This window comes from Coffea eugenioides, chromosome 4, assembly GCF_003713205.1.
Source record: "Coffea eugenioides isolate CCC68of chromosome 4, Ceug_1.0, whole genome shotgun sequence".
In the NCBI taxonomy this organism is placed as follows: domain Eukaryota; kingdom Viridiplantae; phylum Streptophyta; class Magnoliopsida; order Gentianales; family Rubiaceae; genus Coffea; species Coffea eugenioides.
The window spans coordinates 7,172,081-7,241,820 of record NC_040038.1 but is presented as its reverse complement, the minus strand read 5'-3'; the positions used below and the strand labels follow the sequence as shown (position 1 = coordinate 7,241,820).

At 35.8% G+C, this 69,740-nt stretch overlaps 9 protein-coding genes across 10 annotated transcripts in view; 3 read left to right on the top strand and 6 right to left on the bottom strand.

Annotated features, from left to right (window-relative positions):
* LOC113768905 (cytosolic sulfotransferase 15-like) overlaps positions 1–2,977 on the top strand; it is a 3,582-nt gene extending 605 nt beyond the window's left edge. Inside the window, exons 4-6 of the mRNA XM_027313409.1 lie at positions 1–32; positions 2,080–2,402; positions 2,548–2,977. The exon at positions 1–32 is cut by the window's left edge and continues 85 nt beyond it. Coding sequence (XP_027169210.1) covers positions 1–32; positions 2,080–2,402; positions 2,548–2,977 — 785 coding nt within the window. The remainder of the gene's footprint in view (positions 33–2,079; positions 2,403–2,547) is intronic.
* A 1,513-nt stretch (positions 2,978–4,490) lies between these two features.
* LOC113767967 (isoaspartyl peptidase/L-asparaginase 1) lies at positions 4,491–8,996 on the bottom strand. The gene is made up of 4 exons (XM_027312174.1): positions 8,615–8,996; positions 7,582–7,815; positions 6,416–6,502; positions 4,491–5,181 (listed from the first exon to the last, which is right to left on the bottom strand). Exons 1-4 carry the CDS (start codon positions 8,774–8,776, stop codon positions 4,702–4,704), a joined length of 963 nt encoding a protein of 320 aa, XP_027167975.1. The 5' UTR covers positions 8,777–8,996; the 3' UTR covers positions 4,491–4,701.
* A 567-nt stretch (positions 8,997–9,563) lies between these two features.
* LOC113767537 (uncharacterized ATP-dependent helicase YprA) lies at positions 9,564–23,660 on the bottom strand. The gene is made up of 27 exons (XM_027311661.1): positions 23,395–23,660; positions 22,075–22,812; positions 21,206–21,308; positions 21,003–21,106; positions 20,466–20,624; positions 19,666–19,734; positions 19,266–19,388; positions 19,047–19,196; positions 18,773–18,904; positions 18,609–18,688; positions 18,401–18,495; positions 18,227–18,294; positions 17,687–17,788; positions 17,515–17,588; positions 16,371–16,478; positions 16,199–16,274; positions 13,850–13,986; positions 13,583–13,742; positions 13,042–13,221; positions 12,795–12,911; positions 12,497–12,652; positions 11,726–11,893; positions 11,463–11,575; positions 11,189–11,312; positions 10,149–10,244; positions 10,004–10,066; positions 9,564–9,910 (listed from the first exon to the last, which is right to left on the bottom strand). The coding sequence occupies exons 1-27, from the start codon at positions 23,563–23,565 to the stop codon at positions 9,863–9,865; spliced, it is 3,714 nt and encodes a 1,237-aa protein (XP_027167462.1). The 5' UTR covers positions 23,566–23,660; the 3' UTR covers positions 9,564–9,862.
* A 2,304-nt stretch (positions 23,661–25,964) lies between these two features.
* Positions 25,965–27,716, top strand: LOC113768904 (protein BREAKING OF ASYMMETRY IN THE STOMATAL LINEAGE). The gene is made up of 5 exons (XM_027313408.1): positions 25,965–26,052; positions 26,285–26,631; positions 26,744–26,824; positions 27,341–27,513; positions 27,608–27,716. Exons 1-5 carry the CDS (start codon positions 25,965–25,967, stop codon positions 27,714–27,716), a joined length of 798 nt encoding a protein of 265 aa, XP_027169209.1.
* A 1,636-nt stretch (positions 27,717–29,352) lies between these two features.
* LOC113768084 (protein MICROTUBULE BINDING PROTEIN 2C) lies at positions 29,353–32,799 on the bottom strand. Its single transcript, XM_027312319.1, has 5 exons — positions 32,392–32,799; positions 32,182–32,265; positions 30,670–30,993; positions 29,981–30,199; positions 29,353–29,815 (listed from the first exon to the last, which is right to left on the bottom strand). The coding sequence occupies exons 1-5, from the start codon at positions 32,632–32,634 to the stop codon at positions 29,585–29,587; spliced, it is 1,101 nt and encodes a 366-aa protein (XP_027168120.1). The 5' UTR covers positions 32,635–32,799; the 3' UTR covers positions 29,353–29,584.
* Positions 32,800–37,766: 4,967 nt separating this feature from the next.
* Positions 37,767–40,719, top strand: LOC113768958. Its single transcript, XM_027313456.1, has 4 exons — positions 37,767–37,839; positions 38,958–39,521; positions 39,868–40,283; positions 40,474–40,719. The coding sequence occupies exons 2-4, from the start codon at positions 39,006–39,008 to the stop codon at positions 40,577–40,579; spliced, it is 1,038 nt and encodes a 345-aa protein (XP_027169257.1). The 5' UTR covers positions 37,767–37,839; positions 38,958–39,005; the 3' UTR covers positions 40,580–40,719.
* Positions 40,720–41,376: 657 nt separating this feature from the next.
* LOC113767514 (elongation factor 1-delta-like) lies at positions 41,377–44,306 on the bottom strand. The gene is made up of 8 exons (XM_027311632.1): positions 44,200–44,306; positions 43,307–43,416; positions 43,116–43,232; positions 42,892–42,985; positions 42,578–42,701; positions 42,195–42,308; positions 41,771–41,932; positions 41,377–41,599 (listed from the first exon to the last, which is right to left on the bottom strand). Coding segments are annotated over exons 2-8 (699 nt in total). The 5' UTR covers positions 43,393–43,416; positions 44,200–44,306; the 3' UTR covers positions 41,377–41,597.
* Positions 44,307–50,901: 6,595 nt separating this feature from the next.
* Positions 50,902–52,624, bottom strand: LOC113767510 (dof zinc finger protein DOF5.4-like). The gene has a single exon (XM_027311627.1). It carries the CDS (start codon positions 52,378–52,380, stop codon positions 51,322–51,324), a length of 1,059 nt encoding a protein of 352 aa, XP_027167428.1. The 5' UTR covers positions 52,381–52,624; the 3' UTR covers positions 50,902–51,321.
* A 13,348-nt stretch (positions 52,625–65,972) lies between these two features.
* LOC113767513 lies at positions 65,973–69,273 on the bottom strand. Of its 2 annotated transcripts, XM_027311631.1 has the most exons (3): positions 68,938–69,273; positions 67,529–68,494; positions 65,973–66,429 (listed from the first exon to the last, which is right to left on the bottom strand). In XM_027311631.1, exon 2 carries the CDS (start codon positions 68,458–68,460, stop codon positions 67,531–67,533), a length of 930 nt encoding a protein of 309 aa, XP_027167432.1. In that variant the 5' UTR covers positions 68,461–68,494; positions 68,938–69,273; the 3' UTR covers positions 65,973–66,429; positions 67,529–67,530. The 2 variants fall into 2 exon arrangements, with proteins under 2 accessions (XP_027167432.1, XP_027167431.1); XM_027311630.1 differs by lacking the exon at positions 65,973–66,429 and having other exon boundaries at positions 67,261–68,494.
* Between the last annotated feature and the right edge of the window lie 467 nt (positions 69,274–69,740).

Here is a 69,740-nt window from a genome sequence, read left to right as displayed (position 1 = left end):
TGCAGGCTAGCACAAGCACTTCTACTAAGAGGGTAAGCATTATAATGTCATACATTGCTGCTGCAAAATTCAGAAGTAGTGCACTACTGGAGTAATTTAAAGTTTTGCTGCAAAAAAAGTTTAAATTTGTTCTTTTCTGATGCAAAGAGGAAGACCTTCAATGAAAACCAATGCTGCTGTAAACAAGCAAGGTATAATTCCCTTTGTACCAAATGCTCAAGCTACTCTAAATGGTGGATCTCAAGCCGAAACTTCTGTTAGCATTAATACTGCTGCAATAGTGCCTCTAACACTATTACCAGCAGTTTCTCTATGATTGATGTTTTGAGAAGTGCTAAGAGGTTCCCCGCAATCCTTGCTTTTGGTATCTGAAGTAGTTTAGGAACTAGTTCTTCTTAGCTCCCAGCAAATAACTGAAGCATATGTTACGCTTTTGTGGACATTTTTTGGTATAAGTGGTGCAATGTTGCTCTGAATTTATATTTCCTGCCACTTAATGGTCTGTTTGACTAATCTTAGAACAACTTTGTATAGTTTTTGTGGGCATTGCAATCCTCACCATTTAAACAACTAGTTGTAGATGGTGTTTTTGTTCCAGAATTGGATTGCAATATAAGGCTTACGTATTATGTTACTAGACTGATCCAATGTAGTATCATGGACTATGTAATTAGTGGAGAAGGGGCAGGGACGGTTACTGCTGTTAAAGATAGTATAATTACTCGCTGTTGTTTTAGTGTTACAACGTGTACAAATGATATTACACCGTGTGCAAAATGCACACAAGCTTCCGGAGTGCAACCGTTCCGGCCCCAGGTCCATAATTAGTTATGCATCTCTATATCGCCAAAATCTCTGATAATTAGTTATAACATTCTTTTTATTACACTTTTACACCCACAGCTTCTAAATTAATATCATATGCCTATTTATTTCTATTTTTATCTTCTAAAATTCACTAATCATTTTGGGCTTTGGGTAAAAGTGGAACAAAAATAAAGTCTCTCTCCTACAATTCATTTTTTACTACCATTTTCAAATAGAGGGGCTGACAAGATACCAAAGTTGTCATTCTAGGGGTGCTAAGTGTGATTTCAAAAACATGAGGGGTGCTAGATGTGATTAGAAGAAACCTCAAGGGAGGTTTCTGATATTAACCCTTATTGAAGTGTAAAACCGTTGATTAGCGATTGTAACATGCACAGAAGGAGTTGCAACGATCTGTACAACTCTTAATTTTTTGAATTTCAGATTTGTCTATAATTTTTCCAATCTATTGAATCTGTTAAATTGTAAATATGTAATTTTTAGTACGAGTTTCTACGCTATTGGAGTCGTGATGTAGATCAAATCGTAACGAATGATCTTTTTTTTTTTCCGAGTTTTCTTTTCCGGGGTTCATCTTTTATTTCGTGATTGTTTGCCGCGAATTCTGTCGGTACGATTGGATCTCCCTGGGCATCCTGAAATACAAGAATTTGGTTCGGCTTAACTCAGGTTGAGAAACATCCAGCCCAAAGGAATGTTTTGGTATAGTCACTTGAAAAGGGGAAAGCAGAGAAAGAGTTAAGGGCCACAACCCCACGTTTGGTAATTCATTGAAGATTAACTGAGGGAGAGAAAAATTGTGCAATGGTCCAATGGACGTGCTTTTGGATGGCTTAGACACCCGTTATAAAGCAACAACAGAAAGAGGCATTACATCAATGGCCTTCCCTCCACATGAACCATCCAGAGTTGCCCCGACAGCTAAATTTCACATTTTTTAACATTGTCACAAAAGTAATAAACATTACCATTGTCAAAAGACTTTTTCTTGAATTGATTGTGTGACGGTTACAATGGTTGCAAAAGTTTCAAAAAGACAAAAACTTTAGCTGAAATATCTCCGGACAAAATTTATGATTTTTGTCTTTTTTTTTTAAAGGTATTCTAGCATTATATACTTTTATATAAGAGACATACGAACTTCTAATTAAGTTCTCGCTGCCAATCACCTTTCAAGCATAGACTTCTCCTCTTTAGGCTTGAGTCACTAGCCTTTTGTTAATTAACTTATTCATGGAGAATGAATCGCAGGTTTCAGTCCACAACATTAGTTCCGAACGTAAAGAAGAATGTGATGATGATGATCAAACTCGAGAAGTGTCACTTCCAAGAGAGAGAAGCTTTAATGGTAGGTTTATGCTGCAATTCAATGGCTTTTGGTGCCCCGAATCTATGCTTCAACCTGTAATAGCCTTCCAGAAGCACTTCCAGTCGAAGAACAATGATATGCTCTTGGCAACCTTGCCCAAAGCAGGCACAACATGGTTGAAAGCCATTGTTTTTAGCATTGGTAACCGTAGCCGTTATGCTTTGATTAAAAGCACAAGCCCTCATGCACTGGTGCCTTTCGAGTGGCAACTCTATCTAAAAAAATGTGAGATTGATCTTGATCATCTTAGAAGTAGAAGTAGCAGTACTTCTCTTGGTCCTTTAATTCTGTCAACTCACATTCCATATCATGCCCTCCCAAGTTCTGCTTTCGATTATATATCTTTGTAGGAACCCTTTGGACCAGTTTATCTCCTTATGGCAATTTATGCAACAAAATGAGGTTACGGCAAAGAAAGGCATTGCATTTGATGAAGCTCTCGAGTTATTTCTCCAGGGGAAACAATTTTTTGGGCCCTTTTGGGACCAAAGGCTGGGATATTGGAATGCAAGTTCAAAGAACCCTGAGAAGGTACTGTTTCTCAAATACGAGGGTCTTAAAAGGGATACAATATTGGGTCTGAAAGAGATTGCTAAGTTCCTAGATTTTCCTTTTCCCAGTGAGGAAGAGAATAATGGGTTGATTGAAGATATTGCTGAGCTGTGTAGGTTTGAGAGTCTTGAGAATATGGAAGTGAACAAGTCTGGCAAGATGGATCCAGAGAACAATTGCCAATTTTACCTTTTCTTTATGATGTTCGTCAACAAAAACTTGAGTTAGTTAATTGGTTTTCCTGCATGCTTTCAATTACAACGTAAAATTTTTGAAGGGTTAATTAATTCCAACTTTTCTCCCCCACGTTAGGATGTTTTCTTGTTTTCTCGAAGTGATCATTTCAGAGAAACCAGCTCTAAAAAGTGCAAACCATCAAGCATTTCTTTTCACTCTCAATCTTCATTTGAGGAGACAAATGAGTTCACCAAATCAAGTCATTAAGTCCAAGAAATATAGAGCTGAAGTCTGGAGTAGGGACCTGCTCAAAGGACTAGAGAGGACAGCCAGGCTTTTGAATTCATAGATCATTACTTTCTCTCAAAAAAAAAAAAATGGGAATAGAGAAGTAACTTAATCAAGTTATCATTTTAGCCGCTTAAGAATTGAAAACTGATTTTATATATAATTGACATGTGCAAGTAAAAAATATTAAGAACTAAAAAAATTGGTCAAAAAAATCTTTGAAGTTGGACTATGAGGACAGTGATAAAATAGTTTAGAGTTGGCAATGAATGCCTGTGCAGAATGGATCTGTCAACAGACTATGTAATGTGCCCATAGTTATTAAACCCGGCCCGGCCCGGCGGTCGGACCGGTCAAACCGGTGAACCGGCCATTGGGCCGGGCCGAGTCTTAAATTAGATCGTTTGGGCTACGGAACCGTTGACTAGTCAACGGCCCGGCGATCGGACCGGGCTAACCGGGAAACCCGGCCGGGTTTGTCCACGGACCGTTTTTGATGAAAAAATTTTATTACCTTTGTCAAAGCTCGAACCTCCGACCTCCACCAAACAATAATGCATGCTTACCACTAGGCTACTCCGAAATTTGTTAATAAAAAGTCTTTATTATAATATATATATGTTTTTTCAATTCTATCTTTCTTTTCTCTAAAATAAATTTATTTGAAATCTTTTAATAAAAATTAGTACCCTCCAAACTCTATAATTTATAAAATGAATTTCAAAAATAACACATTACATAATTCATTTCAAAGATAAATATTAATTTAATAATTTTTTACACTTAAAATTCATAAATAAGCTACATTATTACACTAAATATAGATAAAATTTTACACTTGAAGTTTGGTGTATTACTAAATAACTTTATATTTAATTGATTCTTATATGAATTAATTATTTTATAGCAAATTAAATTAAATGAGCTTTTACTATGGCATTATTTATTACAATTTATATCATATATCTTATATAAAAAATTATGAAATATAATATTTAAATATATTTAGTGACCCACCGGTTCAACCACTCACCCACCGGTCGAACCAGTAACCCGTTGACCCACCCCCTTCGCCGGGTTCCTTCCCGGGTTGGGTTTAATAACTATGAATGTGCCCCTAATCGTAGTTATTTGAGGCGGCGACCCTCAATAAAGCGTCAAATTTGAGCAGAATCGTTCGCAATACTCGATGAGGCGGAGGTTTGGTGTAAAAATTGAGAATCATGAAGCTGATGAGGCATGAAGGTTTTCTAGACTGATTTTTTGACCCCGGAGATTGAAAACTGACAGCAGCACAACAGAATTCCATATCCTATCAGAAGGCAAAGTATCACAAGAAGCACCATTATATGCCAGGATGAAAATCTATCAATCTGCAAAAACATTTTAGCAGACACAAACATCACATCTCAATCCGCAACAATAGGTCTACATTGTAGTAAGTTGTTGGAACTCAAACACCAACAAAAGCGATTACTCAATATCATTTACTCATTTGACTCACTACTCCAAATTCCGAGTTCAGTATGACCAGCTTCTGTTGCACAAGCTCTAAACATACCAGTTGTATTATATGGCATGGTTACTTCGCCTGTGGCAGACACAGCAACCAAGCCGACAGTGCCCTTTGGTGCACCTTCCTCAACAACATAAGCTGCAGCATCCTCGAGTGAGAGCCCTTTATACTCCATGAGAGCAGCCACATCTCTACCAACAGTAGCACGAATTATGGATTCACCTTTGCCAGTAGCCGAAACTGCACACAAATGGTTGGCATATGTCCCTGTGCCAATGATGGGAGTGTCACCAATTCTACCCACCATCTTGTTGACTAACCCACCAGTAGAAGTAGCAGTAGCTAAATTCCCCTGTGTATCAATGGCCACGCATCCAACAGTACCAATTTGGTCCCCCTCTGGAACTGGTGCTATCTTTGGAGCTTTTTTAATAGGTTGGGTATAGTCTATCTGGGAATGTGCAGAAGGATTAGCAGTTTCAATTCAAGCAAAGGTAAACTTTGAACATAAAACTGGTTATTTATGCATACCATATTATCTTATTAGTTTCTCCTTTTTAAGTCATCTTAAATTCCAAATTGTCCTACAGCATCATTTATGTAATCTTTCTCACTTAAGACCAATCAGTGGAGAAGAGTCCAAAATTTCTCTTTATCCTTGAAATAAGAATTGTATGCAATCAAAAACTTTAAGCACAACTGATATCTTGAGCTAAATTGGCTAACCAATTCTCAAAACAAGACTACCCAACAATTCATGAATGAAGACCATGGGTTTATTCTCCAAAAGTATGGTGATCAATGCCTAGAAGCTCTTTTCTAACTAAAAAACCCATTGCTTCAATAAGAATCCAAGTGAAATTCATATTGCATATAAGCATAAATCTTTGCTAATGTGTTTGCCACTCTGCAAGTATGTTCACCTTTCATTTGATGTATTTGGGCCATTTCATTAGTATGTTAATTAATTCAAAATAAGAAGGTATCATAGGATACATTATATGCCAAAATACTAGGTTTAACAAACCTAGGAGTAATGTACTAATCCTTTATCATGTATCCTCACAAACCAACAGAATTTGGGGTTAAGTTTCACCATATCGACATATTTGCCCAGAAGTAATTTATGAAGTGAACCTTTCCACATTCTTTTCAGAAACTGAAACCCAAATACTTCTGATTCACTTTCTTAATACATCTACACAAGGTGCATGGGGCCCAAGGCAGTAAATCAGTACACAAGGGCCTGGCAGAAACCTACTACACTGGAATCTCGCTCAAAAAGATAATTTGAAGTCATATGAGTAGGCACTTCAAGCATCATATATTTTACTGTTAGAACAGATTCCACACTGTTCTTAGATACCAGAATGAGAACTATGTCAATATTTATTCTATAAGAAGTAAACGCATAACCTAAAAAGAAGCTTTCATAAATAAGATCGTCTTTTTCAGATTTTTCGTTCATGGGTCCATCAGGAGGAAGAGCAAGATTAAACCACAACTTCAAGAATATAGAACTGACTGTCCCCACTTGGCCGTGGTTGCAGGAAAATTCCTTATGATTGAACATACAAAGACACAGAAAATCATGTATCTGAAGCATGTAGAGTCAGAATATTGTGAGCTAAAATCAATTATGGACTTCTGGCAAAATTTGTGACCAAAAGATTGTAGAACCATACCTGAACTCTGTTAGCTTCTCTTGCCTGCTTCAGCCTCTCAATGTTTTCAGGAGTGATGAAATGGCTCGAGTCTACAGTTTCAACCCCCTAAAGGCATATTGCAATTTTTTCAAAACTAATATAATTGAGGCAACCATTTTTGTTTCAGTTAAAAACAGTACTGGAAAAGGAAAGATACTGTCTAGAAGTACAACTAAACTACTCATCACAGATCCAATGATGTAAAAGAAATTGTTCAGCAACTGCTCTTAATGATGGAAAAAGGATAAATATTGTTGGTGGGAAATTGAAAAAACCAACGGGAAAACAATAATAAGGAAACATTAAGACTGGACATAAAGAAAATTAATATCTGCAACAGTAAGGAATATTCACCATGAAGGACAAATTCAAGTCCAGAAAAATGGGTGACATACACCAGACTTTACAGCTAGTAAAGCATCCATAGTACTACAAGAAACAATGAGGTGACAATGATGGTTGCAAACAAATCATTTCATACTTCCTTTCGTTTCTAGATTTGCCTTTATTTAGCCAAGAATAATCTACAGTTTATATATGAACTATTTGAGGAAAAATATAGATCTTTGTGTCCCTCCCCGCCTGCATACCCATGAGTGTAGAAGAGAACACAAAGTTAGAATCTCTAAAAGACTATAAAACAACAAATGACAAACATCAATAAAGATCATCATAACAGAATAAAAAATGGTTTACAAATCTGCTAATATCTGAGGGTTAATGCAAGTGAGATTAGATAAGAAGAAAAATATGAGGTAGAATTATTCTCACCAGATATTCTAATCTCAAAGTACCATACATCCAATAGAGTCAAATTGAAGTTACTCCACAGAATGAATCTTTATTTTAAAAGAAGTCACACGGATACAAGGACGAAAATGCAAACATTTGTGAGAAGGCAAACCCATAAATGTGGTCTACTTTTTTTTCTTTCATTTGGTAATATCAATTCCATCTACTGAATCAAGTGGAAACAAAATCTAATCCTAATGAGCCACCTCTATGGATGAGTTTTCAGCAATAGCAGAAGTATGCAAATCGCAACTGGCACAGAGTTTATACAACTGGAAAGCCCTAGCATTTGTGTCTGGATGGTTAACAAGAAAAAGAAAAAGATACAGATATTTTTACGAGGATTCACATACTTGTTCCCGGGCGAAAGCCTCTGCTCCATCAAATGCAAGGTATATATGAGGAGTCTTCTCCATGACCAGCCTAGCTAGAGAAATGGCATTGACAACCGTGGTAAGACCAGAAACAGCTCCACAATTTTTCGTTTTACCATCCATGATAGAAGCTTCCATTTCCACAGTGCCATCTGTTGTCAGTACAGATCCTCTGCCAGCATTGAAGTGTGGACAATTTTCCAGTTCCTGTACCTGTTCACCAAGTCAAGGAAAAAAAAATCCATGAAACAGTAAATAAGATAATCAAAACTACATGAGAAGCAGTAATTCCATAAAACAGTAATATCCTTTGTTGGTTTTAAGAAACCATTATCTTCTAACTTTTTCAAAACCAATCATTACATTATCATAGCATCCTGTGTTCAGAGGCATATTTGTCAAATTCTATAGGTAGAACGTAGTGAATGAGACAAATTTCTATAAAGTCACTATGAATATAACCATATAGAATACGAATTATGCTACTAAAACAAGATTGTTCAACGCAAAGCCCGTAAACAGCCCAGATTTTCAATAGCTGCAAACAGAACCACCACGCGGACACACGCAGACAAAATGACACACACTAGCTCAATTGTTATAAAAATACATGAAACAGAGTAAACACCTAGCTAGCATCTCATCTCATGGCACTTCTGTCCTTTGCAACAAATTAGGTTGTCGATATGCACTATAAACTGAAGAACAAACACATAAAAGGCATTGCTAGGGGAGCTTGGGTGCTTCATAGATGCCTATTAAAACAACAAAAGATAGCAAAAAAATAAACAATCCTTAAGTTCAGATCAACTCTCAAGGAAAAAAGCATGATGCAATTTTCATGCTAAGAAATGTTGAAATGTGATCTAAAATGGATACTAAACAAAAAATTGTTGCCACTCCACTTCAAAAGAAAAAAAAGAAAAGCAAACAAAGACAAAAAACTAAACCGACAAAAAGATTTGCTCATGATTATCAATATATATGAACGAGTGAATAAATATAACGATACCACAAGTTCAACAACATCCAAGGCAGATTTGTGGGCTTTGAGAGCTGCAACTCCGATCTCTAAGCAGCGGCGAAGGGTGGCTTCGCGGGGTTTACGTCGTTCTGGTGGCAAATCTTTTGGGATGTCACCGGCGCCGCCGTGCAATGCTATTGCCCACCCCATTGCCACTGCTTCTCCACAGTCTACCCGCCTCTCAAACTAAGCTAAGTGGATGTTCGGTGCGCCAGTGTGTGTTGTGCGCGTTTTTTCTTTGTCGTTCGTAAGGTGTTTTGTGTGTCTGGGTTTTGTCCTTCTTGCATTCATTGCTGGAAGGAAAGGGAGAAGTCAAAGGGAGCCCGCCGTTGGAAGTGGAATCCGTTCATTCGCTCGGACATTGATGGGAGTTGTTGGGATTCTTGGAATCCTGAGATTCCGCGATTGGTCGCATAGAAAATATTTCTGGGGATTAATTGCAATTTGCTCCTGTAAACTATCACAAATTGTACTTCCTGCCCATAAATTTGTCACACCAAATTCGGATAAATGAAAGTCGACAAATTCTCATTGCCATATTTGAAAAAAGCAGTGATATTAGTGTCTAAGAGAATTTCCAGCATGTAGATGCGAAATAAGGGCACTAAAGAATTTTTTTATTTAATTTTAATAAGAATAATATATTTAACTGATTTGAATAATACGTAATAAAATAATAGAATAAGGTACTAAAGCAATAAAATTGATACTTTTAAGGTACAAAGTGAAATGATGGTTGTGTAGGGGTGCATGCAGCAACTCAATAGTTGTTGTAGGGTAATAAATGTTCTTACCTTTCTTGACAATAAATGTTTTTAATTTTTAATTTTTTTGCTGTTAGATGAAAATGGCACAATATTCCTCTCTGTTTCTCCATGAAACCCTTTTTGGCCCCATCTTTCACGCTTCAATGTACCCAATATTTTAGGGCAGCAAGTTAACCAATGTCGAAGAAATTGGTACATTTTAACATGATCCTTGACAACTTAGGGTTGTTTCTTCAGTTGCATACATTTGATTGAGTTCCTGTCCTGCCTTCCTTCAAAAAATAAATAAACAAATAAAGTTCCTGTCCTGCCCTTAATAAAGTAAAAAAAAAAATGCAGCTGGTTTAATCTAAAGTGGATATGTGTTACATTCATCTACACTCTTGAACCAGGAAAGTTCCTTGCTCTATGATATAAATTACTACATAATCTAACAAAAATTGGTGAGCCCCTGGTCAGAGGAGTTGGATCATTCTGGAACTTCAGGAAAGTAGGACTTTTCCAAATCCAGAACAGCCTGCAAAAACATTCCATTCCAATTCAACTCTAGCAAAGATGCAAAGAAAATAAAGTGCAGTAAAAACTTCAGAGCAAAAATTTTGAGGAAAACCTTGATGATCATGATGGCAGCATCCTTGTGTAGAACCTCGTTATACTCGCTACAAGCAAGATTCTGAGACATGCCAAAAGTATAATGTCATCCTTGCGAAAAGGAAGTACAGAAACATTATGTCATTTGCTTGAATGAATCTTACTTGCACACAACTAGGGCATCCAGCATCACCGAAGCACGAGCACGATGTAAGAAGTTCTAATGCTGCAGCTAACAGCTCAGTAAAGAGAGGTTGAACCTGCAAGGTGTGACCATGTTACCTTACTAGATGTCAACTGGTGGAAAACCACTTCATGACTTTTCTTTAAGTTTTTGGTGAGCAAAAATAGTTTAGTGCATTCACAAGACAATACGGGAGCTTTTCCAATAAAGAATGAAAATTTAGAGTTGAAGTAGGAAAGGATATTAACGACGTAAATAGTATGAAAATCTAGCAAAACTTAAATGTCATTTTGTAGTTTTTCTAAATCGAACAGTGGTCCCCGGATTATGCTAATGCAACAAAGATTTTCATGCAACCACTAAGAAAGCATAGGTGGAATGACACTCAGATCTGAAAAGAATCAATGTCTATTAAAAATTTGCAGAGATTTGGAGCGTTTCTCATAGAATTGCACTGTTGCAGAGTGTTTCTTATAAGTAAGAAGTGCTTCATTGTCAATTAAAAAGAAGATATAAAGTCTATTACAAGAGATAGAACATGCAATGACTGATCTAGTTAAGTCAAACAGGCCTGGGAGGACCAGGCTGTTTCTAAAGCAAGATGCTCAGGGTTTAGCTTTTACATGATAAGAAAGTTTGACCTAGAGTCTGAAAATAGCGAGCTTTCTGTGTCATTACAACGAAATTTTGATCAGAACTGATTTTGAGGATAAAAAACGTCTAAGAACTAACATAAATAGACATTCATGAACATGTTACTTGAGCACATAAATGACAAGCTCACAAGAATTTATATATCAGATCTGACAGTGCATTTTCTTTTCTTTTCTTTTTTTCAGTCCATAACCAGTTCTATGTCAGAAATCAAACATGAGTATTACAGTTTCTCTTGTTAACTTACAGTAACTTCTTAAAAATATGGTAAGGTGACATTAAAAGTCTTGCTACATAAAAGACATATAGTCACAATATAATAGAATACAAGGAAAAACTAAAGTAGTGAAAACACAAAAATAGAACCTGTACTGAAATGCCCGTCCCTCCAGGACGTGGATCATAAAGTAGAATTCTTTCAGGAGTATAGCGAGCATCATGAGGGTTAACACACTCCGAAGCCAAGTCAGAAGAATTGCATATTATGTACCTACACGCCATCCCACGGGAGTAGAAAGGACAGACTAAGACAGCATAATAGGACTATAAGATCAAATCCAACCACCTCCACTCTTGATTTTAAATATTAAAAAGTAGTTTAGCATCAGTTTCCAGATTTTGCGAAGGTTAACAAACTTACAATGGAACCACATTGAGAACAGCATGACTAGCAGCATGTAAACCTCCACGAAATGAATAATTTAAACTCTCCACAGCTAACTTTACGGATTCTGGAACTCGAATCCAAACAGCCTGAACCATGACAAGTTAAGGATGCCTTAGAAAAGAGGGGGGGGGGGGGGAAGGTTAATGACACCAGGGCCAATATATTACATCAAAAGAAAGAGTCAAACCAATATGAGAATGCTAAGATCAATAAAATGCGATCCACACTGAATGCACCTGTGAATGATATGAGTAATCAGGAAGTGATAGATCAACAGTATCAAAAACCCGGTTGCTTCTTCTCCATATACGACGGAAACCAAACCAAGTTGTTGTCACTTCGCATGCAGTAGCTTGAGCAGTTGTTCTCGGAAATGGCCTAGAAATAATTCTTGCAAGGTAAGCCTGACATGGTCAAACAAGCAACAAGTTAGCATACTGTGCCCAAAATTATATAACAACTAATACTGAAACAAAAAGAGATTAGCAATTATTTCCACAAAGTAAGGAGCCAAACTACACCCATTCCCCAGCATGTGATTATGAAAAGGAAATGTGGTGTGAGGTAAAGGACAAGGGAGTACTTCTCATTTGCACATGACCAATGGGGTAAACAATCTGCACCACTTTCTTAGGAAGCAGGTTCAAGTACTTCAACCATTGAAAAGTTCTGTGGCATTTATACTTGCTTCATTCTAGCTATTTTTTATTACAAAACATGTTTACTCAATGCACTGCTTTGGTTTAATCAACTAGTTCAACTCTTTAATGGTAATAAATCTGCAGTTACTCCATGATGAATAGAAAAACTGACTAAAGTAACAGCCATCAACTGTTAAACTTAGGACTTCTTACTGCTCCGTAGATCTTTAAGTACAAGGGCTCAAGGAATGTCAACACAGTAATGAATCTAATTTTGCAATAACTTGCTAAGAAGTGTTGGCTACTAGTCTTAGGCAAGATTTGTAAGCGAGGTAAAAATTGAAAATTTTAAGGAATTGACCCTACAATTTGACCACCAATGACATGAATGTCTGTGTAATCACGAGTTTTTGTGTAATACTCCAAGTCTGCTTGCTGGCACCAAGCAATTTTACTTGACAAATCCAGATGTTTTACTAGATAGCTCTTGCCCTGGTTCATATAAACAGCACCTTCATACACCTGCACATTAATTAAATAAAACATTACTGCCACCATGGGACAACGGAGATGGAGAGTACATTTTACAATACATGTACTATGAGATTATAGATAAGTGCAGAATGTATAACTACAATTTTCTCAAGCAATGCACAGTGGTAACCTGGAAAAATGCCCTGCTTTCTTCAATTTCCTCAAGAACTTCATTTTTTTGCTTGTCAATGACTTTGTATCTCTCAGTTTCTATTGCTCGGATGCTAACAGAAATTGAAGGCGCTTTCTTGGAGACCAAAAAGAGCGAATATATAAGGTTTTCTGACAATAATGACGCGTGATTGAAAATAAATCTGGTAAATGGCTTGTTAAATTATTTCCTGACACCAAAACTGAGAATGAGGTGTTCCTCATACCGCATGTCCAATGTAGTTCCATATTCTAGCAGAAGGATCTCGTGATGGATCACTGGTTAGCAACCCTTGGTTTTTAAGCCTCATTACAGCACTCTCCAAGCCAGGGCCAAAATAATTTTCATCGTATGTCAAACTCAGTGGATGCTCTACAGCAGCACACACTAAGTGCTGCTCAAGTACCTGTGGAAATAATAAACTGCAGAAACTTAGGTAAATTCCTACTAAGCAGAAGACCGGGTAGAGACGGAGCAGAATAAAGAAAAGATAGCAATCACAAAATCGTTTTGCCTCCCCCTCTCCCTTCTCCCAAGTACCTGTGGAAATAATCAACTGCAGAAACTTAGGTAAATTCCCTACTACGCAGAAGACCAGGTAGAGATGGAGCAGAAGAGAAAAGATAGCAATCACAAATCCTTTTTGCCTCCCCCTCTCCCTTCTCCCAAGAAAACAAGGTCAATGAAGAACCAAAAAAAAAGAAAATAGATAAACAAAAGTTTCAGAAGCAAAGGAATAAACCAAACAGATTAAAGGTGAAAGGAACCTGCTGGTTTTTAGCATCAATGTGACAGCACTCAATTGGACTTCTGAAAAGTTTTTGTGGAAATTTCATGAAGTACTGATCGAGAGGCCCATCAAATGCAACATAGACAGCAACTGATGGCTTTTCCCGCCTCCCTGACCTTCCAGCTTGTTGCCAAAGACTGAACAAAGAGAAAGAATGGGCAACAGTAAGACAGAAGAATGGGCAACAGTAAGACAGACGAGGAAATCTTACAACAACAAAAACAGAAAAGAACAATAGCCATACCTAGCCATACTACCAGGAAAGCCTAGGTGCAGGGTTACATCAATATGTCCAACATCAATGCCCAACTCAAGAGCATTTGTGGCTGCAATACCACAAATACGACCACTGAAAAAGTCCCTCTCAATTCGTCTCCTATCCTGCTTCATTAAGCAGAAAATGAATATTACAAGAATGAAAAACTAAAGAATTTTTTATATTATGTACAACATGATAAGAACATTTATCAGGAAATGTGAATTTAGCTTCAGGTAGATGCTCAATCCAATCAACTATTTTAGGAAACAAAACAGCTGAGAGATGTCACTTCAAAAATTTTATCTTCCTTCAAAATTCTGCACGTTGACTTAATCTCCCCTTGGAAACTTTTATCATTATGCAGTGGGCTATTTCATATGGTTTTGGTAACTCAGAAGTTAACCACAACACTATGACTACAATTCTTGAGGTACAAGATCACCTCACTCCCAATGAAACCCTAAAGCCAAATATCATATATTTGTCAGCTCTGGATTTCATCTACTATTTACAATAAGAATTTTTCTAACGAATTACACTTAACTTATCATGTGAATGCACGCACTCACATTCATTGCCCCCCTCCCCCCCAACATTTAGATACTTTCCCTGATTAGTTTCCCTCTTGCCAAAAAATTAACATGTGAAGCTATCTTAATGACACTCATTAGCCAAATCCTTACAATAATACTGTTAATTCTATTCCAAATTAAAGAGATATTGATTCTTTCATTAGGTTTCCATATATGTATAAATTGATTTCATGGAAATTAACTGTAAAGTCAATATTGAAGAAATTGACTTCTCCATCTTGCCTCTTGACATTACTTTTCCTCTTCTTCTCCTTTGGAATTCAAATCTCAAACACATCAGATATCATCAATCATCATCGAACAGAATCTTTCCAAACGCTTATGAAGATTCAATGATGCAGCTCCAAAGCTGGTTTAACCTTTCAAACAATGAATGACAGTCAAACCACATAGACCTTGGGGTCCAAAACCCAATACCTTTTCCACCAATAAACCTTATTTATTCCTAGTTTATGGGATTGGACGGGCTAGTGTGGTAACGGTGCCTACAGTACTTCACCCATGGATCTAATGTATGTTCTTGACCTCATATTCCTTATAACCATCATATACAATGAAAGATCTGAAGCTTTCCAAACTGTTTTGTGTTGGAGAATTGCTGGAAAAACACTGGTGTCCATGATTACTCAGTTATCGAGATAAATTATGGAGAATTCATGGTGTAATCCATGGACGCCGTCTGTTTTCAATCTCATGTATGTTTGATTGTCTGTGAGAGTGTTGTATGGTTGCAAAAGAAGAAGGAGAACAAAAATAAACAGGGGAAGGAGAAAAAGGAAAGTCAATCTCTCGGTAGTCAACTTTAAGGCTTGAAAGTCAATTTCTCAGAGATCAACTTTAAAGTTGATTTTTGAGAAATCAACAAAGTAATATTTCTGGAAACCAAATAAAACTTTCACATTTCTTTAATTTGGAAAAGGAATAGAAAAATTGGTGTAATACCCCAAAAGGGAGGGTGTAACCACTTTTAGCACACTGGCTTATTAAATAATTAGAAGTAGCATAGTGGAGGCTTTCATGGTGAATATAGCAAACTAATAAGTTGAAAGTCACAGAGATGCAAAGAATCAATACATGTATTTGCAAATAAATTTTCTCTTATCAGGAATATTATAAGATAAGAAGACTGCAAGAACAAGCAAGTCACCATCCCAACAGTCATATGAAAAGAGTTCAACTTAAAACCTGCTGCCAGTATTGCAGCAAATTCTAGTAAAACATGGTCAAAATTAGGTAATTGACGAAAATGGACATCCGAGCAAAAATCTAATTGGGAAAGGCTTTAAAAAATCTGATTGGGGAAGGACATGCCTATTAAAAAACTGTAAACTTAATTGCTAAGACAGTCTTAGTAAACCTATAACAAATTGAGCGTGAAATATATCACATATGAAGAAAGTGCAATAGAGGTGTCTGTGTACAAAATTAGAAGATCTTTTTCTCTTTCTTTCCCCCTAGTGGAAGCTGGGGGGTGAGGGTAGGGAAGTGGGTGCAAATCAAACAAGAAAAGAAATGATAGAATTAATGCTGCCTATATTATTAACAAAGAATGTGGTGTATAAGTATCACCATCCACAAGAAAGCAAGATGTTTCTAAAGTTGAAACAAGGTTCAAGGTTCTACCCTCTCAAATACCTTTTAGAGGTGCATTTGCATTATGATAGTAACTAAACACATTGGTATAGATTTATCTCTTTGCACTAATTCTCTTTCACAGAATTAAAAGAAATTTAGAACAAACCTCAGCTACATAGCCACCTCGATAAGCACAAATACAGTCAACTAAGTGGGATGCTGCTTCCTGAAGAATCTCACGCCTTATCATAGTCACAAAGATCAAATAAATCATGTTATTCACTTAAGATAAATACTTCACAATAGAAATAAAAATTAGCTGAGAGGGTTACACATACGTGTAATATAGAACAAGTTCACAAAGTTTGCGTGATTTACAGAATGCAATACAGCGAAGCCCATGCTGCATCATTTCTGCAAAGAGTAGAGAAAGCTCGAAAATTGGGCTGCAAAGTCAAAACTATTTTATCAGAATTAAATCGTTTTTACCTAATGGAAATATCCAGACTATACTTTACAAAATATCTATGCAAAAAGTGAAAGTGATTTTTCAATTCTAATTAACACACAGATCATGAACATGTAAAGACAAAGACATCAAGCTTTTCGTAGTAAAGTGATTGTATATTTCTATGACTTGACAAGACTGAACCAGAGAATTTTTCAATTATCAGTCATAGCATCCGAGAAGAGTATAATAGACATACCATCACGGCATTCTAACATTACTCAAGAAGCAGATACACTCTTGTATATATTTTGATTCTTTAAGTCACAAGAAAAAGGAAACATTTTAACCATCTTCCAGGTATATGAAGTTAAAAATGACACCAACTTTAGCATTCACAAGACAAAACTGAACTTTATTGTCCATAAAACAAGTAGTTGTCAACTAAATTTTCATATTACGGTCACATCTTAACAGCTGTAATGAAAACTTATAGTTGGCCAAGTATAATTAATGTCATCAATTTTTGATATACAAGCTACCCAAAAAAAGAAATATTAAGCTTCTTGCTGCCAAAAGACACAGAGCTTTAATGCACCGTCCACAACTTAATTGGAAGACCATTAATCACATTGTCACAAATTGAGATTTTGGCACGCATCAAAATCTTTTTAGCATCAGAAAAATCGAGTATCAAAAGTGGGTAATCAAATTTAGTTGGAACCCCCTGCAAACCTAATGATATTGGATTGTGTGCTTATATGTTGATTCAAAGATGGCATCAGACACGGCTGACAGCAGAGATCTAAGAGGGCTATGTCTATGCTGCATTAGATGTAAGCAGAGAGGATATTTCTCAGCTCTTGACCTGATAACCCCAGGACTTGGTAAGAAAATTTTCATAAGATCATCAACATATATGGCAAAAAATGGATAATATGTAACTACAGCAAACTTGATTTATACTTTCTAGACAAATAGAGGGTCAAAGGAAAAGCAAATAGAAAGCACATCATCTTCTGTGATGAGAATACCTTGACCGTCTGGCAGCCACATCCTTACTACTCGATAAGTTTGCCTTCGTGTTGGTGGTCATTTTTTTCCCAACCTGAAATGCAGAATTCCACAAATAGCAGAACAGAAAAATGAGCGATTTAAGGACCATCATTCCAAACTTCATAAAGGTTTTGGACTGAGAGCACCTACAGTTCTCATGCACAAAGGTGGATTCCAGAGCAGAAAAAGCTTCAGACTGGAAGGGCTACCATCATTCTGAACCAACTTTGCTGCTGGTAGATTTGCAAGTTCCTGGATTACCACACAAGTATATTATTGCCAATTTGAGGATTTGACAAATATATAAATCTGCTTTTTCTGCATAAGAAATTAACATATTCCACTAACTGCAAGATATTGATGGCTAGATCGCAGACCCCCACACCTCTAAAGTCCATTCTCAGACCTTTTGTTTACACATCTAGGACGCTCTCCCTAATAATCAATTAAGAGATGCTCATCCAATTACCATGGGGAATTGAGTTCCTTCTTTCTTACCAATGCTTTGGAGACAACTAAACCACAAAATGGGCACTATATCCACTTTTAGATTCGTGACTCATAGGGTGATGAAGTCTCTCCAAATGCTTGAACTTCATTGTTTCTAGACCATACATGGTCCTTCAAAGCTATCAAGAAAGATAAGTTACTACAAATGTAATTTCAATATCTCCGGAAGTAAATAATTACCATAGCATGTTCCTTGGGGTTTGCAGAAGTTGCAGTAGAAAATACAAAGGAAGGGTCACTGCCATAGACTGCAAACAAAGTCAGTTCCAAGCTAATTTGTCACATATAAGAGGAAGAGGAAATTTGAAAGAGAAGAATCTCTCACTAGTAGCAAAATGTAGTTGTCAAAGATACCATGAGTACAGATTCGGCGAAGTCGTCTTAATATAAGGGCAGTATGACATCCAAACGCACCCTTATAATAATGAGCTTCATCAACAACAACAAACCTGTAAAAGGAATTGTCAAGACCTTTTGAACAATCTACAAAAGAGAACATATGCATACAAAATCAGAAGTGATTAAGTGGTGAACATAGAAAAGCGAACAAAAGAATATGTACCTAAGATTTGACAATATCCTCCTGAAGTGTCCATGGGATGGCAATATTGATACATGTAACATATCTGGATTTGTAATCAGCTGCACAAACAGGATTAACTCTTGAGCAAATGAACTCTAGGCAAGATAAAAATAACGTAAAGACAGTAAAACTTACTGAAATACCATTCTAGCATTATCGCGAAGCCACATTCTATCCTGCTGAGAAGTATCTCCATCATATATTCCAATATTTAAGCTCTCATGAAACCCTTCTGTCATAACAAATAGTGTTCTTAGCTGATCTTGAGCTAAAGCCTGCAAAAACAATTTGGATCTTGTAAAGATTGCACAGTAGACAATGTCAACTGAAATAGAACCACGAAATAAAATTAACTGAACAAGCATATCGAATTACAGAATCAATAAATCTGTTAGAAATCAGATCTTAAGCAACAACCTTGGTGGGAAATACATATAATGCACACGCCAACAAATTGTGTGACAATACTTCCAGAACTGGTACATTGTAGCAAAGAGATTTTCCACTGGATGTCATGGTTGCAACAACTACATGCTCCCCACCAAGAGAAGCCCGAATTGACTCAGCCTATAGAGAATGTCACAGTCCATCAGCTATGAACTGGATAGAGAACAAACAGCACGTCATTGTCTTTACCTGATGGCTGTACAATCTACTAATTCCAATTCGTCTGAGTGCAAAAGTTGTGCTTTCTGAAAGTAGACTGGGAATTTCCACATAATTTGCATGCCGAGCTTGGATTTCTTCGATGTGAACAATCTGAACCAGGAAAAAAGAAAAGGAAATACCACTTATTACAATATTCCAGTAGAAATTACCCTACGAAATAAATATGCAGGAATCTTGATTATTGTGATATGATAGTCTACAATGATAATTAGGAACGTTACAGAAATTTAATGCCACCAGATCCACTTAGCTTGAGAGATTTTATACTTGTCCTTTACCTTAATCCCAAGTACCATAAACTGATCCACCTTTCCCAGACTATTATAAACAGGAAAAGTATAAGCACTTGAAAATAAGCAAAGATGACCTGCCCATGAGATCCAAGGCCATGCTTCAAATGCTCCACCATTTCCACGGGAAGCAGTGGATTCATCCCCTGCAAAGTGAAAAGATAGTCAAAATGCTTTTTTATCTTATTTGTAATAAATTGAACGTACTTAAATGTCAAATTTTAGACAGCACATGCATGTTAAATGAAATAATCTGAGAAAGATACAAAATGAAGAAGAAGAAAGGGATATCAAAAGTGATACATGTGATAAATACTAAATGACTGCTATTTTATAATATGATTCTGGATAGCGACAACTTGATGTACAACAATGATGCCTTTACTACATGACCAGGCCCTGCAATCTAATGCTGTATAGATCCTATCCCAAGATGACCCTAGCACCATGCACAGAACCTTACTGAAATAAAACTTTCTCTTCTAGGAGACAGATTGTATGTAACTTCTCTTCTACTGGCAAGCAGAAACTATTCTAAAGAAAAAAACAAATAATTCAAAAAGCTCCAAAATCTAAGGTCTCACGGATAACAATGGGAATATACTTTCATCCATGCAAGTAAGAATATTGCAATATATTTGATCCTCAATGTAATAAACCCCAAAATATGCAGCAAACCAGGCTGGTACTGAATCATATCTTTGACTAAAATGAGTATGAATGAAAGGACATAACCAACACAAGAGTGATCTACTAAAGATATTAATGCCTCCACAATTACGCAAACATACTTCTATCCCATACAAACAGTTGTAGCACAACAAATGTAGGAAGAACAATAGCCAATCCTTCATGACGGGAAAATTCTATAACTTACACGGCACCGAGGTTCAAATGATGGAGAACTTAAACTTCTGGAGCTGCTTCGACCTGCTCTTTTTTCTTCCTTTCCAATTGCTGTAGTATCACATTCCCTCGCAGAAATAAGAAGCTCTTCCAAGGAAAAGAACTTAATCTTATCATTTTCTTTCTTCAGCTGCAAAATACTTCCAATCAAGTCAGAGAAAAGAAACCAAAAACAAGGAAGACGTGTGTCTAAATGAATTTAAGTTCATCCACAACAAATGCTGAATAGGTCATTTTTCTTAATAAGTAGCTAATATGCCAATCATGATTTCTGTAGCCAGAATAGAATAGATAATGAAATGGATAATTGGACTTTGTTTGAATTTAACATCAAGTTGCTCAATATGTCCAATTATGCAAGGAAAAGTTCACCAACACCTTACTTCTGAAACAGTATTTTCTTGTCTGTAAGTACCAATCCTTGCACAAGAATAAACATCAGCAGGCTTCTAACAGACAAGTAATACAAGAAACTATACAAGTACAACAATTAAATAAGTTTACACACCAATAATGACTTGACAGCCCTTGACAGAAGATCTGTGAAAGAATCTTCCCTTTTCTTCATTGCATTAAGGATCTTGAATATAGGCGCACGCTTTATAGCTGATTCTAAAGGAGCAGAAGAAAGAAAAATCCAACAAAATATCTCAGATGGTTATGTAAAAATACCTTAAATATGGCAGTCCAAAACAAGGTACTCACTATTACCAGTAGGCAGTTCACTTTCATGTTGATCTCCAGAACCATTCAGGATTAACAGAGAATTCCGTGCTTTTGCACCCTCTATTTCTTCATCAACAATTTTTATAACCTGAAAGGAAAAGACTTCTGTCATAAGAAAATCTTACAAACAACAAGAAAATATCTCTATTGACAATAGAGAAACCAAAGGCAATATATGTCACAACGATTTAAAGGCAAAATATGCAGACTAAAAGAAGATATCATAGGATACCATTCAGTAAACATCATAATATTGATTTCTTGAAATAGCTAGAATCATGGTTCCTCCATATCAGATCAATTGTCCAATTCTAATTGGCAACAAGTTTAGCAAGGTAACTATTTAAGTCAAAAACATGTAGCATAAGTAGGAAAGAAAGTACGGCTATAGGCTACTTATTTCATTTCAAGTTTTAGAAGGTGATCAATGGGCCAAACAAACAATTTCTGAAATCAGGAGTTTTGGTCTTATGAAAATGGATCTTTAGTAGAAGTTCTGTAATTCTCAGGCTCATGCAAGTAAACATTCAAACAACAAAGCAGTGAAACAGGAAGTGAATGCTTTCAAATTTATGTGTAGATTAAACCACTGAAATTCAGCAGCAACCAAAGCATCTACACAGGGAACAATGAACCCAGAGGCAAAGGGTCCAATATACACATGAGCATTTATTTGGAAGCAATCCCTATAAGTTTTTTTTTCACATTTAGGTCAAGTTGAAAACAAGGGAGCCTTACCGAACAACAAAACAAAAAGATGAAAAAATGACTTCCATAGCTAAGGCATATCAAGTAAATGAACACAAAAACCAGTGCTTTCAACAGTTATATTGTTTCTTCAATTAGAGAATTACCTTGGGGAAAAGCAAAGAAAGATGTTCAATGTCTGCGATACCAATTTGACTTCCAAATTTCTTAAGGTGGTCCAGTGCTTTAGTCAGACCAGTTAAGGTAATTCCTATATGCCACAGTTGAAGAAAAGCTGAATAGGTGTTCAAGAGAGCAAAAGCTTTCATAATGTTCTTCAACCATGATGGACACATACACAAAGAAGCCCCATTTACACAGGGATCCATTTCGTGGTCCCTGGCATTTCCTCTCTTTGCTATGCATTTTGCTGTGGCTGGATCACTTAAGCAATTTACAGACTCCAAAATCTGTATAAACATTTTGCATTTTTCTTCATCAAGTATGTTAGTACGGGATGATTGCAATAAATCCAGTACAATGTCACGTGAAGGTCCCAGGCTCTCGTCATTAATGGACCTCCTCTTGCGTTTGACTGGTAGTGAATGGGCATCAGATGTGTTCCAAGTTTCTTCATTCATATGTTCTGGTTCCACCTCAGCATTTGGATGATTTTTGTGATTGGATCCATTCTGCAAAGAAGATAGGTCTTGCATTAAGTCAGAATATGCTGACTCAGCTAACTTTGATGCCAAGCTCTCAGTTTGGACTGTTGAGGACCCTGCAGATTCATCGAGGTTCTGGGCTTGCTGCCTATCCTTTTTAGCAAATGGAACCAGAACAAAGAATTCCCCAGAAGCAATTGAAAAACTACCAATCTGACTATGCAAGCTCAATTTTTTGGCCTGATGCATAAATTCCAGTAAAAAAATGAGATATGCAAGAATAAATCTTTTCCAAATGCAGTAGCGGAAAAAGGTGATGCATTAGAACGTTATTTGCATTAACCTCTTAAAACATAAAACCAAAAGAATTATAAAGCACGCATGCACGCGCACTAGAACAAACAAATATTACCATTATATGTAGAACAAACAACGGCCATTTCATAGAAAATTAACAGGCAGATTTCTCTGTAACTTTATTCGCAAGTATTAAAATCAACACAAACACAAGTCTGCACATTCCCATATACAAGCAATCCAAACAGACAGGTGCCGTATTCTCCCTGGGTCGATGCCATTTATTAAGCTATGCTTTTTTCAAACAGTGAACCATACCAAAGTATTGATCTTTACCAGAGGTTACAAATTAGGAAAAAAAAAACCCATGTATTCAAAGAGTAAGTAGACAAAAGTGAAGTACAAATAGACATATAACCATTCGAACCATTATCGAGTAAAATGGGACAGGGTTTGTGCGGTTTGTAGTTTTGGGGAAGAGGAAGGGCCGGGGGGGGGGGGGGGGGGTTGTGAACCAGAGGTAACCTTGAGGAAGAGATGGAAATTGGGAGAACTAGAAGCAGGAGGGAAACTTTGCTTGAGAAGTTGCTTGAGTTCTTGAATGGTCTTGTTTGGTTTCACGGATAGACTGATCGATTCACCTGTCAAGCTCCTAACTTGGATTTCTCTTTCCTCAATTTCGCTACTCTCTTCCATTCTTGTCAACCTGGGAAGAATCCTGTGCTTCAAAATCCAATTCCCCCTAGCAGTATTTCGTCAGCATTTGACATTCAGGGATTCTGATTTCTTGATTTTGAGCAATTTTTCGAATGTTGAGGAAAATGAGGGAGAAATTGTTAAAGTCATTAAATCAGACAGAGACATAAATACCTACGATTTGGCGGGGGAGGGAGGTTTGCTCGTTGCAGCTGCTCGCGTGCATGTCCAACTCAAGTCACGTGATGGATTTCTGCTCGATTATTCGAAATTTCGAATACGCAAGAATTTTCTTTTCTAAGTTCAAATTGTTTTGCTCAAAATATACAAACAGGTCAGTCTTTTGTACACTACTGTTTGGACAGATATTTTGCATTTCGAATGTTTGCAGTTTATTTCATTAAAAGACTTGTTTTTGACAAATTTTTTTGACTAATCAACAAGTTTGCTGTCATTTGATGATAAATTGTTTTTTTTAATTGTGTGTCCAAATTTTTTATAATTTCAAACATGAAATATCATTTATTTACCAGTGAATTTCTACGAATATTGTTAAAATCAAAAAAGTTCACAAAAGTGGTGTAAGTTGGAAGTTTGTTCTACATTAAGGGTCGCCGCATACAGCAACGAAGGCTTATTTAAAAAATTGTTTTAATTTTTCTTTTTTTTTTTTCCTCTGAGAAGCTAAGGAGCGTTTTTTTTTTTAAAACGAGCGGCGAAGGCCAAATTATTATTTAATCAAACTACTTCATGAGCGGCAAAGCATTATGATGCAATTAAGAATCGCTGCATAGTTGATATGCGGTGATTCGTTTAAATATTTTTTTTTATTCTAAAACCTAACCCTATTCCTAATCATAAACTTAACTTTAAACTCAAAATCACTACACCCTAACATGTAATAGAAATCCTAACCACGAAATCTAAAATTTAATTTACCTATAAGAATTGTACTAATCATGCATGATGTTAAATGAAAATAAAATATGCCCAAGTCATCCTTTTTTAATATTTTAGTTTTAATGTTAATATAATTAATGATAAATAATGTAGCATTCAACCATTTAAACGATAAATGAGTGCAATAATTAGCACATGAACTTGAATGATAATAACGGGAGATTTGAGAAAAAAATTTCATAAAATTTAAATATCACCCCAAGACGCCTCTTACCCTTATCGCGCGGAATAGTAGAGTAGTCATATTTCTAATGTATCCTTCCATGTAATAGATCTCGTCTCAATTGTAATCATCCGGACGTTCAAGGTGGTACTTGCACTTGCTCAGCATTAGCTCCTCGTCATCATCAACGGAGGGGTTCATTACTCTAATAGTGGGACTTGAGAAAATAGGAAAATAGTGGGACTTGAGAAACAAAGAGGATGCAAAGAAATTTATATTCAAAACTCTAATTCTTGGAGCCTAAAAAATGTCCATGTATCAATTATATTTTTTATTATTTTTTATTTTGCTTGGTTTTGCATGTGTCCTATTGCAAATTTTCCATTTTAATATGTCCTGTAAAGATCAGATGCATGAATTGAATTAACATTCATATTGGATGACGCTATCTTCATAAAGCATAATTGGTTTCCGCAAATGGCAATTGTTCACTAACCGTTGATCTAACGGTCCACAAATTTAGTCCTGTGCGACATTAAAAATTAAAATTTAATTAAAAAACTAAAAATTCCTTCATCGCAAATTTTGTCTGCGGCAATAGGATTGAGAAATTTTTTCCTCCAAATCACGACTGTTGAAATATATTAATCAACGGTGATATCCGATTGAAATATAAAATTGTACCGATTCTTAAGAACATAAAAAAAAAAAATGGATTGAATTTTTTGTTGCACCGATATTCCACCTGCGACGACCCTTATATCATCCATCCTCCCACCACAACACCGCTTTTATGATAATTTTTTATTTCAACAATATTCTGAGAAATTCGCCTTTATTTACCCTGACAGCTACAAAGCAGGGATAATTTTTTTTTTTTTTGTCAAGAACAACCCTTTTGAAATTTTTAACGTTGTAGGCTATTGAATGACTTGTGGGAAATTTTTTAGGAAAGTTATTAGTAGAACCAAATTATGGAAGGACAAATGATAGAAAATTTGCTTTGCATGCTCAATGCTCCTTTATGGACAGTTGCCAAGTAATGCTCCACGTTTTACTCTGGTTTCCATAGCAAGGAATCATAACTGGCTCACTGTCATTAATCACAGTAGGAGGAGTCATAAAACAGACCAACTCCGCTTGATGCATAATTCATTTTCTCACCATATTTCAAATTCAAATCACCATTTCTTCTATCTCTACCTTTCCTCCATAGATAGATCTTTCTCATTCGCCACTAACCATTTTATCTTCAACAGGAAAAAGGGTTCAGAGAATGAGCACAACCACGATTACACAGCTTGTGAGATGGCGAGTAAGGCATTTGGCAGCATGTTTGTATGCATGCAGGCTTCCTCTTATAGGTAACAAGCAAATAGAGCTAAACAACCCCAACTTCACCTGCCTAAGCAATAGGAATAATCCGTATAGAAATCCCGACAAAAAAGTTCAGTCCAATTCTTGATACATTTAGTACATGTTTCATAGTACATGGTACTCTTTTTTTTTTCTTTCTTTGGACCTTCGTTTATTTCTTCGTTTCTTTTTGGTCGACATGTTTTATGGTTGATGTGGCTATTTGTATATCTTGTGAAGATGAACCGGATTGCTCTACATCGACTGATGAAGTGCCAGAAAAGAAAATGGTTTTCGACCCTATTGGAGAGGGTAGAAGAAGTGAGACCAGCAGACAAAAATTAAGAAGAAAGAACCGAGATCAGGAGAGGGCATCCCCTGAAAATCCGAAGCAAAAAAGCAGTAGCAGGAGAAGCGAAGATAGGAGGGGTGAATCAAGCATGTCAAGTTTTGCTGAAGAAGAATACATTGTTTTCTGCTTTACAGATGATGGAGAAATCCAGATGGTTAAAGAGAAAAGGTCATCAGAGGCATCTCATGGCACGATTAATCCTGCCAAGGGACGTTCAAGGAGGGTAAATGATACGGTTAGCAATTGACCTCTTTTTTTGCTGTTGCTTCATTTGCTGTTTTTTTTTTTAATTAGTTAATTAGTAGTCTTAAATTGTCTTATCTTCTTACTTCGAGACAAAAAAAAAGACGCAGAATTGTGGTGAGAATGCTGAAGAAACTTCCATCCCTAGCCATGTTGCAGGAGACACTGCCCTCTGCGATGAACATGTAAGGTTTCTTCTGTCCCCATGGATTTATTTATAACTGATAGTACAGAACATGATATTAATAGCGAAATACTGACTAATTGTCACATTTTACAAACTTGCATCCAAATCAAAATCAATGTTCAACTTGACAGGATCCTAACATGTAATTTGAATAAAGGATATTTAATTGCATCAATTAAGTAATTATTAGATTATCTCAATCTTCACCACTTGATCCATCCGGATGTTTATAAAATTTTATTTGTTGATGGTTAATGCACTGACAAGCATGATGTTTAGCATTTAATTAATATTGAAAGTTTTCATCATTTGATCTTGTTATACCATGTATCACCCAAATCTTGTACTCACATTGTTGCAAGAAAGAATGTGATGTATACTATTGGAGGCTGAAATGCTGCGATTTTTACATAAACCTACTCCCACAGAATTCTTGAAAACTGTAATTAATTTCTTCGGGAAATATCCTTGAACCCAAAGAGTGAGAGTAATTCTTAACAAGAAAAGACTGCAGGCTGAAGAAGAAGGAAGCAATGATGTAGAAGTAGAGTGCATTCCTGATGAGATCAAAGAAATTAATCACTATGGACCTCATGAATGCAGAACTTTGTCTTCCATGTTATCTGTAGCTGAATCAAGTGATTCCAATCAATCGGATGCCAGCACAGGTTCATTTGCCTTCCCAATGTAAGTGAAATAGGTGAAAAACCAAGTGAGTGACATCAATTCTTGAACCATTTTGGTTAATATCCCAAAGGTGAAGTAATGATACAATGTGCAGATTGGGAAGGGATTGGATGGGCAGCCCTGTTCATATGCCGAAGCCAGAAGACGTGCACTTGCAGAAGCACAAGGCAAGGGTTGTGCGTCTTAATTGTTGTAGATTCTGAGAGGCTGCAGTTGTCTCTCACAATCTTTAGCTCCCACAAATTTTATACTCTTACTTTAGTTTCATGGTAACAATTAACATTCTATTTATCCAACTTTGCTAGTGATGTTACAAAGTTTTGGCAAGATTTTCTTTAGTTATTATTTAGCTTTATCAGCTGCTCAACTGTCTATTGACTGGAATGTATAGGCTAATATCACACCATGAGAGTAGAGTTTTGGCTCACGACCACAAGGACGCGAGGTTGAATCATGTAATGGCACAAATGAAGTCCATTGGATGTCACTGATTTCATAACTAAACTTGGTGTTTATTTTGTAAGTCTACGAGGTTGAATCATGTAACGGCACAAATGAAGTCCATTGTAACTGATTTCATAACTAAATTTGGTATTTATTTTGAAAATCCACGAACGAATCTGAACAATTTTTACCATATAGAACATAGTAAAATACAGCGCTAAAGAGTGGGAACATATTTGAACATGATAACTTGTTTGGATTGTGGTTTTTCGCAAAAAAATGTTTACGTTTTCCATGAACACATTTTCTAATTACTTTTTTATCTCGTGTATATCAAATCGCTACAATTTTTTTTTTCTACAAAAACTCTTAAAAATAGCAATTCAGTTTATCTTTTTGGAGCTTCAATGTAATATTTATGTTCATTGATTTTTCAAATGTTATGTATATGTATTTGTGTCAAGTATGATGTACTTTTTGTTATTAGTGCAAATATTGAAATGAAATTGTGCTTTTATAACAAAAAAGGGGATAATTTCACAAATCTCCCCTGAGGTTTATAATAATTGCAGGCGGTACCCTTTATTTAAAAAATTACACTTACCTCCCTTTATGGTGTTAAAATCACAAAAGTAACCTTCATGACTTGCTCAATTTAACACCTCCATGATGTGATGCACTTTTAAAATTAAAGTTAACAAATCGTTAAAAAAGAGAGAGAGAAAAAATAAAGAAGAGCAAGAATAGTAGATTCTTTCTTGTCCTAACCACTCAAATGACCTCAGTCCAATATTACATAACATTGTATTACTTTGAAAACAAATTGTAAATTCTTACAAAATTGGGTTGCTTACTCAATTTTTGGTTCGTCCATGTGAATTTTTTTTTTAATTTAAGGGAAGAGAAATGAATTCGATATCTAATTTTTTTAAAGTATGTAGCAATATATCATGTTCAAAATTACATAGGAATTTTATTTCTAAGGAGAAAAATCAACTAAGGGAGATACAGGATTATCAATGGGGATGTTTTGCTTATATCAGCAAAGTGAGCCCAACGTACCTTTTAAGGGAGGTTAATGTAATTTTTCAAACCTAGAGGGTACTCCCTACAATCATCATAAACCTCAGGGGAGGTTTGTGTAATTATTCCAAAAAAAAGAATGGAGTAGCACTTAACGCATTAGAGAGTCCTACAAGAATGCTCGAGTCTCTGATCTTTCATTGAAAAAAAAAATTGAAAAATGTTATTGCCGAATTAGTTGCAAATGCAAAGTTATAAGGATGAGGACCAATATCAAGATCAGAACAAAATTAAACGAAAAAAAAAATTAAGCAACATTTTCGAAATGCGCCTAATTATTTTCCAAAGCATATAAAGAACAACACCTCAGAGTTAAGAAGAATAATACCATGTAATATGGGCGTGTAACCACTATTCAAGAAAGTAACATTGACCACAAATTAGTACACATTTCATTTTTTGTTTCCATTCAACATGTAAAAGCACAAGAAGAAAAGGAAATGACGAGCAATAGTTCACTCACACTTTAGTAAAGAACGATATGCACCTAATTATCAACAAGCAGCCAAATCTACAATCATCACCTCAAGCAGGTACACCTAAATTAGCTAATAGAAACTGTTTCTGCAATAATTCTTGAAACTCCATCATTTGGATTTCCTTTGCCACCGCTGGAACTCTTTGATCTCATAACAAACGACTGCAGATGCATCCTCGCACTTGCAGCTGCAGCAATAGACTCATCATCCTGCTTCACTTTTGCAGCCGCAACAGCAGTGGCATATGCTTCTCTTGCTGCCTCTAGTTTTTGCATCTGAATTTCATCCAAGTCATCCTGTATAAAAGAAATATATTTCAATTGTAGACAACATAGCAACCAACAGATGTCTAAGATGCCAACCCTCCCAACCCAACACAACCACAGCGATTAGAGTTGAATAACACGTAGCAACAAGAATAACCTCACTAAAGAGAGCACCACTAGGTGGCATTGACTTACAAGATCAGGATTGTGATCTGAAGCACAAGATACAGCATCATAATCTTTAGCAGAAAGGGTAGAAACGTTTCTTGCCAACCCTTCAAATACCAGCATAAATGATGAAATTTCTCCTTGCACCCCTTTAAGATCTTTCTGTAGCTGTTCAACACGTTGATTGGATGTCATTGCTTCCCATTGTAACTTCTCCACAGCTGCTTGTTTGTCAGCTAGCTTAATCTGTATAGGAGATGTATAGTCAGCAATGGTTTACCAGACGATCACATGCTTTGCCAGGGTCAACCACACACACCAACCAAAACCACAGATACTAGAGTGCAAGAAACACCTAAGTACTCAAAAGTGCAACTACACAAACTACGAGCATGCAGCGTTTTAAAATTCTTGATACAAAAAGGAAGAAACCCAGAAAGGCAATTATTTTCCACAAAGATTACATTTACGCCACAATAAATGAGAATTAGCTACTGTAAACGGAAAAAAGATATACATACTGGATTCTTCCATTATGAGGTTGCTTTGGCAAACAAGAGTCAATGAAATACCAATTACAGAGGCAATAATGAGAAAGTTTCCATACTTTTTTTGTGGGTAAGTAAAAGATTCCATACTCGATAGAAAGGAAAAATGAAAAACTTAACGAAATAAGAGAACTAATTATGCACCACATGCTAGCATTAGAAACAAACCTTTGTATCAGCAAGTTGTACTTGGGTGGAATTTAGTAAAAACTCCTTTTCTGCTGCTTCAGTTTTCAATTCATTTAGCTTGGCCAGAATCTCAGTTTTTGAGATCTCTGCTGACTTCAGAAGTTCATCTTTCTCTGATAACTTCCTTTGTAGATCCAGAACTTGTTCTCTCAAAACCAACAATTCTTCCATATCCTTTTCTGTTGGTGATAACCTTGAAAGCATAGATGAGTTGTCAGCAATTCTGTCTTGGTTATTCCTGTGGTCCTTATTCCTTTTCATAGGAATAGATTGAACTCCATTCCTCGCCTTTACTTCAGCTGTCTGCACCAAACATAAACATCACCACTGAAATCGACTAAAATGAAGCAAAACTAGGCTATCATGAACCCAACTGTATAATGAACAAAAGAACATACAAAGATTTGAAACTTCATATAAAATGAAAGCATTTTAATTTTTCTTTTAGGGTCCCAAGAAAACGAAAGTGGGGGGTTGTGTGTGCTAAGACTTCAAGCTGATCAGCAGGCATGACCAATCCCAGTTAGGGTGTTCATGAAATCATTCACAACATGGTTGGAGCACCTACCACCATAAGATAAATAGAAGAACAAGATAATTAACACTTCATGTTTTTAAACGTAACCTAATGTGCTGCCAGCTCGAAACTATCCTAAGCAAACAAAATTAAGAGATGTAAAAAATTTTTATGCAAAATGAGAACAATTAAGTGAACGCATTTTTCAGCATCGAGCAAGTAGTCTGGAATGGTAAGAGTTTTACAGTCCCCAAGCCCATTTACGAAGATAAGCCTGAAGTTATGCAGCTAAAATTCCAAGGTAGGATTAACTAGAAAAGTAAAAATTCCTAGAGCTAAGGTTGGAGAACCTTCTAGTCTGTCCAATTGCAAAGGATTAAAACTGAGGCATGCACTCAAACAGCCCCAATAAGTGTATCTTATTTTTAGATGATAAATGTTGGTGTTTTCCAAAGTATTTCTAATTAGTTCCAAAAAAAAAATCTCGGTTGTGCACTTGACCAAAAATTTCACTCATCCTATTCTCCAGCAAATATGGCAGCTTATCCTCCGCTAGCAGTATCCTTAATAAACGCAGTTCACTTCTCATAATTGAACCTCATTGCCCAATGTGTTACAACACAGGTCAAGTCAGAGTCCACAGCCACAATACTAAATAGTAAGTACATCTATAACCCACTACATGCTTGATAATGCAAAAGTCACATTAATTTCAATTCGAATGATGAACTTCCATAATTTTATCCATCAGACCAGGCAACAGTTTGACGTCCCCAACAAAATAAGTGAGTTACTAGTGCAATAAAGCAGAAAAATACGCATAACTAAAACAGATGAACAAGTGAATTAAAGTTCAAATTCCATTTCCATCATCTTCTAGCAAGTAAAAACTATGCATAACAAATACAAGTATATAAATATATATATAAATATATATATATAATAAAGTAAATAAATAAGTAAACAAATAGTACCTTTCGAGCAAGTGATTCTCTAGACGGTGTCTTGGTATAGATCATTGAACCTCTCCGAGTAAACGAAGGATTCACCTTCTGATCCTACACAATAATTTCCCAAACCAAAATTTTCAAATTCAACCCTCGCGCTTCACATTAATTAGCAAAAAAGAAAAAAAAAACAGATTTAAACTTCAAACAAGAATAAAAAAACAAAAAATTACTTACAATGAGTGACTGAACGAGGGGGACCATTTCGACGAGGTCGTTAAAGAGGACAGGGTCATAGCTGCCGGCGGCTGAGGCATTGGAGAGCGCAGAGAGCGTACGGTGCAGAGAAGAAGGAGAGGAGGATGCCGTATGATGGAGGCGAACGTCGCCGGAAAGCCACGAGTTAGGTTCAGCCGTGCCGGCGGCAGCAGTTGCTGAGCGGTTATCTTGTAAATCTACCAAATGTTGGGGCTCAAACATATTGTTTAATGGTACTTTAACAATTTTACAGATCAATTGTAATTACAGATTCGAGCCTCAGATTAAAATTGGAGGAGTAAAATTCGGGAAACAAATGTTGTTGAGAGAAAATTTTCAGTTTTTTTGCTTTGAAGAAGACCGGAGAGAGAGAGTGGGAAGAAAAGTGAAGGAAAGAGTGAAAGAAAGAGACTTGGGACTTTCAAATTTTTATTTTGAGAGATTTCGGACAATTTGAGCGTTATCTTACGGTGTCGTTTTCTATTTGAAGGGCAAAGGTGTTTATTACGTCACGTTTTGTCGTCAAAGCGTCAAGGAAAAGAAGAGAACCCACAAAGATATCTTAGGACAAATATTTAGTGGGCTCCAACGTCACGACTAAAATAAGGAAAACTTTTTTTGAAAATTCTTGAGAGAATATTTGCTTAACACATTTTGAATTCATTTTTATTTATTTACTTAAGGAAAACTTTTTTTGAACATTCTTTTGGGAATATTTGCTTAAATTCTATAGTAAATATTTGCTTAACACATTTTTAAATGATTTTTGTTTATTTAATTACTTTTTATTTTTTTTTTTAAAAAAAAAAAAGAAAATTAGTAGGCAAGAGTAAGGAGATTAAAACTCAGGTCATTCAATTCAACCATTAGATGAAAACCTCCCCGATTCATAAGATTTCAATGTTAACTATTAGATCAAAGCCTTCTCGACTGTTTATTTAATTACATTTTAACTCACATAAATCACATTTAAAAAAAAAAAAGCTACAGTAGAAAAGGCAATCACATTTAGTACTTGAGTTTTGGTTGGAGTAGTTAGTAAGTTAGATCTGAGTGAATTGAAATTGGGCCACTGGAGGTTGACAATCCTTTTTAATTTTCCTTTTGTTCAATTTAGAGGGGCTCTTAGGTTAATTATTGACAATAAAGGAATAAAAGATAAGAGCATATTTAATTATAATTTTAACATATTAAGAATTTAGGAACACCTATATTCCGTTTCAAAGGATTTATTTCAACAAAGGCAATTTCTATTTCGGACACCCTTTTGAAATTGAAACATATGGAGCTTAAGAGTTTGTTGAGAAAAAGAAACAAATAGAGTAAAAACAAAACAATGCAACACTTTCTGACAAGAATGCCTCTAGTTAGAATGACCAGGGCGGCAAAGCTCATTTTTTTTATTTTTGTTGATTTTATTTTAGGAAAAATAGTTCAAAATGTCCTTCACTTTTGAAATAGTAACTCTACGTCTCTTACAACACTAAGTTGGTAAAATTTAGCCCAAATCTAGGTTTTTGACCACTTTCTACCATCAATCTATCACGTAACCCATACATGGTCATTTTTTTTGGGCAAAAAAGTAATATCTCATTTCTAGCTAAATAAGTGACCCGATACATAATTATTTTTATCCCTAAAAAGGAAGGATCTAACCTAAATTATATTCATTTTACTTCAAAAATGTGAGATTTGATCTAATTCATATTCATTTTTGCCTCTAAAAAATGAAATTTAACTTTTTTGTATATAAAAAATGACTATATGTGGGTCATATGGTGATTTTAAGTTAAAAATGGTCTGAAACTTAGACTGGAATAAAATTATGCTAACTGGAATTGTAAGTGACGTAAAATTAATATTTTAAAAGTAAAGGACGAAAAATTTTATTTGGTAAAATATAAGAAACGTTTTGAATGATTTTCCATGCGACTTGCTCTTCAGCAATAGTGAGTGCTGAAAGGATTGCATCTACACATATTTTATGGCTTTATATGACACAAAATTTTTGCCTTTTTTTTTTTTGAAATAATTAGAAAACAGAGGCAATGAGAGTTGAACTAGCTTTAGAGCTGGCAATTTGTCCCAAGTCCCAATGGGCTACCCATGCCCAAAGGAACTTTGGGCGGGATGGGTATTATAATTTGGTATTGGGTTTAAGTTGGGACACATCCCAACTATACCCATTAATGAATGGGAAAGGATGGAAAATACTTGGGTACCCATTGGGCTCAAATGGCAAGGGCTCCGTTTGGATTAGCTGTTTTTGGTAGGTGTTTTTGAAATATTTTATTGTAGCAGTGTATATGAAAAATTTTTACTATAAAATTTTTTTGAAATATTTGATATATTAATATGGATGGGATGTTTCTTGAATTATTGTATATTACTGTAACATTGTATTTGAAAAACTTATTTTTTGAAAAAAAAGTCAATCCAAACGGAATCTTAGATTCAAAAATTATCTTTAACAATTTTTATAGTCATACCAGCGAATATAATCTAGTAGTCTTCCTAGTCATTATCCACAAGAATTTCCAGCATTTCAGTTAGTTTAGACCTGTCATCCTTGGACAATGATAAGGATAAATATTCAACATCCTAAGGACCTTGGCCATCTTGATATATGTTGGAATATGGCTGTATATATATCTTTTCCTTTATTTGTTAATCCAATTTTTGGTGGGAATCTTGAGTATAAAGCACTTGCATGTTTATTTAATAAAACTAAAAGAAATTTAATAAATCAAAAATATTAAAATTATATAAAAATAAAAAATGAATTAAAGGAAAAAAAATATGTAGAAAATGGATTTGGGTATTGGGCGGGATCAATCTAAACCCATCCCAAAATGATCCCGCCCAAGTTAGTCCCAAAACACATATGGGTAAGGTTGGGCCCAAACCCATATGACTCGGTTCCATCTCAAACCCAAGCAAATCCCGCCCATCCCGCCCATTTTGCCACCTCTAACTAGCTTTCTAAATCAAGAAGACATAGCCCTTGTCTGGGTTACATATTCAACAATTAATATCAAAGGGCCTTTTTCTTTTATTATTATTATTATTATTATTATTCAGATTAACATCTGTAGAAATCAGATCTCTGAATTTTGTCTTTCAATCAGATAATAATAACATAAAAATGAGCAATATGTCTCTGAATTATTTTTGTAAGTTCAAGATCCTACGTGCACATACACCCTAGCATAACAGCAACATTGCTGCATTTCAATCTGTTCTTTCTTATTGCAGAAGAAGAGTTGGAAATTTTAATAACTCAAAGCTGGATTTTGATGTCATACTTGGAGAGAGAGCTTAACCGAGTTAGAATAGAGAAATTCATACATATTGTATCCAATGCTTTATAATCTGGAGCCCTTTGAAAGCCAACTAAGGTTGAAACGAGTTGAAATATAACTAAGGTTTGTTTGCTTTTACGATAGTGCGTCTACAAAAAGAGCACTTTTAGGGCTTTTTTTTTTTTTTTTTTTTACAAGAAGTTCATAAACAACACCTAAATTAACCCATAAGATACAATCAAAAGGCAATTGCTGTATCAGAAGTGCTTAATTACCATTTTTTGATAACTAATTTTTCGTAATTTAAAAAATACTTGTAACAGAAGTGCTTTTTTATTAGCCATCGCAACCCCAGATAAGACTTATAAAAGAGACATATATGGATTTAAGAGAGCTTGCCCTTCACATAATTGCATCACAGAATTAACAAAATTACCATGTTCGATTTTGTATTATAAGTAGTTATTTTTCTTTCTCTCTCTTATAATTTTTCCCCCTTCTTAGCTTGGGGTTAGAGGTGTGGTTGGCACTTGGTACTACTATCATTCATAACATGGCTGCAATCCTAACCATGGGATGTTGAGACTTGCATAGATTTCCTTTTTTTCCATGAAATTGTAGACAGGACCCCAACCTGTTCTCCTCACCATCACACTACTGCTTTTATATTAGAGTTGCGAGGTTGTCATCGTGATTTAAGTTTGTTTTGCTTCTCAAAAAAGGAAAGATGGAAAAAGAAAAGGAATGGCCAACATGAAACATTACACATGGCATGATATGGTAACTTAGAGATAAAATTGTCAATTCAATTGAAACTTTTGTTGCTAACCATCTTAAGAAAAGGATTAAATGCACTCATTTATTGACCACCTTAATAATCTTCTACAAGTCTTACCATATAAATTAAAAAAAAGCTTTGCCAACAACTGTAGTTTGTTTTAATGGTGTTAATTAGTATTTGTCGGTCCTATGCATGTAACGTGTTCCTTTATTTGTCTAATCAACTATTTTGTAATTGAAATTTTTCTTTTTTTTGGGGGTTGATTAGTCCAAATTTGTTCTTCTCCTCAAGCTACTAACTGCTTCCTCCATGCTTGCCTGTAGCAGTTGGCAGCTGTTGTCAGTTCTTAATTGAAAAAGGTACTTTATCGCAGGCTTAATTATTTTTTATATTTAGTACTTTATTACACTTTTAATAGATTATGCATTCTTAAAGTTGTAGTTGAGAGTAACTGGTAGAAGAGATATTGGAATCTTTGTCCAACTCTGTAACAAATATAATTTTTTTTTTTATACCTATTTACAATCTGATTTTATGATCTTTCTGCATCCTTGTGTTACTAATATAATTAAAAAAAAAAAAAAAAAGTAATAGTTCAGCACGACCACCACCTGAGTTGGGATCTTCCCTGTTTCTTGATACCCCCTGAATTTCTTGAACTTGTTTAGAAGCTCAATATGGATGTTTAATAGTTGTACTAGAAAAGAATAAAAAAAAGATTTGTTTTTTTTTTTGGAGCAATAGCAGAAGAATTCAATGCTTATAAACATTAACATTTGATCAAAGGTTAGGTATTCTACCCAATCAAGTCATGACTTCTTAAATGATGAGACAATGGCGACAGCTGAGACCTGTCAACAAAGAATTCCTCCATTTCCTTCCAATTCTTTCTTCTCCTTCTTTTGTACTTGGGGTGGTTTGGGTGCCCCATGAGTTTCCCTTTGATGGTTTTATTTGCCTAAAGTTTTATTACTGTAATGGATAGCCGACCATTGATAGTCTGAGCTACTTTTGTTGCTTTTGCATTGTATTCTCCCCCCCTTTAAAGCTTTTATTTTTGCTAATTTTCACCTTTATATCAACTTTCTACTTGCTGGTACTTGAGCGATTCCTCACCTTTTCCCACACCTTTTAGAGGTTAAAAAGGTGGATGGATGACGATTTTTGCCAGTAACAACAAAGTATACCAGTGGTCCGGTGGAATTTTGCGGGTGATAACTCCTAGAGTGCTAACTTTATTTGTATTCCTAGCTCCCAGAATAGTACACAAGCTGCACTTGGTCGAGCTCAGCACATACTAAGTGGTTTCTCTCAGAAAGAAATTCATCGCAGACCTCGTAAATAGTAAGTAAAAAGCACCTTGAACTGACAGGCTTTTATTCATTTGATCTTTCTCCATCTATCTGCATGTATTCCTGTGATCTCTACTTTGTGAGTTCTCTAATAAAGCTGTTGTCTTGCGAAGTTCTTCGAGTACAAAGCCCATTTCTGCTGTTGTTCTTCTTGTGCCTGTTTGACTATGATCAGAATATATGTGCATCTGCTCTATGAAAAGAAGGAAAAAAAGGGTCGTTAAATCTGTGATTTCTACATCGATACCCTTCTGATTTGACTTTCTACCAGCTGTTTTCAAGAACATTGTGTTGAGAAAAGAGATTCGGAGTTTGCACTAATCAACATCACCACTTAAAAAATCACTTAGATAGATCATATGCAGGATTTCACAGCAGAGAAATAGAAATGGGGAGATGACTGGTTTATTATTTATCACAGACTATCTTCACAAAGGATTAAGGATGCGTGGCAAGATATGGAGGACAGACATGTGAAAATGAAATCAGTCCTCTTGACTGTCTGATTAGGCCTAACGTGATTGTTATAGTTCTGCTTAGGTGAATAGAGCCCTCTGAATTCCTGAAAAAGAAATTGATGAAAACGAAAGTCAATTAGTACTTGATTTCCAGCGGGAAGGTTTTTGACACTTTTGACACTCTTATCTTCCTTCCAGAAAGGTTGTCCCATAGATGTTTTTATCAATGTCAGTAGCTGTGAACCTTCAAACTTTTGCAGCCCTCATCTGCAATACGCAAGGGATGAGCTGTCATAAGTGCTTGATATTTTTCTGAGATTCACACTTTGATTTCTACAAGGAATTTCTTACATTTCTGTAGAAAGCAACATGTAAATTTCAAATCTTACTTAAGCACTCAATGTAGATCTGCAACGTAATATTTTGACTTGGAGGAATTGAGCTTTCTTGTAGCTTTCAAAGATGAGAAAAGTAAGCTTAATAAAATTAATCTGATTTAAAGACTAGTAAAGAAAAAAGCAAACCTGTTATTGTCATGCAAACTACTTGATGCATAAAAGATCAGGTCCAGTGGGCAAAGGCCTTCCTTTTCTTGCCAACTGTAGATGTTGAGCCAACCAAATCATTCGCCTTTAAATTTGTGACTTTTCAGGCAGCAGCAGATTTGGGATTTGAGGAACTTACAAATTCACACTACTATATGCAATTGGAAAGCAGAGATCCTGAGTATGGAGATTTGAGATGTATGGAGTGCGAAGTACCAGAAGTGGTTGTTTTCCTAAAAGAACATGGTTGCCAGATCTTCAAGGATTTGTGTATAGATGGGGAAGTGCCTTGTCATGACAAATGTTGTGTGGAAAACTGTGAGTTGGACCACAATAATATATCCAACCTGTTGAAGTATGAGCTGGCCAGAAACAGCAGAGAGGTTTCTGAAGAAATGTTGTTATATACTAGCATTTCAACTGGGGCAGAAGAATCTTTCTCTAACCATGATTGCATTCATGATGATGCCAAGCTTTGTGATGCTGAAAAGAAGCTGCTGATGGAAGATAAAACAGTTTCTGCTCATATTTCAACAGAGGCTTGTTCTTCTTCAGAGAAGGAATTATCAGATATACGAAATTTGAGTAATACTGAGCAGATCACCGGTCCCTCTCTTTCTCACTTGTTTAATTGCGAAGATCTTAGACTAGATCAACAACAGAATCATCAGGTACAAATTCTACATCAATACTCTGCTGTAACACCTCCAGTTCCCAAAGGTCTTTATCATTGTCTATATGGGCAAATTTGTTGTTTCCCTGTTCGATTCGATTTTTAAAATGGAATTCCATTGCTCAGTCTCTAGTAATGTTGTCAGCTATTTTCACATTGCCATACTATTTATCAGGTTAATTAGTTCTATGACAATCAAACTTTGACGATCAATCTCAATCTTGTTCACCAACATTTTTATACCAGTACTTCTACGAGACAATGCAGGTTAAAAGTGGCTGTCATAAATTACAGACTATCATGATCACCAAGAATATACCTGATTTGCATGGAATGGTTTTCAGGAGCATCCAAAGACGGAAACAATGATAGCGGACACTTGGTCAGCTGGCAAGGAAGCAGATTGCAGAAACTGCAATGGAGTAGATCTAAGATCAGAGGTTGAGTTGGGAGCCCAAAGAATAACAGATGACTCTGGTTCACAACCAATTACGGACGAAAGCACCTCCGAAGACAAACGCACCGAAAGCACCTGCGAGGCGGCGGATTGCATGTCAAAAGTACCATTATTAGCATCATCATCATCATCACGTCAAAATGAAAATACCGCAGGGCATCATCGAGAACTTGGAAGCTCTAGCTTCTCTGCAGCAAGCACTGCCTCTGGTCGATTAACGTTCTCTGGGTTGATACCATTTTCTGACAACATCTCCCTCCGCTCGAATAGCACAGCGAGCACAAGATCTTTTGCATTTCCCACGTAAGTTCCATCTTCTCTTCTTCTTCTTCTTCTTCTTCTTCTTCTTCCCTCTTGAACTCCAGAAAACTCTCGTTCGCTGTGCTGCTGACTCAAACCAATCTCAGAAAATTTCATGCCATTAATGTAGAATGTACATTTTATTATATGCATCACTAACGATATCTGTATTGAATCAATGTTGGTTGACCAGATTAGCAACAGAATGGAACGAAAGTCCCATAAGAATGGCAGAAGTTGACAGAAAGCCCAAAAGGCGGGGATGTTGGAGGATGTGTTTTACATGTTCGAATTTTTAGAGTGTTGTAAATCTCGTCCTGTAAAATCTTTACCAAATACTACATCATCCAGATATCAACTTAATATACCCTGTCAAGTGTGAAAGGCCACATATTTTTATAATTTTTTTTGTCACTTTTATAGTATACCCACTGAGGCAATATATACCGATTTTCTTCATCAAATCTAAGGCTGATCATGCAACTCGTCAACTGATTTTCTTCAAATCCAGACATTGAAGGCCCGTGAAGTTCCGGTTCCCAAAAAAAAGGGTTCATTTAGATCTTCACTACTTCGAAATTTCATTACTTATTCTGGTCCCCCAATACACTAATTTAGAAGTTCATATATCTTCAAAAGAACACAGTCCCCTCTAATTTACTGAATATTTGTTGCTGAATACGATAACTGAGCATGTCGTTAAGATTTGTTTAACCCACGATTTAGCCATTGACAATTAGTTGTACCATTAGGCAATCATGTTTATATGAATTACGAACCGTTTAGCAATTTCTGTAAAGATCCAACAAATTCGATTAAATAGAATAGTTGGGAGTAAAGATCCAAATTCCCCTCCTTGGAAGCTCTTCACAATCAACACAATCTTTAGAGAGGCAAGAGTCAGAAGAGAGCAAATTATCCAGAGTATGATTTTACTTTCTTGGGAAACATCCGAAGGTTCATTTGCGCCCAGCAAATAGACACCAGCTGAAAGGCACTGGGCTTGTAAACCGATAATTCATGAGGCTGATCCGTGCAGATGGGGAAGGAAAAAAAGGACACAGCAGACTAAACCGATATTTCAAAACAAAACAAATATTTTTTTGTAATCTTATAAAGCAAAGTTTTAAAATTTCAATTCAAAGGTGACAGCATATCTAGACTGTAGTCTTTGACAACAAAAATAACCCAAAATTCTTTAAGCTAGACAATGTCAAAAAGTCACAAACTACCATAATTTAGCAGAATACAAACAATAGGAACTTCCTGCCTGCTACGCCTCCAATAACTGTTTTCGTGCCGAGAAGATTCAGACATTTCTGTGAGAAGAATACAGCATATTGCCATTAGCTTTAGTCAAAGGAGAATAGCAGCAAACAAATGCACTTCAATATAATGTCAATCAATAAAACATTCTAGATTCTACAATAACAACCACCACCACCAAAAATAAATAAATAAATAAGAGCAGTATCAGAAGCAGAACTCACATATCTTGTTGAAAGCCACAATATCACAGCTCTGGATAAACTCATCACATGGTTCAACTGTAAGATAGTTCTCAATAAGATCATCAACCGACACCAGGTCATCCACAATGGTAAGCATGATTTGTAATTTTTTTATGCCATATCCAACAGGTACCAGCTTGGCTACAAGTCAGAAAAGGTAGAAGTCAGACGGAATCATTATACTTGACATTATACTTGCCTTTATCAAAACAGTGGCACCCACAGAACACAAAAGGATAGAAAAAGTAAACTTCAAAACACTAGACAGAAGTTGGGATTTAGAGGAGGTCCTTATTTAAGTACCAGTAAGCGTAACTCACAATTAATAAGATACCAGTTCCAAAAGTCTGTGCTATATTCAGTATAAAAACAAAGTCCAAAAAAGATGGGAAGAGAATCATACAAGCTCCCCAAAGCAATCCCTCCATTTTAACATTTCGGACAGCTTCCTCAAGCTTTTTCATGTCAGTCTCATCATCCCATGGCTTGACATCCATCAAAACTGAAGACTTCCCCGCTGAAAAGACAACAAGGGAATGAACCATTAAAATTGGAACAGGAAAACAAGATCAAGGATTAATCAAATAGGTCATCACACCAAAAAAACACCGCCAGCTGCAATAAGACCTTGTGGACAAACTTCTTGCAGTCTAATCCACACCAGTGAAAACTAGCATTCAAAAACACAGCAAAAACATAACACACAAACTAGATAAAAGCATGTCCTGGTTCAATCTCTTAGATGATGGCCTAGCCACATATATCAAGGGGAATAGTCACACTCACACTCTTTCTTTTTGGCAGATGCCTTTACAGCAGCAGCACGTTCTTCGGCAGCCTTCTTTTCCTCTTCAGTTTCTTCACCAAATAGATCTACATCATCATCGTCATCATCCACAGCAGCTGCTGCCTGTGAATCAATTTTTGATTTCAGTGCATTTGTATCATATCCATGGAAGAGGCAATTCACAGTCCACATTTTCTTGGTTATTCGTTGTCATAAAAAACTTTTGAACATGATAAATAAGGAGAAGATCAAGAAACAAAAAGAAACAGGAACTAATATTGAACTCAACACACGAATTAAATTCCTAATACACCTTTGTATCAGCAGCAGGAGGAGTAACAACAGCTTCCTCTGTGGCTGCAGCAAATCCTTCAATAGTGACACCGCAACCTTCCCCAGATATACCACTGCAAAATAACAGGTTGCAGAATGTTTAAAGGAAACTTAAACTATGATAAATGACAAACAACATTAGTCCAAAAAGAAATATCCAAGTTAAGGGTACATAATCAATACTAAGAAGCAATTAGAACTTACGAAATTCTTAAAAGTGCATCAATGTGTTTGAACCACCGAGATACATTCACAAATTCAGATGAGGGTGGTTTTGAAAGAGCAGAATACACAGTAATATCATCCTTAGAAGCCTGGTACCTAAGGCGACAACTCGGAGACATTAGCCAGAGTCAAATAAAGACTGCTCTACATGCAGCTAGAGAACAACTTACCCTGTGATATAACTACGTGTCAGAAGGTACTCATCAAGCTTCTTAAGGCCAGATTCTGACGTTAGGTTGTAGAATGCGACAGCCATTGGTAGAATTCAATGTAGATCTCTCTGGAAGCAACCAAAAGCACAGATTTAACATTTTTTTCCTTTGAAATTCCCAAACATGATTACATCAACAAAAGAGAAGGGCATCTAGGTAGGACATTTGATTACCAAGGATGAAACAAGAAATATTAGGTAGCTCAAGCGAGAGAAAATTACAATTCAATTTGGGAAAAATTGGAATTTTGAGCTTTTTTTTTCCCCAATAAATGGTTGTGAACAGAAGTATAACATCAATTCAAAATACTTTGCCCATTGATGAATATCGTGAAACTCTTATCACTTCTTCCTTCGATTTGCATCTTGCTATTCTGACAACTATTTCAGCTAAAGCTACGAGCAAATCCCACTAGCAGACATCCGATGAAACACCACTGCTAATAATTCCTAATTTAGCATCTTTGTAAACAAATATCCCTCGACCAAAAACTGTGCTACTGCTGGAAATCCAAATTCGAGGATTCTAACTAAAATAAAAACAGAATTATCCATCTTTTTTACAGACTTTACCTTACTTTCTCGAAATATTTGCCCATTTTTTTATCAGAAATCCACGATACATATTAATTATTCCAACTAAAAATCCCAATATTACCACATAAAATACTCAGTAAAATCATGAATTACGAATGATATCAGACAAATTCAACCGTAAAAAAAAAAGCTGACATATAATTTGTTTATTTATCCAATCTATTGTTCGAATCTTCGTTCAAAACTATAAAAACATGTGCAACATTCATAATTAGCGATTTATACATGAGCTGTGTATTTGAAAAAGAAGCTTACTGGGTTGCCGGAGGGAGAGTTGGGCAAGCTGAGATCTGAATAGACGGTGCGAAAAGATAAAACGCTACTGCAGGTTTCGTTGGTTTAGGGTTTTGAGCTTTTATATCATATTGGGCTCAATAATAATTTATCTCTTTTGCCAGTTATGCAATGTGCGTCGATTTTTTATTTCTTAATCTCCACAGAAGCTGGAGACCACCAAATTCAAGGCCCAAGTCTACGTCGGCCCAAGTTAGCCAACGTCTTTCTTTGGTTGAAGTGATAAAACAACCAAGGTTGAGGCAATATGAATTAGAGTTTTTGAGTCCCGCGATGATGAAAGTGTATATACTGTTGGCATATATAAGATCTATTTTTAGTTTAATTATATATTAGTACTCATCCTATTATTTGTGAATTATTCATTATAATGTTGTAAGTTATATTTATTATTGATTTGATTATAAAAAGAAGAAGAAGGAGAAAGAAATAATTGCTTGAGAAAACAAATAGTTTTAACTGGAAGAAACAATTAAGTTTAAATTAAATTTGAGTATCTCTATAGGATAGCCCTCAATTACAAAAAAAAAAAAGACCCAAAAACTAATGACAGCAAGTAATTGAGTTTAGTAATATTAGAGGTACTATCGAGCCGAGTCGAGCTCGAGCAGCACCATACTCGAGCTCGAACTCGATCAGAATTAGTGCTACTCGAGCTCCAGCTCTAGCTCTAACGAGTAAAAAAATTTGGACTCGAGCTCGAATAAATATCAATCCCGATCTACTCGAACTCGAGCTTGAGTTTTAAAATAAACTTATAATTTTTTTTCTCAAAATATATAATATAAAAACTCGATTAAACTCGTCGAGCACTCGAGTATTTTTATTTTTGGAGCTCGAACTCGACTCGTTGAATGTAACAAGTAGCTCGAACTCGATTTGACCGAGCTCGAGCCAAGCTTTTTACCATGCCGCTCGCAAGCTACTCCCGAGCGGCTTGACTTGATTGCACCCCTAAGTAGTATTTCATATCAAATGTTGGCTCTAGAGATATCCTTAATTTACAATTTAAAGTTAACTTTGTAAAACCTAGGCACCAAAATTTGACCGTTTGAGACAATCATTAATTTCTCTTTTACGAGAAAATCACTTTTATTGTTGATTCCAAAAGTCCAAATTGTTCTAATGACGGATTTAAAATTAAGAACCTGTATAGTAATAACCAACTTCAATTACGAAGTCACACTCTATTAAATTGCTAAGCAATTCCGCCTCCATCTTCTATGTGACGTTAAAACTTGAGCGGAGAGTGGACCATCCTACACCGTTCCCTTGATTGGACAGCATTGAGTTTTTTTTCCAAACTTTAGTATGGAGTAAGCTTCTTTTTTTTTTTTTTTTCATTTTTTAGCTTTAACCCTCTTTTTTGGGACAATTTTTTCAACTTTATCCTTATAATCACTTAATTAACAACGTTTAATATCCGATCATACGTTGCCTATGTTACCGGCCAATAATTTAATTTGTTTGGATTGCTTCATATTTTCCCAATTTTATTTGCTTACATCATCTTTACAATTTCCAATACACCTTTTTATCTTCCCAATATCTTTTTATCTCACATACATCACATCACAAAAAGTGCTACAGTAAAAATATCCCAAATAATCCCAAATAACTTACAATCCAAACAGATAACTACATTCAACTATCAGGAAGTTCTACCAGTAGTATTTCTTTTGAGTATCCTGCTTGCGGTTATAATTCAATAAATTCCCGTCACATCATTTAATAATTTAAATTCTAAAAATCACGAAAAGGCTGATATTTCCTTTTATGCATCCAACAGTAAATTAATACGTTACTGTACGGTACTCGAAAGGTACTATGAAACTCTCTTCGCCTGTAATTACTCACAAAACAAATATTATTTGTAACTACCAAATTCGTTAAAATTTTATTCAAAAACATTTAAAAGATCAAAGCATTAGTTCCCAACCATGAGGTAAATGGAATCCAATGCATAAATTCGTTATGAATGTTTTATGCGTACCGACTCATTTCATGTAAAAAATAATCATAATTTTTCTTAAATTAAGCAGATACAAACGCAGGTTGCGTCCTTATCAGCAGTAAATATAGAACTGCAACATAACAAACGCAGGAGCAAGAGTTTTTGCTGTTTGGGGGGGGGGGGGGGTGGGCCGGTCTCTCTCTCTCTCTCTCTGCAGTCTATGTCAAGAAAGAGACCCACTTGTGCACATGCAGCAGAAGTCTATAGACCTACATGAGCCAGTAACTTCCAACCAATACAAGCTGGTCCCACTCTCCAGTCTCCACTCACGCATAAGTCTCTAGACGACTAGACCATCAGAATCCCCCCACTTCCCCTGCACTACAATTGCACCGCACGTCATCCATCATTTTAAGTTCGCACACATCACATCACCATCAAACTACCCCTCCCGCCCTGCTCATTCCTTCCCTATCTCCAAGTCCCCCCCCTCCCCCAACCACACTGCAGTTTTCCCACTGTATAAAGCTACCTGTTGTGGATAGACGACTATTTACTATCGCTTTTTTTAATTCTTTCTCCTGCGATAAAGATTTCCATTGTGCTCATCAACAGCAGAGCTGCACATCACATGAGTCGTGCGGATCGCAAACAGCTCGACTCAAAATTCCAACTTAAACTTAAGTCCGTTTGGCAAGTGAATATTTATCTTAGGTTGTGTTTGGATTGCATTTTCTGTCATTTTTCATGGAAAAATTACTGTAATGATTTGATATATGTGAGGGAAAAAGGTGATAGGAAAATGTGACCACGGAAAACGATAATATTTTCCGACGAAAACAAGCAATCCAAGACTTTACTGTAATTTACTATAGAAATTTTTAAAAAAAATTTTGAAATATGTAAATTTTTGAATATTTTGAAGAGTATAGTTTAAAATTTTTTTTGAGATTACTGTAACTAAAATTTTTAAAAAACTTGTAACAGACAAACTTGACAAAAAACTCGAGTGCCAAACAGCATCTTAATGATACTAGTTTACAAGTGGATTCGATTTTATATATGCATATTTTACTAATAAAATAATATATTTTAAATATTTTATTAATTTTTAAAATTTATTATTTTAAATTAAATATTTATTTTTTATTTTTAAAATTCGAATTCGATTTAACTCGAATTTGAATTGAATTCGAACTCGAGTTTTACATTCAAAACTCGTCGAGCTCGAGATTGATAAAAATTAAATTGAGACTCGACTCGATTCAATTTGTTTGCAATCTTACTCATCGATGGACATCTTTCCGAAATCACAAATTGCTTATGCAAATTTTTACAAACTGCCTATTTTACACAATAGCGGAACTTAAACACAGGATCTTTATTGAGGAATTGATGTGTTAGTTATTTTGTACCGTTCTCCTTTTATATTTAATTTGAGAAATTTGTTCTATACAATGTGTTGGTTAATTTAGTTATACACAAAATACAAAAATAAATTGACTAAATGTTACCCCGTTTATTTTGTGCAAATCAAGTATTCTCATTTGAATTTCATGTTCTAGCATGTTGATTTACTAATCAACAACAGAACACGGACTATTTTAATTATTAAAAAAAAGTGAATAAAATAATTTGAGAGAAATAAAGAGGAGTGCAACTCTAATCCATTGTTTTTGCCAGTTGCTCTTCACTATATGTACGAGCTATATGCTGATTCAGCGATGTGTGCAGACGACAGGCCGTCCCTGGGCCTACCCAATTGATCACGGAACTCACGTGACCATCGACACAGAAAATTCCATTAAAATCGTTCCTTTTTCTTTTTCTTATTTGAAACAAAAATCATTCCTTTTTCTTTAAAAAATCCATTAAAATCATTCCATTTTTTTATTAAAAAATTTCCATTAACATCATTCCTTTTCTTTGAAAAAAGGCAAAAATTGCTAGCTCATTAACATAAAGGTATAAATCTTGGGAGAGGATTAAATTAGATGATAAAATAAGAAAAATTATAAATAGAAACTTCTAGATTTAAAACCTTTCACTTATTAAAAAACAAGATATCAATCTCGCCTTTTTCTTCTTTAAGAGCAAATTGTTATTATTTATTTTTAGCAACAGCAGAACCTTCTCCTAAATGCACCCGAAAGAACTTATTTTTCAGTTTTCACGCATAGAGAGTTAGGACTTAGGAGGGGCCGACGTTATTGGCAGAGTAGTGTGTTTTTGACTTTTAGGTGTCATAGCAACATTTCACACCCAAAGGGTAAAATTTCCCAAATGATCAACACTTTTATTGTGAGTTAGAAAGGATATATACATACATATGTATATTACAGTCCATTTAGATTAAAATTGTTGTGGTTGTAGCAGAATATCAACGGCCATTGGGAGGGGATAACACCCCAGTTCCAGTCCAGCTGTAGTCCCTGATAGTCTGTTTGGATTGTAGGTTATTTGGGATTATTTGGAATATTTTTACTGTAGCACTTTTTGTGATGTGATGTATGTGAGATAAAAAGATATTGGAAAGATAAAAAGGTGTATTGAAAATTGTAAAGATGATGTAATTTTTCTGCTACATATGAATTTAGGAGAGGTCAAATTTCGCCTCTACTCCCAAAAAAGCTGTGCAATCTTAAGCTATTTCTATAATTGCACTTGCATGCTGCATTTGGATTAAGCCCAATTAGCTCCATGGAGAAGATCTCCTACTTTATTAGGAATCAAAATCGAAAAACTTCTCTCTACTTCTCCTCTTATTATTATTATTAATAAATCTTATATATACATTATCATCGTTGGATTCATGACATGTGTGTAAAAATTAAATTTCAAATTTAAATTTTAGATAGCTATCATTCATCCAGCTCCTATAGTGTATGTACTATCAGTGTAGAAAAGATTCATGTCCTATTATGAGTAAATCTTATATACACTGACAGTGTATATATTATCATCATTGGATTCGTGACATGTATGCAGAAATTGAATTTTAAATTCAAATTTTGTATAGCTATCATTCATCTAATACTGATAATGTATATACTGTCAACAACGTAGAAAAGATTAATTCTATTATTATTCTGATATTTGACATCGTATATATAAATCCAAAATAAAAGAAGAGACTTCACTGTTCGGATCCTAAATGAAGCCACGTGGAATCGTAATGGCGCATGGGAGTTGTCTATTCAGGAGTCCCGCAATCACCAACCGACCACATGCCTCTATCTTCCCCATTCCCATGCTAGTGTTGCTACCTACTCTCCTCCGTACGCTAGCATTACATAGCCGGCCCCTCTGCCTCCGCCCTCAGCCCAAATATATCCAATCCCCACCCTACCCTACGACGTTACATTTTACATGTGCCTGTGGCCTCTCACTCTTTATAAGTTTGCAAGATTTTTCAAGTACTTATTCAAAAAAAAAAAGTACTTATTCAAGTACCACTGCTGAAACATTTCAAAAAAAAAAAAAAAAAAAAGTACCACTGCTAAACAACGATTTGTGCAGTGCAGTCATTTAATTGGGAGGGCATATTCCTTGCAATTTTTCTTCATTTGGTGGGACAAAAAGAAATGTCCTCGAGTAATACCTGATCTTCTCACTCGAAAAAGAAAAATATTTTGTTGTTAAACTCGCATCGAACCATGATGGTTTATCAATGTAATTAGCTGTATAAATAAGCGGAATCAAGTCGAACAATTGGGTGTTTAAAATTTATTTGATTACTTTAATAAATTTAAAATTTTGTTCAAACTTGATTTGTTCATTTATCAAATTGAATTCAAACGAAATTTTTATTGAATTTAAATGTCATCGAACACAAAATATTATTCATTTGATTTGATTGATTGACGAACCAAATTCGAACGAGCTTTTATCAAGTCAAATTGAATTCAACTATTGAATAATCCGATTCATCCTTCAGCACTCTTGTCAAGCCAAACTTGATTCCACCGCCGAATAATTTAATTCATCTTTTTAGTCCTAGATAAGTACCGGGATATTTTGTGTTTGGATTGCATTTTCCGTCATTTTTCATGGAAAAATTACTGTAGCGATTTGATATATGTGAGGAAAAAAAGTGATAGGGAAATGTGATCACGAAAAACGACAATATTTTCCGACGAAAACAAGCAATCCAAACGTGACCGTGATGACTAATAAACAGATTCAGAGTTTCTTCCATCTGTTCGGACTGCATAAGCCTACTAATGAGAGTGCTAATTACTAGTACTAATGTATTGCTTAAACCTAAGAATCAGCGGAGAAATGAACTCCCAAGAATCAGCTGCAGGCAAAGTAGCCCAGCCCAGCTACCCACTCCCTACACAAAAACCACCAGTCTGAAGCAGGACCGAACATAGCCATTATTTAATTTTCTGCCTACCAAATGATCTCTGGCTCTTCCACTTTCATTCATTTTTTTTTCAAAAAAAAAAAAAAAAGGAAAAGCTGCATACAAGCTTTTATATGAGCTAAGCCAATTCCCTTTACATTTGAGGAGACCATCAACTTAACCAAAAAACAACTGCTTCAACAACACACTTTAAAAACGAAAAAACCAAACCATCCATTAGTTTGAACATAACCTAACTCTTAAGAACTTTGATTGTTTGCATTGGAACGAGATTAACATGTGAATTAACAATAGAAACCAACAAAAATAATGACAAGAAATTTTAATTACGGGAAGAAAATGGAAAATAGTAGGAGAAACCTGATATCCATATATCTTCTCCATATTTCAGTAACATAATCCCCCAGTACATTGAAAGCCAAAACCCATGAGGGAAGAAGGGTTCAGATGTATATTCCAACCCCCAGTAGACAATAAAATAAAAAAAGAAAAAAGAAAAAAGAAAAACCCACCTTATAGTTAGTGGCTTAAGGAAATTACAGGACTTAATCCAAATCCAAATCCCAAACGGCAGTAAAATAATAAGCCCAAGAGACAAAAAAAAATTCAAAAGGTGAGAACAACAAAGTAAGCAAAACAAATTTACATAGCAACTGCAGTCAACCAAAATGCCATTTCCCTTGTTGATTTCATATTTTTATTTTCGGGGTCAAATTATGTAGTAATTATATATTTTCAGAGTTAAAAATTCTTAAAATTACTATACTAAGGGAGGAAAATTCAGGGATTGATCATTATCAGCCCACTGATTTTGACCCCAATAAGCTTGATCGACGGTCCCTGAGAAATCAAACAATCCCTGCTCCCCTCCTCCATCATCACCCCCACCTCCTCCGCCGTTAATATGCCAATCGAGACCCTGGAGTCCACCATTGCTTATTCTGTTCTGCTGCAACCCGGGGAACCCAATCTGGGCCGTCTGATCCAAAAACCCACAATTGATCTGATCCATCTTCAATTCGTGATCACCACCGCCGCCACCAGCAGTCCCCGCCATCTGATTCGAGCTCTGATCGTCTAGAACCGCACCCTGATGGCTCTGTTGCAACCGGTAACCCGAAATGTCGGTTGCCGTCACGTTAGCAAATCCTAGCATAGCCGGATCGTTAGATGAAGTCATCAGACTCGTAAAGCTCCCCATATCCGTGAAAATCTGACCCTCCGATGTAACTGCAGGATTAATCAACGGCTGAGGATGCTCAAAACTAGTACTTGGATTCATCTGCGCCAGAAAGAACCTCGAGTCCGTGAAATTCATCAAATTCGAAGCTCCCGAACTCGACGAATTCACCGTGGCCGACGCAACCTCACCGGTTGTGCCAGCTCCGGGAGTTTTCTTCGCAGCCGTTGTAGTCGCGGTGAGACTCGAACTCTCGCTACTAGAATGAGAATTGGACTTCCGTTCCCCGGGAGCCGGAGCCCCGGCAACTGCAACGTCGGCAGAAGCGGCCTGTTTAGGCTTGGAGCGCTTGGTTTTGCGGCAGCCGCCGCCGACGGGAACGTTACGCAGAACGCCACCTTTAGTCCAGTAGCGTCTGCAGCTCTTGCAGAAGTGTCTAGGCTGGGAAAGATTATAGTTGTTGTAGTAGCAAAATTTGGTGTTCAAAGAATCGCAACGAGGGCACTTTAGAGCTTGATGGTGGTTCTGGTTGTGGTGTGGCCTTAATCTTCTATCTCCACCGCCGCTGCCACCGGCAAACAACCTGTTTCCTCCGCCTGCTACTCCTCCACCTCCACTAATAGCATGTATATCTTGCATTTCTAGAATTTAGTTAGGAGAAGATGGGGGTTTTAATTCTGGGTTTTTCGCTGCTGGAGAGAAAAAGGGCTCACAATTCACATTTGCCGACTACTGATGGGAAAGGGAGAGGGGGAGAAGGAGGGGAAGATTTTCAACATTGGGAGGGTTATGGTTATTATGACGAAGAATGGATGTTGATGGTGTTGTGTTTGGCTATTTGGGCTCTCCGCTGCACATGCACTGATCACTCTGACAAATATCCCCTCGCATATCTCTCTATCTTCTAATAATAAAAAATTTTCGGCATTTTCGAACTCTAGTAACTATGAGCAGCAGCAGAACCTATTTTTGAGATCATAAATGGCTTACAATTGGTACTGTAATTCATACATATCACATTTCATAAAAAAAAAAATCAAATATATTTAATTTAAATTATAAATATAATTTTTAATTATTATTTTATTTCACATTCATAGCATCACAAAAATTAATACAATATATAGAATGACAAATATACCTCTTCCCTAGCATGTCATTCATGTGTGGCGGTCAAGTACCAATGTCACTTCATTTAAAGCGAGAAGAAAAGAAATGTTCCAATATTTCTGACCTATTTGGCATCTTACAAAACTCTAGAATTAGAGCTCAACATGTTAAAAGTTGCACTAGTTTTACATAAATTTATTATTGTATTTGTCCACAATTAATAATATACTCAAATAATTTGTTGATAACAAATGGGAGTATAAATGAGTTTAATCTCTCAAAATAAACGCTCTAGTATTATTCGAATTTATTTGATTATTTTAATGAATTTAAAATTGTACTGAAGTTTGGTTTGATTATTTATTGAGACAAACTCGAACAAACTTTTATCGCGTCAAACTAAATTCAAATTTGAATATCTTATGATTTTTACTTGCAAATTTTTAATTTGTATACTAATCGAGTCAAGTTATGATCAAATTTAAAAGCAGACCAATCAAAAATGTTATTCAAGTTTAGATTGAATAGTTAGTAAACAGAAATAAAAAAAAAAATACTCTTATTGAATCAAATTCGATTCGAATATCGAATAACTTGGTTCAATTTTCGGCTAATTTTGTTCACAAATTTTAAATCACGTTGATCCAAACTCAGATGGATTAAACCCTATCTTACGAAGGATACTTTTTAAGAATCCTAAACTATAAAATTTGTCAGGCAGTTCTAAATCATGCGTCATTCAAAACAAATAAATTACTCCAATTTGTTAAGCAATTCGTTAAATGTTCTTGACTCTATTTGATTATTGAGATGGCGTTTTCAACAAATAAATTTCACACGTTGCGCCAAAGCGAGAATAAAAAATCGCACGCATCCCCAATTAAATTCACTTGCTTAGAAAAGATACGTGCGATGCGCGACGATGATATAACCTGCATTGGCACAAATTGGCATCGAGGCCCCTCACAGAGTGTGGATTGTCGTCTCCTGGTGAATTTACCAAAACAGGCTCGAGAAATGCATGCAAAACAGGCGAGCAGTGGAGGGGAGGAACTCGGTAATTTGGTAGCCGAGCGTGGGAATGGTTTGTGCCGTGACATGACCGTACGAGGGAAGGAAGAGGGATCGAGGACGTCGGGAGAGGACACGTGGACGGCGGAGAGAAGGGAGAAATTGATGTCCACAGGAACAGGGGGAGATTGTCGAGTTGTCGGCCAGTAGGAATAGTACCACAATTATCTGCTGTGCTATCTTGGTGTCAGTTATCACCGGTCCATGAAGAGCCACGTCGGTCATGCACAGGTCTATTCGTCAGCTGATATTGTTGACACGGGACTTGACTGCAGGACTCACATTATTTTACTATTTTTGAAGAATATATGGTAAGTGTTCACTAGGAAGATGAAGATCTGATCTGATCTCTGATTCAGAAATATTTTTTTTTTTGTATTAAAGTTTTTCTTTTGGATTATTAACAAATGGCAAGTTTAATTTTTATGTTTCAAATGACAACTGTTTATTTCTTCTGCAGTAAATAAGCATATGAAGCTGGTTCGAGCGTTTGGATAGGAGATTATTTGAAATAATTATTATAATATTTTTTGTGATATGATATATGTGAGATAAAATAGTTGTTGAGAAGATAAACAATTGATCGGGAATTATAATTGTGATGTAACTAAAATAATATTTGGGAAAAGTATAGCTATACAAATTTTATGTTAATGTGGAATCAATTGATTTGGAGGCTATAATGGTACAATTATGTTGAATGTACCCTATCTTAACGGACTGGGGAATTTTCTACACTGATGTTTTCCGAACTCGAGTCTCTAGTTTTGAGTTAGTTGAAAAGAAAAGGACACGGGTTACTCGAAAGTTTAATCAAATAAGATCGATGTCAAATTTATATTGGTCTAAATATATTAGTGATTGCCCGCGCTGGGTTGGTCTGCTGGTGGAAGGAGGCTCCTTAGCTGAGTTCCACCTGGGTTTGATCCCAGGCAGCAACCCAGCTGTTAAATTCTTCAGCATCGGTCGGGCCCGCTCTGCTGGGGCGCTGTGGGACTAGTCGGGTGTAGACCCGGATACCCCAGTGATGACAAAAAAAAAAAAAAAAAAAAATATATATATATATATATATATATATATATATTAGTGATTAAGGTTGAAATATTAAGAATTACACTTTTTGAGTTCCAATTTTTCATTCTCTCTTCGTTTTATTTTAAATTTCACAGTTCCCCTAATAAAAAAAAAATTAAAACAAATATTTTGGATATGACTCAAAAAGTTCTTACATTTTTCGTAAACACATTTTTCAATCATTTTTTTTTATTTCGCATACATCAAATTGCTACAATACATTTTTTATATAAAAACTGTAAAAAATAACAATCCAAACGAGATTGTTGTTCGCATATTTGTGTGAGTTATTGTTTGATTTCTTTTGATATTGTTCAGTCATTCGTTAGATAGGTACGTTGGACATGACGTAGTATTGATTCTTCTCACAAATGCTTAAGAGAGATAGAAAAAGACGTGGTAAAAGTGATGGAATACCAGATGCTCATATATAGGCAGAAATTGCACCAACGTCAATGTATTAGTTGGGAAGCTACATTAACTGTCCAGGATTTAGCTTAACTTCTAAATCATGATGGTTTCCTTCGTGAGCTCGAGTTCTTTGGTGGCAAAGGCAAACTATCTCCTTCTTGTTTGGCAAGACGGCCTCAGCCGAAATCAAGCATAATTTTTAGTTTCATCTTATTGTAGCAACATCTTGTATTGTCAAAGGAAGTTTGTTCGTTAAGTTCCTCATTTAACTCGAAAGGATGGAGACTTGAACTGGTATACCCACCCACGTCCAAATGGATGATAGTTTCTACGCCCAAGTGTCAACTGAACTCTTAACAAATGTTTGAATTAATAACGTTGATTCCGTCTATTCCAGAAAGAATATGTATAATACTTTTAAGGGATCTCGAAGGTCAGTACTAAGTATTGAGATTTACGGAAAAGAACGTGTAGATTTTGTTAGAACCAATCATTCTTTTGCAAATTCTAGAGGTGTCAAAATGGATGATTTGGACGAGTTTGGATTGATTAAAATAGGTAATAAATATAAGTGAGTCAATCCATTTATACCCATATAATTAAGTGGGTATAAATGGATAAGTTAAAAAATGAATTGGGTAACTCAATTATCCATTTATAACCCATTTATTTTAACTTTTTGTAAACTCATTTAAATTCATTTTTGCAAACTAAATTATCAATTTATCCCACCCTTTGCACCCATCATTAGTTTTAAATATTTACGTATACTACTCAATGAGCCTAATTACTAATTTTTTTTTGTCCGTACTCTGTGTTGCAAAATTACATACTATTTGATAATTGAATAATAAGAATATAAAATTTTGAACTAAGCAATATAAAAGTTAACATAGAAACTTAATCAAAAAATTTTGAACCTCTAGCATTTTTTTCGTGTGTAAATTTAAAATTTCATTTTGAAAGGTAGGAAAAGAGGTTAAAATTTGTCATAAATTGGTAATGTTGAAAAATGAGCAAATTAACAAACTAAGAGCAAATAAAATGATAAGATAAAACTAACAAATAATAATAATAATAATAATAATGAAGCAAAAGTAGTATTTAACATCATGACAAAATGAAAAATTTGAGAAAAAAAAACTGGGTTGGGGAAGAGAGGAGATTTGGAAAAAGACAATTCTAAATGGGTTAATTGAATTTGATGGGTTACCCAATAATATCCATTTATTAAATGAGTATTATTGGGTAACTAATTTATACTAATATGCAAAAACTTAAGATACCCACACTCATTTATTCATGGGTGAGTATGGGTAAATTTAATTAAATGAGTTTGTTTGTCACCTCTATCAAATTCTTCCTTGCATTTTTAAACGACAGTGAAGATGAAATTAAATACTCAATGAAAACCGAAACTGAGTTTAGAGAAGTGAAATTTTTCTTTCATTTTGAAAAAAGCATTTGTAGAAAAAAGATTAAGGTCTAAATACTTCCCTAGATCAAAGTCATCAATTCAAAAACGTTTAAACCAGCTGGTGATTAAGTCCACCAGCTGAGACACTGACATGGAGGTAGGTATTGTGTAAATCCTCAATGAGAAATTGCCTCATGTTAATTACAGATGGGGCGTTTAAAATGTGATAGCACTGTACTTGTACTGTGTTATTTTGGTGGTATTTGAAAATATTAATTAGTTGAAATATGTTATTTCTTGATTTTTTGTTACTTTTCAAATAAGGAGAAAGCATTTGGTTTCTAATTAATTGCTTCTAATGCACTGAATATAAGACGTGGCTGACTCTTTCTTCTTGAATCAAGAACATAAAGTAGTAGCTGATTATGTGATAACAGTAGTAGTAATTATTGTTTACCTAATTGATGGGAAATTTTATACCATGTCTAGACTATAAATTGATGTGTCGAAACTTGGACCAATAAATAGAGTACCACAAGCATTTACATATCATTTTCATAGACCACAGTTAAATATCCAAAAACCAAGCAAACGTCAAAGAAGAAAGAAATTTCCCAATTGCCGATGGTCATATGCTGGCTGGGCCACTTGCCCAGAAGTCGTCCAATTTGAATGGCCGCTACTTCGATTTGATAAGCCATGTCCCTGGGAATTGAACGACTCTTTCTCTGTACAAAGATGTTGGAATTTACCCTTCATGTCCAAGAATGGGAATTGCTAAATGCAAAGGTCTGGAGCTCCACTATGGCTCTTGTTTTCCTGGTTGACGAAGATTGAAGAGAACGTTTCCTAATCGTGTCCGGTCCTTGTCCTGCTCCTAATACAATTGTGCGTACAGGGACAAACACGATAGTGACCATGCAACCAACTTCATTTAATAACAACATTGACGCAAAAGTTTATATTCTTCGATCAAGAAAATCTTGCGTACTATAGTACTAGCTAGGCATCACTCTAGAGGGTATCTACATTAAACATGTGTGTGTGGAAACTCTTGCTTGGAAAGGGATTTTTCCACTAAAAAAATCTCTACATTTTTTCGTGAACACATTTTTCAATCATTTTTTTATCTCACGTATATCAAATCGTTACAGTATATTTTCTACAAAAACTCCAAAAACTTACAAGATGATTAATTTGACCAATGATTTTACTTTTCAGTTAAAAAGGGTCAATATTCATCAGGCGGAAAGATTTTAGGTACGCCGCCATTGTTATGCATATACAGCAAAGCAAGCAAAGTTGATGATGTTTAAATGATATTTAGTTCACACATCCACCAGAGGTATGCAATTAATTGTTTTACAAGGGTTTTAAAGTTGAGCTTATCTAAGCCCAACAATAATATGTACCATTGATAATGTGTTTAGGGTAGACTCTCATCATGGCCATCATGCTATTGTTAAGGCTGAGTTTTCTAGTTTAAATGCTAAGCTTGATGGCATATAATACATGGAGCATATCATGCTGGTTTGATGGATGATTTGAAGTAGACGGCGACCGTAAATCCGTGCAAAATGTTGAGCTATGTAGATCATGACACTTGACAGGATGTAACTAGAGGTAAATTGTAGGAGTGACAGCCTGATGAATTTGGAGCAGGAAAACCCTCTCCCGAGTCCCGTCCTCCGCAACGCAAGTGCTGTAAAATCTCCCCTCCCGCTCCCGTCCCGTCTCCTGCTTCCCTCATCCCCACCTCACCTCATCCCGTACCTCTGCGAATGCCCCATGGTTGGTTGGCTAATTATAATTGTTATTTATTATTTTGATATTGTTTGTCTATATATATAAAATCGACAACAACTTTGTAAATCGTTCTTTTAGTTGCTTAACTAAATACTTAATGTAAAATCAAGTTTGAAAATCACTTTGATCTTTTGAATTTGTTTTTCCACATGTAATAGCAAATCTAAACTTATACTAATTGCCATATTTGTTTTTATTTTTTGGCAAACAACTTACGATATATATGAACAAATTTCATTAAACTAAAAGTAACGAAATTATCATTTTATTAGATGAATTGTGATATTTTTAGTTCTCAAATTATAACATATATGCATATGTTATTCATATATAGTTATAATGTGTAAATGTATATATGTATAAATATATCGATATATAAATTTTTAAAAATTTATTTTAATGGTAAATGGAGGGAGAAAAATCTCCTCCAACCCGCCCCCTTACTTCCATCCTAGCTCCCTTATCATTTGATAGTCTTGTGCACAAAGTTTATACTAGAACAAATAAGTACGTGTGTAGCTGCTTTTTTTATTATTATTTTATTTTAAAATGAACTGTTCAAATTGAATCAAACTGATGTGATACGATGATAACCATTAACTACATTATGGGTTTGCACCTCAACTGCACATGTCCTCTCCGATCAATCAGAATCCAAGGCTACTAGAAGGAAACCCTATAGTACTTTCAATCATGCCACTGTAAGGTTCTGTACTGGTCCTGCATAATCCAATTGTACCAAGTAGGGGTGCAAACGAGCCGAGCTCGAGTCGAGCTTTGGTTAATCGAGCCGAGCTCGAGTTAATTTTGTGAAGCTCGAACTCGAGCTCGAGCTCGACGAGCTCAAAATATCAAGCTCGAGCTCGAGCTCGAGTCAAATTCGAGTCGAGCTCGAGCTTAAAAAATAAAAAAAAATAATTATTATTATTTTATTTTTTAAAAATAAAAAATAATTTTTTTTAAAAAAATGAATAAAACAATAATTTTTTTAACAAATAATAAAATATTAGGGATATATATGTAATTTTATTATTAAAATAAAAAATAAAAAATAAAAAAAATATATAATTGAACTCGCGAGCCAACGAGCTTAATGTTTTTGAGCGCGATCGGCTCGAAAAAAATAAAAAATAAAAAATAAAAAAAATATATAATTGAACTCGCGAGCCAACGAGCTTAATGTTTTTGAGCTCGAGCTCGAGCTCGTATTCGAGCCGATCGCGAGCGGCTCGATTCGCGAAACACCCCAGTACCAAGTGAAGTTAAATTGACTCCTACGATCATTATGCGTAGATTGCTTGACTGAGCAGGTTCTTGCTAGCAAGGGATCCACATCCACCACTAGTCTTTCCCACACAGCTACTCACTTGCAAGGGGACGAGTAGGGGGCTCTTATATAAGGCATTCAGGTACCATTCCCATCTTTCCTTTTCTTTTCTTATTTTTTTTTTTTAGGGTTCTCTTTTTGTATGTGCAGAAGAGTGCATGAAATACTCAAACCTACATAAATGCATATAAATGGTTGTGTCTGAGCTCGATCTTTCGCAGTAGCGAATGGAGGATGGAACGGAATAGAATAAGTGGTTCAGTTTGGAGTCCACTGATCCCATTCCATTGTATCTCTCATCTATCCTAATCCTTGAGATTGGAAAAGATATTGCATTTGCCAAGTCCTCTTCGGAGGTTGTACGCTTAATGGAAGTCACCATCCTTAGCCCACCAACCTTCAAGCTCAGCCCTTACGGCACAGTCGGTTGGAGTGGAGACATCCCCTTCAATATATGTCCCACCATCTCCATCTTCTTCTTCATGCCTACCCTTACATGCATGGTGCTATTTGGGTCCTACTCCACAACTATTCCTAACCCAAAATCTAATCTGGCGACTTCATTATTTTATGTAGTACCCTCTTTTTGTCTGGAAAAATAGGGTTTGAAAGGAATGGCCAACATAGCTAATTAACTTTTGTAGTCGAATTAATACTTTCTCTTGATGATGTTTTACTTATGCAACTACAATCCTAAGGCAGTTCGTGATACTTGATTCTTAGGAGGTTTAGGGCATATGGTCTGAGCAAATCTTATTTGGAGGACTAAAAAAATAAAAAATCCAATGTCTAGTTTAACTGAACTTTGTACCATTATAGACCACCAAAAATCTATCAAGGAAATACGTAGCTATGCAAATTGAATAGTGGATGCCACCTAGCTATCTATATCTAAGCTCATGTCTCTATAGTAAAAGGGTCACCTTCATCCATTGTCCTAAGATCAAAGGTTTTGAACTTGAGTGGCCTAGACATTGAATGAAACGTTGAAAACTATCATGTATGGACAAGCACCTTTAAAAAACTCACGACTTTATGTTTTCCTACAATTATGGGTGATTGTCTTCAAGAATTAGGTGGTGGTACAATCTCAACAGTCGACCGTACATCATTTCTATCGGACTATTTACTGGCCAGACTTCAACATTCACGAGGGGGTGGGCAAGGGTAGTAAGAATTTCAAGAACAACTGCGTCATATTTCAGGATTGTTATTATTTGCACAAAAATTATTTATTTGCACTCTGTAGAACCAACCTGGAGCACGGACCAAACAGGGCGTGCCAAATAGGAGCGGGCGAGCCGACGTGTAATGAGGCGTACAGTGGGACTAACTCTCCGTTGTTACTCCGACTTGCAACGAGGCATACAGTGGGATTAATTTTCCACTGTACTCCGACTTGTTACTCCGACGCTCAAGTCAATTTGGCAAATAATAGATTATGGGAGAATAAGAGTGTCGTATTTTGTGTGCGTACCTTTTCTTGATCCCCTGAACCACTATTTATAAGGCTTTCCCCTTAGTAGTTATGAGGGAGTCTGTAGTTATCCTCCTACCACTAGTAGTTATCCCATTCGGAATATGTGTTCTACTAGAGGCGTAGTCCTTCTTGAACTCTAACTTTTGCCTTATCCGAAGACCCAGCCAATCCTTACTATGAGAGCTAGCATTGGCCTGTTCGAACCTCGACCCGTTCGGATTTCTGGTGAGATCTGAACAGCGTCTCTTGGTTACGACACGTGTCCGTAAAGGATTGCTCCCTCTACACATTGCAAATAGATTTTTTAATATATTTTTTATCTCATATAAATCATATCATAAAAAGTGTCACGATAGTTATTTCAAATAAACTACTATTCAAATGAGCTCATTCACATTTCAAATAATAATTCAAACAAACTACTGTCCAAATAACATATCAAATAATTTTAAGCATGCCCCGAAAAGATTGAAGCAAGAAAAATATGGTTGCATGTTATGTATAGGATCTTGTTCCTTCAAGAGTGTTGTCAATTGAGATTTGAATGTGGCTCACGAGTTTCCATTATATTAAATTTTTCATTCCTATATTTTAACTTGAGGGTGGGGGGTCTGATTCTAGATTTCGAATCCCATCAAAACAACTGCTGATTTGCACAGAGTTTAGAAATTCTAGGTTCTTCCAGTTTCGTGATTCTTCAGTTGTGAAAATCTTGACTCTTGAGGAATGAGACGGTGGGTGGGTGGGTCGGTGCCGAGAAAATTTGGGATCTAGCAAGTATAGGCTCACAGACCTGACAATCCAGGTTGGATCGGCGCTTTTGGAATTTAATAGTTTGGCACCACCCTAAAGCTTCAACAACTTGCCTCATTTCAAGGTTTTGATGATTTCACTCGTACAATCTCTTGAGGTTTTGAGTTCATATGTGTGCTTCCCTTGCTTTGCGTTTTAATGTAACAAAAGCAGCCCATTTACATTAAGAAAAGATTCATTTGAAAAGCTGAATTTATTCACTCTTCCAATTTATCCTTGCATAAAAAGTAACATGAGGAATTTAACTCAAATGAAAGGACTTGAAAATGTTTAAAAGAAGAGGACAATCATTGATCTATAAATTATTGAGCAAGCTAAAAAGAATTTGATGAGGTCGGTTATTATGAAACCATTGAGGGAACTAGAAATCTAAAAATTCTTGGTTATTATGATACTTGGAAATGTAATGATAAAAGTACAAAGTCTGCCCGAGTAAATATATTTACTCATTTTTAATGCTGTGAGATGTGATCATGTAACCTTCTTCGCATTCCCTGATGAGGATGAATTTGTAACCCTCCTATTTTCTATTGCAAATTTTGTGAATTCCAATTTCAATGTCTACATATTTCTAAGCATCGACCACTGAGATATTCAATTCTCTCTAGGCTGTTGTACATAAGTTTTCAAGTTCAGCTATTTTTCCATTTTTTCTAAACATTTTTCATGTCTTTTTTTTTTTTTCACTTAAATTGTTACTATATCAATTCTTTACGAGTTTTGCTAAGGTGAAAATAGTTTTACTTGCAGTTTATATTAATTCTTCGTGCAAACAGACTGATTTTGAAAACATTAAGAGTGCCAAGTGAAATTATTAGAAATCCCAGAGAAAATTTTATAAATCTATCCTATTCTTAGTTCAAGTTTAGAGTTTGTTCCTCTTCTATAATACTTCAGCATAAATTGTTACACACTCTCTTTTTGAATGGTTATATTATTGGTTTAATGAAAAATAGTCGCAAATTGGTGCATCCAACACTTGCTAAGTTGGATGTTTGGAAACGAAAATTGCATCAAACTTTGATCAAGTTACGTTACATCTTCGAAAAGCATGTTAAGTATATCTAAGTTGGGGACGGGTGATTCGAGACAAGGGAGGGAGTGTAACTAAGAAATCCTAAGTTCAAACCTTCTCGCTTATACTAAAACAAAAAAAAGATGTATATCTAGGTTGGCTAGGAAAAAACTCTTAGAGAAATTTAGGATTCGGATCATGTATCTAATAATTGAGAATAAAAAAAGGCGAACACTAGAAGTAGTACCACCAAGTTATCCTTAGTTTCAAGAGAAATGCCAATGTAGAACAACTAATTTTCAAAAACCACGTCAAGAAAAGAAAAAAAAAAACAATACAACGAAACTGGCCAAAATTTTTTGCAATAAACTGCCAATCGGCAATCAAGGGGGAATAAGATTCTCCAAAGTTGGTTTGATACTTATATGTCTCACACATCTACTTCTTTCTAAGCATTGAATAATATGTTTGGTTTCATAAGAAACTTTGTTGATGCATGCAGACAGCTATGCACGTGTTAGGCAAGAAAACACAAATGATGTTGGGATTGACCCAATAAGCTGCTGGACAAATTTTGTTTTATGACAATTGATTTATCTCCACAACAAAACAATTGCAGCCCAACTGACAGTTTTGTTGGTTTTCTTTTGTTGGCGTCCACCACATAGAATACAAATCCAAATTCCAGGATCTCGTGGTCACTTCTTGCCAAATTTCATAGTATAAAATTTGGTATTTCTTCATTGATAAACAAAAAATACTTAAATCCAAACACTTACTTTCTAATTGCACTGTCTCTGTCATTTTCATGAACCACCACTAATCTCGGTTAAACACACATCTCAATCAACTTAATTTTCTTCCTAACAGGCTAACCCCACCCTTAGTTAATTGTTATGCATTTCCTTAATTAATCCTATTGGACTTCCTTTGTCGTGAGGCGGCTCGAGTAGTACTTTGTCATATACCCCACAAAGAAATTACTAGCATTTAGCAGCCCAGATGCTTGCTGAAAAAATCCTGCCCCCCGGCAGAGATTTAGCCTGTTTGGATTATTATTTTCTGGAGTTTCGTTGAAAGGTGTATTGTAACGATCTAATGCACATCAGGTAAAATGGTGATTGACATATGTATTTATGAAAAATGTAAAAAATTTTTTGAAAAAAGTTACAATCCAAAAAATTGCGAAAGGACCCTCAAATTTTCTTAAAACTTCTTTTTTTCTTTTCCTATTTTTTGTTTATTTATTCACGTGACATGCCATTTAACATATTAAATTTACATTTTATTAGGAAGACAAGGGTACGTAGCGCTTGATTTCGATCATGAGAGATTTTTTTTTTTTCGTGTGTTTTAGCTATTATGTCATATCCACATAATGTCAGCTCGAGATTTATTACCCAAAGTTTTTTTAAATAGGATTTATTTTTGAAAAATGAAATTTGCGCAATGATTTGTTTGGATATAGTATTATTTGAAATAATTACTGTAATATTTTTTGTAATGTGATGTATGTAAAATAAAACGTAATTGAAAATATAAAAAATGAGTTGAAAAATGTGTTTATGACGCAAGTGAAATATGCTTTGGAGAAATTTGCTATCCTAATAGATGCTAAAAAAAGCCCCCCGGGGTTAGATCACCCGGTCTGCGGCTGGAAAACCACTCGCAAGGTCGTGGGATCGAACCTCACATAACGCCTGGGTGCGGTTGGGGTGGCGCTGTACTCCAGGCGCAGGGGATTAGTCGGGCCGCCTTCGGGTCTTGACCCGGACACCCCTGTGTTGACAAAAAAAAAAAAAAAAAAAAGATGCTAAAAAGGTAAGCACCAGATTGCGTGAACCTGTTATCATGACAGTAGTAATATAACTGAATGGCTTCTAACAATCCGTTAATGAAATTACTTTTTGCTTGAATGAGCACTACTACATAAATTTGGATGGCAAATAAATAAAATTAAGATCTAAGGCTCGAAAAAAGAACTGTAACCCAGAGAGCGAGGTAAGGTAACATATGAAAGTGATAGTGAAGTCAATGCAGATTAGTGCAATCAATCAAATGAAAACATTCTTCGGGAGATTACGCTTTACAAAAGTCCAACTTAACAAAGTTAAACTTCTATTCTTCTATTATTGTAGAGATTCGGCTGTCGATTTCACCAAAGTTACAGAGATCATGTTGGAAGAATTTCCCACCCTTGGAATTCTTTGAAGCAAAAAATTAAGATCTAATTTCACGAAAAAAATATGTTCACGAAAAATGTAAAAAAATTTTCTATGAAAAACTGACTAAAATTTGAAAGAGAAAAACCACAGTAAAACTAGTATTGGTGAAAGAAGATCAAATCTGCAGGCTAATGATTCAACATCGAAATGCATGAGAATGAATCATCAAACATCAAATACCCTGCATTTTATCTCATCATCATGAAAGAAAAGCAAACATATTAATCCTTAACCCGTCTGTACAAGCAACTAAAATCATTGCAGACGTGTAAGTTGAATAACATGTACTTCTGCAGTTCTCGAAAGCAGCAAGAGCTTATCCAGAACTAATTACACCTTGCCTGAGTGAATAGCCAAAACATTACATCAATTTATTCATCTCCAGTTGGAAGATTTTTGCTCTGCCATATTAACGGCAACAATCAGGCTCAGCCAAAAGCTATATGGTATTGGAAAGATTTCACTGGATTTTGTACTATCAAGGCAATTCAAGCCGTTTCCGGCTGAATCCCAATTCATGAGACACTGAAAAAAGCATACTAGATACCTCGTTGCATAGGTTAATCTTCAAACTCTTGCAACTGATACCCCACTGATACAGTTTTATTGAGACGCATCTTGTCACATTCAAAAATTTTGGGACATAAACAACTGGCCATAAGATGAAACAATATGCTTTAAAAGGAGGTAAAAGTAACACTTCCGCAATTAGTTTGAAATTTCCCCCTGTATTCAGCAGACGGAGCTTTCCTCAATTGACATTGAGCACTCCCTTAGGCTGTATAACCCCATAACTTCCTGAAAACTAGCATGCCAAACATGAAACTGGATGTCCTTCCAACCATAACCAGAATAAGATGATGCCAACAAACATCAAAAGGACAACTCATATTACCTTTGATTTTGAAACTCATGAGCTTTATGCAAACACCAACATGCCTAAAGAAAATTGAGTTGCTTACAAAATCAGAAATTGTGCACAAAAAAAACAAAACTAAGTTAGCTCCCACCACCAACCCCGTCTTCATGTATTATTACTCCAATACCGACTTTGGAGCTGAATTTTGCACATTAATTTCCAAAGTAGTATTACAGTGTGTTAACGAGCATTCTCAAAGATGGAACAATGTATCTGTATTCAAACAAGAGAGTTCTGTCATCTCTGCATATTTAGACATTGAGAACTTTGAGCCACTGTGATACAAGCAACCATGTTATTTGATGCGAAAAGATGCAAGTGAAAAGGAGAACAACAGTAGAGATGCTGCACATATTTGCCTCAATGAAGATTCATGTAAACCTATTATCCTGTCCTTTTCTCCACTTTTTCCCGACAGAGAATTCATGGGGAACCTGGTATGAGGCTTTTATGAATAAGAAAGAATATCAAGAACGGATATGGTCATACGAGCTGTTTTGAAAACAGAAGACTGCTTTTAACTATATGGACAATTATTTTAACACATGCGTCAAACCATTAAAAGCAGAAGAATTTGAGACGAGACTTAATATCCCACATTCTAACATTCTTGAACCAGAGCAGTCTTGTTATGAACTGAATTCAGAAGATCAGTCAGACGCAATAAGAAAAGCTTTAGATAAACTAGGTTAAGGTTGCATTGTAGCTGAGACGTATAGGTGACTTCATTGCTATTGAAAGAGAGAAGATATTGATTATACCATTTGCATGATTATCAACTTTAAGTAATCACTGAAGCGTTTTACGATCATCCATTGACTACGCTGGGAATGCTTTTTGAAACAGAAAAATGGAAGCAAATGCACGGCTCAACTTCTTTGCCTCTTTATTTATTGCTTTACATAGTAAAGTGAAAGTCTAACACAAAAAGTGACCCAGTTATTTAAGCCATAGCAGGACTGGCAAGGATTAGTCAAAAGTATATACAAGGTTCCAAACCTACAATTTACAAGATTGTCATTTGCAGAAGAGCTAATATGAACATGATTGACATATACAGAAGAGCTAATAAGAACACACAACAGAAGGGTTCTTCAGAGCCATTTGTTATGTGGATACCTTTACCTGCCTCCTTTTAGCTGCTGAATTGCATTAAACAACTTCCGACGAGGCCCAACAGAAACAATTCCCATGTCTTTCAAATCTTCAAAAGTAAGAAAAGGCAGAGTTTCTTCATCAACTTCATGCATTTCAAACAATTCAGCAAACTTACCAAGACCAAGCTCTTCCAGCCATTGGCTGACACCATTTACATCACAACCACTGGATTCTTTATCATTGTGTCCTCTCGCAAATTGCAGAAAGGTTGCATTCTCTTCATAGCAAGCACCCTCAATCGAGAAGCCTCTGGGCTTCTGCAGCATCCCCCTACTATTCAGGTCATCAATCTCGTTCTCCCAAGCTTCTTTGCTCATTGCTGATGTTTCATTCTGCGAAGAATCCTTAAAGCCATTAACAGGAAAGATGTCCAAATCAGCAGCTGATGTGCATGCAACATTTTGATTCCACCCATAACCTTTCTCATCTTGAACAGTTTTCTGCCCACCAGTTTTTGAGTTCCAAGGATCACCAAATAGACTAGAAGTGCTATTAGGGTTCCGTTTTCTTCGCTTCATGAGCCTAGACCTCCGAGTTATGGTTCCAAAATCCAGATTACAATTGGTCATATTTCTTTCATCTGAATTGACAAATTCAGATGCTACTTTTAAAGAGTTAGGGTCCTTGTTCTCTCTGTTATGTTGGATATCATTGATAATCCTTGGAGAAACACTAGGATCCAAGATTGTATGCTCAGGTTGTTTTTCAGTAGAAACCTGGAGGTATTCTGACTCCCCAACTTCAGAAAACTTTCTTTTCCATCTCTTCTGCCCTAAACTTGCACCACTTCTATGATAACTCGCACGTGCGAAGGCTGCAGGTAGATCACCTATTTCCCATAACCTAACATTTGGTCTTCTTATCCTCTTTGAATTCATGCTAAATATCACCATTTTCACATATCCTAAGACCCAGAAACCGAAACCCCTGAAAACACAATCCAACGCAATGAAATCTCAGAACCACTACGGGGTAAATCAACCTCAATGGTTGAATTAACGACACCAAAACTTCAAGAATCTCAGCAAAATCCCAAGATAAACATAACATTCGGATATAAGCTATCCAAATTAGGAAATCCCAAATCATCACAAGGCACAACTATGGATACAATTGAATGCATCAAATTCAGTACTAGAATCAAGCGAACACAAACAGAGAATTCAAGAATTTAAAAACAACTTCAGCATCAGAAATGAGCCAGGTAATTCAACAAAACCATCAAAAGCAACATAAAAGATGGCAAATTTAACAGGAATCAGGCCCTCAATTATAAGACAGGAAAATCAAAGTAATCACAGAATCCATTTACTCAGATAGTACCTAAAAGAGCTTAAGAATAAGGCTCGTCTCGTACGTGTTACTAATACCTTTCTCGCACAGTGGTAGATAGCTCAAACAGAGACTCTTTCCAAAATAAACTGCTGAAAAACAGAGAGCCTTTTCTGATTCTGCGAACACTCAAGCGAGGAGAGAAGTTAAGGACTCAACAGGGCTTCTAAGTTTCCTCAATCACAGAGTGACAAAACGACATACACTTGGCAAAATCTTAGGTAACAGACAGGAGTTGAGCTCTTTTATTGAATCTGGAGAAAGTCGGTGGACATCTGGGAAGTCTGAAATAATTTAATGAGATCAAGGAAGTGTTGCTGTCAGCAAGGAAAAAGTTTAGGCTACCCTTTTAGTGCAACATACCATTGGCATCATCCAAGTGGCAGTTTTCTGACAAAGTCGACAACTTTAATCTTGGTTATGTTTTTCTTGGGACAGGATGTTGAGTACTCTGTACTCGTGTTCCATAAAAGGCATTTTACTTTTGTTTATTTTATATTGAAGACTATGGGCACTTAAACTGACAGCAGGAGCAATTTTTTTCAACTTTAGTCCATGGCAGTTCACATTTGAAGCGGTAGATTTTCTAGAGGAGTGAATTTTGCATAATATTTGAGTACACATGGGCAATTGGGATTTTATAATTTTACATTACTTAGGGACAAAAGTCACAAAATAAATGTATTGCATGGTCACTTTCTTTTCTTTTTCCCTCAGTTCTTGGTGATTTATTTTATGTTCGCTCATGAACAGTTTAATTCATTTACAATTCTAGATAAAACAAATGCATTGCATGGTGACTTTTTTTCCTTTTTCCCTCAGTTCTTGTTGGTGATTTATT

What these genes read in the sequence shown, in the direction of transcription:
- LOC113768958 (XM_027313456.1), top strand. Translation starts at nt 39,006, where the DNA reads ATGCAATTGGAAAGCAGAGATCCTGAGTATGGAGATTTGAGATGTATG. An exon ending in ATCAACAACAGAATCATCAG is followed by an intron (nt 39,522 to 39,867) that starts GTACAAATTCTA and finishes AATGGTTTTCAG; the next exon opens with GAGCATCCAAAGACGGAAAC. An exon ending in AGATCTTTTGCATTTCCCAC is followed by an intron (nt 40,284 to 40,473) that starts GTAAGTTCCATC and finishes TTGGTTGACCAG; the next exon opens with ATTAGCAACAGAATGGAACG.
- LOC113767513 (XM_027311631.1), bottom strand. Translation starts at nt 68,460, where the DNA reads ATGGTGATATTTAGCATGAATTCAAAGAGGATAAGAAGACCAAATGTT.
- LOC113768084 (XM_027312319.1), bottom strand. Translation starts at nt 32,634, where the DNA reads ATGTTTGAGCCCCAACATTTGGTAGATTTACAAGATAACCGCTCAGCA. An exon ending in TACAACTTGCTGATACAAAG is followed by an intron (nt 30,200 to 30,669) that starts GTTTGTTTCTAA and finishes TCTCCTATACAG; the next exon opens with ATTAAGCTAGCTGACAAACA. An exon ending in CAGATCACAATCCTGATCTT is followed by an intron (nt 29,816 to 29,980) that starts GTAAGTCAATGC and finishes TCTTTTATACAG; the next exon opens with GATGACTTGGATGAAATTCA.
- LOC113767510 (XM_027311627.1), bottom strand. Translation starts at nt 52,380, where the DNA reads ATGCAAGATATACATGCTATTAGTGGAGGTGGAGGAGTAGCAGGCGGA.
- LOC113767514 (XM_027311632.1), bottom strand. Translation starts at nt 43,392, where the DNA reads ATGGCTGTCGCATTCTACAACCTAACGTCAGAATCTGGCCTTAAGAAG. An exon ending in GATGCACTTTTAAGAATTTC is followed by an intron (nt 42,986 to 43,115) that starts GTAAGTTCTAAT and finishes GTTATTTTGCAG; the next exon opens with TGGTATATCTGGGGAAGGTT. An exon ending in ATCTGCCAAAAAGAAAGAGT is followed by an intron (nt 42,309 to 42,577) that starts GTGAGTGTGACT and finishes TTGTCTTTTCAG; the next exon opens with CGGGGAAGTCTTCAGTTTTG.
- LOC113767967 (XM_027312174.1), bottom strand. Translation starts at nt 8,776, where the DNA reads ATGGGGTGGGCAATAGCATTGCACGGCGGCGCCGGTGACATCCCAAAA. An exon ending in TGGATGTTGTTGAACTTGTG is followed by an intron (nt 7,816 to 8,614) that starts GTATCGTTATAT and finishes CTTGGTGAACAG; the next exon opens with GTACAGGAACTGGAAAATTG. An exon ending in GAGAAGCTAACAGAGTTCAG is followed by an intron (nt 5,182 to 6,415) that starts GTATGGTTCTAC and finishes GCACATTCCCAG; the next exon opens with ATAGACTATACCCAACCTAT.
- LOC113767537 (XM_027311661.1), bottom strand. Translation starts at nt 23,565, where the DNA reads ATGGAAGAGAGTAGCGAAATTGAGGAAAGAGAAATCCAAGTTAGGAGC. An exon ending in TGAAAGTGAACTGCCTACTG is followed by an intron (nt 21,107 to 21,205) that starts GTAATAGTGAGT and finishes CTGCTCCTTTAG; the next exon opens with AATCAGCTATAAAGCGTGCG. An exon ending in ACCCCAAGGAACATGCTATG is followed by an intron (nt 17,789 to 18,226) that starts GTAATTATTTAC and finishes GTGGTAATCCAG; the next exon opens with GAACTTGCAAATCTACCAGC.
- LOC113768904 (XM_027313408.1), top strand. Translation starts at nt 25,965, where the DNA reads ATGAGCACAACCACGATTACACAGCTTGTGAGATGGCGAGTAAGGCAT. An exon ending in ATGCAGGCTTCCTCTTATAG is followed by an intron (nt 26,053 to 26,284) that starts GTAACAAGCAAA and finishes TATCTTGTGAAG; the next exon opens with ATGAACCGGATTGCTCTACA. An exon ending in CTGCCCTCTGCGATGAACAT is followed by an intron (nt 26,825 to 27,340) that starts GTAAGGTTTCTT and finishes AAAAGACTGCAG; the next exon opens with GCTGAAGAAGAAGGAAGCAA.